Consider the following 72,089-nt stretch of genomic DNA (forward strand, 5'->3'; position numbering starts at 1 on the left):
TTATTTTGAGAACTACATGAACCTCCTCTCCCTGATGCAAAACTTGTGGATCCACTGGTCCTAATGCTGCCCAGGACCTCACTTCTATCAGTCAGTCCCCAGGGAACTGAACTCTTCAGTCCTATCTGTGTTTGCCTCTTTCTTCAATCTCATAGGGTCTTACATCTGCAACAGGATCTCGTAACATAAGACGGGATTTTTACATAACAATGTTTAATTTTAAAATGAATATGGATAAATATCAAATGGATACATACCAGTGGGAAGTCCTGCTGAAGATCATCATGAGAGTAAAAGACCAGGTATCCTTTAAATGTAGAGATAAATTGTGCCTGGGCCAGGGATACAGCTCAGTGGCATAAGTACCTACCTGGCAAGTGCAAGGTCCTGAGAGCAATTTCTGGTATTCTAAATAAATAAACAAACAGCTGTGACTCACTGTCCTCTTCTTGGAGAAGGCATAGCTTGCTGGTGAGGGTCATAATCCTAGTGCACTTCCTGCCCACCCCGCTGGATGAGGGAGAAAGAAGAGACCTGAGAGTTCTCAGCAGTGAGAGGATGTTAAGGGTGGGCATCCACCCTGTCTTTGTATTTTAGAGGAAGCAAAACAGCTATTTCTTAACACACCAACATTTACAGTGGTCGCAAATATAATGCAAGATTTCTCATTCTCACAATTTCCACCGTGACTGATCTGAGCTGTACACATTAGACCTTTTCCAAATATATCATGGAGTAGATGGAGCCCAATGCCAGAGGGTCAGGAGCAGACTCCTTATACCAAGGAGTTTCTTCTTCCCAACCTCAGGAGTTGTGGCTGTGTCCATGTTGTCCTGAGATCCTGTGTGGACTGATTGTGCAAGCCACTGTGTGAAGGGACCTTGGTGTGACCTTCCATATGGCTGCAGTTCACAGCTGGTGTTAGTGAGTGAGGTGACTGAGGGCTGATGGAAGAGAAGGGGATTCAGGACAGAATATGGAGCTGTTTCAATCCTGGGGTCTTCGGAGATGCTGTTGAAAGATGCTGAGGGAGATGTTGAGATCACTGGATAATTCCAAGGACAGAGCCCTTTCCTGTGCCCGCCTGGTGATGAGATTCTGGGCTTTCATTCCTGGCTGGAACACCTCTCCCGTGATATTGTCCTTCTCTCCTCCTGATTGGGGATTGTTTGCTTTGATTGTTTGGGTTATTTTATTTCTACCAGATTTCTCCCCAGGAAGGTTTTCATTTGCTTTTCCTAAAGAATAACTGATTTGCAGCTGGTACCTTGAGTCACTGTAATACTGTGGTCCTCACTGAATGTTCACTTCTCATTTTAAAACCACTGTGTTACAGTGATCTCAGTTTGTCAAATGTTAACAACTTTGGATTTACAGTGAACCAGGTAACAGAGTGGTACTCAGAGAGTAGAGGGAGCTGTTTACTATGTCAGGAGGCTCCAAGGAGTTCAGCATCCCCAGAACTGGGCCCCCAGTCTGGGCTAGAGGAGTTGTTACGTAGAGTTTCTGGCAGGAAAGGCAGAGTTGAACAAAAGCATTTACTCAAAGGTGACAGGTTTACAACTTTCCACTCCTGGTTGGCCTTGGCTGGCCAGGCAGTCAAGTAACAAGGGGCCGTGAGGCAGCTTGAGCAGGAAGGGAGGAAGGTGGAGAAACTGCTGCAGTCTTGTGGATAAAAGATAGATAATGTAAGAGCATAACTATACCTGATGGGCAGGGCTCAGTCTGGGTTGAGTTCTTGGAGCAGGAAGTCTCAGAGTGGTCTGTTTTTCTGTCTCACTGACAGTTACATTGTAGGAAAAGCTTTCTGTTTCTGCCCCTAGATGTGCTCTACTATCTAGCAATAGTATTTGAATACTATTGTTCTTGGTGTCCTTTTGCTTTCAAAACAAAACAAAAGAATGAGGTTGGTCCTTTCCAGGGTCCCTTCTGCAACAATCCTCAGATATGTCTGGGATTTCTTCTACTTTCTTTCATTCTTGTATCAATATCCAGTTTTCTCTAGCGCAGTATTTTTCTTGGTTATTGTAGCCTGTTCACTAAACAATATGTACTGGAACTCACTCCAGGCAAAGGCAACTTTCTAGATTTTACAGAGACAAATTCCTCTCTGTGGAGCATGAATTTAATTGATTCCATGAAGTTTTGGTGACATTTCAACCTTCTTTCCAAATAGTCCACAAGTACAAACAATGTTTGTATCTAGGGCTATCGATTTTTATATTGCTGAAAATTCCTTTTCTGTTCTTTGAATGTATATTTTGGGGAATACACATTCTGTTTTGGTGAATATTGACTTTTCCCCTTAGTATGAATTCTCCAATGTTGCATTTCTGCCAACAGCACTAAGACCAGACTGTCCTAATAATTACTAAAAGCAGTAGGTAAACAGTGTTCTTCTGATTTTATGAAAAAAATAATGCACTTTGTTGATATTTAATTTTCTACTTCTCTTTGATATAGGTAAATATAAATACCTTTTCACAGGTAAAAGTGCCCTTTTAAACCTACTAATTATGGTTCATATCCTTTGCCATTTGTCTTTTTTCTTAATAATTAAACTGATGTGTATACATGCTTTTGGATAATGTTACTTTTGTATGTGCTACATAATTATAAAATGATACATGTAATTATATATTTTCAAATTGTATGCTAATTATAATATGGTAATTGTGTATAATTCCAGAAACAATATATAAATTTCTGTCATGGCTTGGTTTTCTTTCCTCTGTGTACAAAGTGTGAATGTATGTTTCTTTTATTTTGCTCAAATTCCATTGTTTTTCTGGCACTTCATTTTCTTTTCTAATGAAAGATTTAAAGGCACTCCTTATGCCAATGACTTATGCAATTGTATTTCAACTATTTTTATTTGTACACTTGACTCATTTAGAGTTTAATCTTATGGGCTGTAAGACAAGTTTGTGAATTTAAACAGCATTTGTCTAATGAGAGCTGTTAGTACAAGATGAAAAGCTCGGTTTGTGACTTATACATGATCAGTCATGCTGATGTAGATTTCCATATTACTAGCTACAGGTAACTCAACCATGCATCCTAGTGCTGATGCTGAAGATGATGGTGACAGCAGTGTGGATGTGGTGGTGGTGATGATGGTGCTGATTCGTGATGGTGGTGGTGATGATTGCAATGAAGAGATATGAAGTAGTTATTGTTGCATGTGAAAGGAAAACTGTGAGACTTAGATGTTGTTTTCATCTTTTAAAATTAATGTGTATTGATTTGTAATAGATAATTTTGCAAAACAATGCAATGCTCATCAAGTTATGCATAAAAAAGATGTGGTCCTTTTATGTAGTGGACTACTACTCAACCATAAAGAAGGAGAAACTTAAGACATCTGCAAGTAAATTGATGCAACCAGAGACCAGTGAAATAAATTACACTCATGTTTATGCATTGTGTTGTCTCCCAGGTTTGAGGAGCCAAAAGAGTAAATATGGTCCAAAATGCACAATAGATATTGTGAAATGTGAAGAAATTGTTCAAAAGGGTAGAGAAAATAGTATATGGGAAAAGGGAGGGAAAGGAAAGAAAAAGAAAAAACAAAATGCCAAATAGTTAAGCTGGTAGTTTCTGTTAGTTCACTGAAAAGAAAGTTTTGTGTTAATGTTGTTTGGAGAATGTTTATGCCCATATCTTATACTCTGATTAATGACATTAAAGATAATGTGCAATGTATTAACCACCATTATTCTCCTATTACTTTGTTATGAAGTTATGTTTTACTGTTTTCCATAAAATAAAAAGAAAGAAAGAAAGAAAAATAAATTAATGTGCATTGATTGTACAGATTAATGGGAGTCACTCTGGCAGTTTTCTACATGCACATGAAACACTTTATTTTCACTCACCTATCTCCCCTTTCCTCACCTTCTCTACTAGTTTCACAATTTCTGATTCAATGTGTAAATATTTATTGTTTATATTCATCCCCCCACTCATTGTTACATACATGCCTCCCAGAAATCCCTTCTTCTTCCTAATAAAAGTCTCACTTTTTTCTTACACTTTCTGTAATTTTCATTGTGTAAGTCTTTCCCTTCCTGTACTGGGTTGGTTCCTGGATTTTATTATGCTTTTTTAAGTTTTATTTGAAAGAGAATAAAACCCACAAAATAAAGCAAAAAAAGTCAATCAAAACAAAACAATGAAAGTGACATAGGATTTTAAAATAAAATAATAGGAAATCAACAATAGCTACTATAGTGCCTCTTGTAATTCTTATACTAAGATGCTGGAAAATTAAAATAATTGATTAAAAGATAATTAGCAAAAATAGTTACTTAAAAGGATAGTTATTAGCAATATTGTCATTCTGTACTGAGCTCATTACCCTAGTAACCAAGCACCAACCACATAGTTATATTAACTGACCGCGTTGTTATGTTGTTCTATAATGCATCATCCCCCCCCACCTTAGTAACCTGTGTGCTATGTCAACTTTTGTTCCCCTTGTAAGAGACAAATGATGTTGTGTCAACCATTGTTCCCTTTATGAGAGACAAATGTTCCTGGAATTGGCAGACCAAGGGCTATGAATTTTGGCTATAACCACCCACTGTGAAATGCCTCTGACCTCAAGCAAAGGGCAACAAAGGCCCACCTTATTTCTGTTTCTCATCACTATATACTTAATGATCAGTGAGCTAATCATAAATGAACTATAAAAATCAGTCAAAACTCTAACTCAGTTGCACAGCTTTGCAAATTCCATCCGCACTGTGTCGCTGGGCCAGCTAAAATAAAAGTGCTTCTTCCTAAAATGACGTCGTTCTGCCCCATCTTTTCCGTCTCAGGTGTTTTGCCTCATTTTTCATCTGAGGGGCCTTTTTGGGGAAGTACAACAGTAATCTTCAAAAGTGCTGCCCATACCATCAGACATAATAAATCAAACAAAAAAGAACAGAAAAAAACAATCAAAGCTGAACATTGAAAAAAACAAAACATTAAAACAGAACAAATGAAAACAGTAAGACCAATATTGAATTTCAAAAACAAGACAGAAGGAAAGCCCCATAGTTACCATATTGCATATTGTTATTCTCTAAGTAGATGCCCAGACTACCAACTTTAGGCCTGCTAAGTTAATTGAACAATAGAAGCATGAAGTTTCTTTTGTACCTTAGTTGCTATCATCTCTGCCTGTGTTCTTCCAAATCAGTTGATTGCTTATGGTTGGGTGGAGTGGTATGGAGGTGAAAAGTTGGGGGGTTGATGGGGTGCTTCTTACCTCCCAGTCCGCACAATGGCTGGCATGTGGGAAGGGCAAACTGGCATCTTGTTTCTCCTTGTGGAGCCCACCTGGCTCTGCTGGTTCATGGGAAGAGCAAATTGGCTTCTTGTTTCTCTTTTTGGACCCCACCTGGCTGTAGCTAACTCTCAAGAAGGGTGAATTTGTTTCTTGATTCTTCTTCTGAACCCTGCCTGTCTGCCGTTGAATCATGGGAAGGGCAGATTGGCTTGTTTTCTATCCTCCCAGGCCATGCATGGCTCACAGGAAGGACAAATTAGTTTCTTGTTTCACCTTCCTACATGACTGCCACTGGTTCTCGAGAAAGGTAAATGCACCACCTTGTTTCCCCCCGTGCCCCACATGGATGCCACTGGCTCACAAGAAGGGCAAATAGGCCTTTTGTTTCTCCTCCCAGGCCCCTTTTGGCTGCCAATGGATCCTAGGAAGGGAGAATTGGCTTTTTGATTCTCCTTCTAGGCCCTGACTGTCTGCCACTGATTCATGGGAAGAATGAACTGGCTTGTTGTCTATCCTCCCAGGCCATGTATGACTGCCTCTGGATCATGGGGAGGGTGAATTGGCCTTTTGTTTTCCTTCCTGGACGTCACCAACTTTATTGTATTGGGAGCTTTGTGAAGACAGTTGTTTTCCTGCTTTCTTCTTGTGCTGCTTTATTAGTAGTGTAGATTTATATTGTCCTGCATGTTGGTCTCTCCCAGACCCTTGACTTCCCTTCTCTGTGAAGTTGGGATTTTCAGGCTCCAGCACCCTGACAGCAAGAGCTCACATGTCTCCCCTTTGCATCCAAGAGCCCAGCACAGACCAAGCATGGGTTTGGGCAGGGTCCCTGCAAGGAAGTAAGAGGGTGGATCCAGGACATTCTCTGTCCCATAGATGATTCTAAGACCTCTTCCTAATCCTTCCAAACCCCTTCTACTGGTGGAGCCTGGCTGTCCCCTCTTTGCCCTTTAGGTTTATGGAAGGGACATGGCCCCTCTGGATGCTCTCATGGCTGGCCTTTTCAACCTCAGGAATGGTACTGTTTGGCTGAAGAGTTCCCTCCCTAAGAGACCTCAGTGGCTTCTGTGTGCTGAAGACATGATGACCTTTCTCCACCAAGTCCAATACACTTCCTCCTTCCCCTGCACAAAACAATAAAAGGGGATATATGGGGAGCTGATCAGACACATGTGTGAGATGGATATGCAGAGGTAGGGAGCTTTTGGGACTACACACATAAAACTTCTGGAATGCATGGCTAGAGATCAAAAGAGAGTCTAGAGGGCCACGAATCCAAGTAGGAAGAATATACTCCCTTAAGGAATTCATACTTTCATCTTGTGCTCCAGTTTCTTGCTTAGACTGGCTGTGAGGTGAGCCTGTAGCAGGGTACACTGTTCTCCTTGTGTCCTTAGAAAGGGAGCGTTTACCCCACAGTCATGGGCAAATGCTATAAGGTTGGGCTTGGAAAGACAATTCTATTCTTGTAGTACTGGAGATCAACCCAGAATGTTCACACTGAATGACAGCCACAATCCATTTTTCTTGCTTCTTTTGAGACAAGGTCACTTTAAGTTGCTAAATTGTCCAGGTTGGGTATGAACTTTCAGTCATTCAGCCTCACCCTCCCAGAGTGCTAAGATTATGGAGCCATAGCCTGCACCTGACTAAAAATTTGCCTTTACAGATCTGTTTCTCCAGTGTGACATCCAGCTGACAGTTGAAGTAGTGTGGTGTTGATTCAAAAAGATGACATTTCTCTGGAAAAAACAAGGTGGCATTCGGTGAAGAGTGAGCTAACGTCCTCAGAGGGAGCAACAGTAGCATATTATACTTAGATTTGGAAGTTTGGAATCCACTTTTCACCCATTTATTTAGTTAATCCAGATTTATTTTCACAGTGGTGTAGACAGATGCACTAGTGAATATCAAGGAATGCACAGATGAAAACGAAATGAATTACATAGAAGAGGCCTGGACCACGAGGCCAAAAACGCAGGGTCACAACCCAGGCCTTGGCCTGGGCCCTTCTGTGTTAGGGGTGAGAAAAGAAGGGACAGTCGGGGAATCTCAGCACTAGGAGGGAGGAAAAGAGTCACAGAACACTGGAGGAAACCACTTTCACACCCCCTCCCAGCCATTTTCCCTAATCAGCAGTGAGTTTATTCCTCTCAGCTGACAGACCCCAACTTATAACCTCAGGACCTTTCCAGAATCTCCTGGAAACATTGCATAAACTTCCAGGCCTCTGCTCCTCCAAAGATGTGTTGTCCTCTGTCACTTGTCTTCACCATCTGGCTCCATTTTAGGGGCTTCTCTCATTGTGCCAAGCCTCACAGAGCAGAATACCAAGGCCCACCAGGACCAGGCTAGCCATGCCCAGGCCCATCAGGTTCTCTACCATGTGATCTTGGAGGTGTGGGCCTGGGAAGAGTGGACAAAGAGGTCACAGAGTCAGAGAAGTCCAAGGTCCCCTCTACATTCCTGGGCCTCCTCCCAGGGCAGCACCTACTCTTGGTAGCCCAGCTCCACAGCTGAGAGCTGTGGGATCTGACTTGTTCTTTGCTGATGCAGTTACTAGGAATGAGCATGAAGCAGAAGGATGGACAAGGGTTCCAGACCCCTGAGCCAGTGTCTCCCTGGGATTCTGTGATCAAATCCACTCCCCTTCTCCTGACTGTGACATGGTTTACAGCAAATCCTTCCTGTGCTGTTGCAAATATATGCATGCATTTCAAGTTTATATCCTCATACAAAGTATGTGTATCCATCACCAGTGCATCAGTGAAGGCCTGATGACAACAGCTCCTTTCATCTGGGATGTCATTGTAGCTGTCTGAAAAACACTACAAGGCACCAAGTAAAAGTGATTTGAAGAATACACCAAATCTCAAAATGAGACATGGAGGAGAAAGAGCTGGACTTGTCGGAAGAGGAGCTAAAAGCCAAGGTGGACATGCCAGCAGCAGCAAGAACAGTCGGACTGTGCCAGGGTGGGTGAGAACTCAAGAGAGAACTGGGATGTGGCCATGAGATCCAAACACACTGTAATCAACATGAGCACTGTAACCACCATGGCTGATAGTATATGGTATGTGACCAGAAAGAGACCTCCAAGCCTGAAGATGCATCACAGAGCTGAACAAGGGCTGAGAAGCCATCTCATAGTATGGAAGGACTGAGGAACAAAGGAGTGACACGGAGCCATTTGTATGCTCTGGGGCATGGGAAGATCTGAGCTAATTCCTCCTGGAGATGAGTTTCCCTGATTCACCAGGCCCAGGGTTGACCACTGTCCCTCTGGACCCTGAACATCAGGGGCACAAAGGGTGAGTCTTGGGCTGCCTCCCCTTCACCACCCACTCAAGGCCCCTGGTGCCGCCTCTTCCCTGTGACCTCTGTTAGCTCATCATTGCATAGTGAGGAGCATCTGTAGTGAGTACACAGCAACACAGAGCTACACACACAAATGTGAGTGTGTTCCGGGAGGGGATGAAGTCAGCGGTTCACAAATGCAGTGTTCCTGCCTGTTACAAGTGTATGTCCATGGTGAATGATCAACACTAACCATGTGGATCTGTGCACATTCACAGATTTAAATCTGGTAGACAGATTTAAAGCAACACATGTACATCATTGAAGAAGGAAAAACCATAGTAGAATTTATGAACCACCAAGTGCCATTTTATATTATTCTATTTATTTCATTTTACTTTATTTTTATTTTTGGTACTGGGAATATAAGTGATGACCTCATGCTTGCCAGGCAGATGCTGTGCTGCTGAGCTATATCTTCAACTGAACTGAGATTTTGTCTGATTTTCCTTGATACAAATTTTTTTTTCATACCAGTAATTAAATTCACTTGCTGTGCTGATGAGCTATATCCCCAGCCTTGATACAAATTTTATCATTAAATCAGAAGAGATCAATTGAAAATCAATTAAGAGGGAAAGAATTCCAACTGAAAATAAATGTAACACACCCAAGTAAATAGTTTTCCTATGTATACGTTACTAGTAGCACAAAATTTAAGCAATGAATCCAAATTTTAGTTACAAACTATTAAAATTAGTGAAAAAGTTGTAAAGTTATGTATGTATGCATAGAAGTTTTAGTGAATTAGCTTTAAAAATACTCCTAAATTTTATTAATAAGAGACAATTTTAATTGTTACGATGAGAAGACTTGATACTAAGAAGTTATTTACCCTAGTTAAGGCATGAAACATCTTGGTTCTCTGAAAATTGCAGAATTCTTTACTTTTAAACTTACACCCACTTGGAGTCATCCCGAGAATTCAGGTTCAACATATGTAAATCAATAAATGGAATACACTATTTTAACACAAAAAATACTTGATCATCATAGTAGATGTAGGAAAAATTTTGACAAATCCCAAGCCTTCGTTCATGAGAAAAACCCTAACGAAAATTGGCATAGATGGTCTTTATCTCAATCTGACAAAAGGCATCTATTACCAACAGCCAACATCATCCTAAATGGAAAAATAGTGAAAGTTCTCATGCTAAAATAAGGACCAAGACAAGGATGTCACTGTCTCTGTTCCTACTCAATATAGTCCTGGAAAGTTTATCCAGAGCACTTAGACAAGAGAAAGAAATAAAGGAATAATGACAGGAAAGGAAGGAGTTAAACTGTAAGTAGTTGTGGATGACATGATACTGTGCTCAAATCTCCACTAAAAGTCTCCTAGATTTAAATAAGCAAAATTCAGTAGTGTAGCTGGATACAAAATGAATACTGAGAAATGAATAGCCTTCCTGTACATGAATAAAAAACTCACTGAGAGAAAAGCTGGGAAACAACATCTTTCACAACAGCTTTCAAAACACTGAAATACTTAGGAATCAATCTACTGCAGGATGTAAAAGATCTTTGCACTGAAAATTATTCTGAAAAGTACTCGGAAGGAAGAGATTGAAGAGGATATCAGGAAATGGAAAGACATCCTTGCTCTTGGGTAGAAAGAACACATATAGTGAAAATGGCCATACTTCCAAAGATGATATACAGATTTAATGAAATTCTGATCAATATTGAACATCTCACAGAATCAGAGAATTCTAAAATTCATCCTTCTTACCTGGAGCTGTCCTGAGGAAAATGTCTGCAGTTATCTCCTTGCTGTCCTAGAATTCTTTTAGACAGAACTGAGACTTCCTCACCTGAGACCAGGAGATCCAGAGGGTCACTGGACCATGCCTGATGACATCTCCTGTGATAGCTGTAGCTGTCACTCAAAGGTTTGAAAGTTCGTCTTTGTCTGGGAAGCATGGAGTCCACAGGGAACAGGACTTGCAATTTTGTTCTGGGACCTCACTGTGAGTCCAGGGTCCAGGAAAGCAATTTACGCAACTCAATAGCTTTCCTATGTATGCTTTATGATTATCTACAAAATTCAAACAATCAATCCAAATTTTAGTTATAAACTATTAAAATTAGTGAAAATCCTAAAATTATGCATGGATATATCAGATTTTTTAAAAATAGCTTTAAAACCCTCCTAGGGATGGGGCATTCTCCAGGGTCCCCTCACACGAAAGGGTCACAGGTTTCATCCTTGGTATCACAGGTCCTGGCTCAGCTCAGAGCCTGTGTTTGGGCAGGGTCCCTGCAGGGAAATCACAGCTGTGTCCCAGCCCCTTCCTCCTCCCCTCACATCCCTGCTCTCAGCCCCAGGATGCTCCAGACATCCCCACAATAGCCCACACCTGCTGTTCTCCATCCCCACTGTCCAGGGGTGACCCCTTGTCCTTAGAAGGAGGAAGAATCAGGAACAGCTGGGGACACACTCATTTCACTAAACTGAGATCTTGGGGCCCAGACTCAGGCCTGGAAGAGAGTTCCCTGTGAGCCTGAGGAGGTCCTCTGCTCCCAGGAGCCTCCTGAGCCCTTTGTCTCTTGTAGCACCAGGGCCTGGCAGTGAGGTAGGGTCCCTCCTAGACCATAGTGTCCCTTCTCCTTCTCTCATCTCACCCAGGCAGAGCAGGGCTGTGAAAGTGCAGGGCATGGTGTCTGCAACCACTTTCCTGGGCTGTGCAGATGAATGAGACCACGATGCAAGGCAGCAGGGATGGACACACAGGGCAGGGCTACCCCGAAGCCTAGTTTTGTGTTTCACAGAGTTGTCATGAGCAGCCTCAGAGAAAGGGGAAATGACTTTTCTAGGTGCCAGGCTCTCATTTCCTCATGGTGGGCACCAAGCTTTCAGTGATTTTTCAGACAATAATGGGGACATCTCTTGCCCTGTGCACTGCCTGTCTAGTCTGTCTTTCTCTCCCAGAGGGCCTGGACATGGCAGCAAATAGACCTGGTGTTTTCCTGAGCTGGCCCATCCAGGAGAGTGTGACCAAGTGCCCCACATTTACCATCAGAGCCTCCCCATGAGGTCCCCTTCCCTTCCTCACCCCTTCTATCTGCACAGCATGGTCTTTGCCTACGAGCATATGAGGCTTTGGGAGGACTTCCAGACACATAAACTGTAATGTGATCTGTTGGTTTGACTGTTCTCAGATGGCTGTTAGGTCCACATGGTCTACGGTGGTGTTTGTAACCACTGCTTCCTTCTGATTTTCTGTCTGAATGTTCCATCTAACGTTAAAGTGGGACACAGACATCTCCCACTCTTATTGTATTACTCTTCTTTCTCTCTTAGAATCTGTCAGTCTTGGTCTTGTATATGCTGGTGCTTTGTGTTAAACTCATATGTCCTCACAATTGTCCCTTGCTGATGGATTGAGCTGTATATCATTATCTAACAACCTACTTTGTCTTTTGTGACTGGTTCTCTGTATGTCATGCAAACATGGCCACCCCAGCTGTCTTTCAGTGGAGTTCCACAGAATATGCTTTTGCATCCGTCAGCCTAAGCACATGTGAGTTTAGGTCTAAAGCAAATATGGAGCTGGCTATGGTGGGAGAGTCTATATTCCAAATTCTGTTTGAGTCTGAGGTTGGAGAATGGACTGAACCCAGGGTTTCCAGGCTATACTTAGTGACAGCTAGACCCTATTTCAAAAATAGCAGCAACAACAAACATCAAACATCAAACTGAGTCCTATGTAGACAGTGTATAGCTTCATTTTTATTTGTGTTCATTCAGGCATTCTGAATTACTTCATTCAAGAGTTTGAGCCCTTTGTATCAAAAGTAATTACTGATAGGTGAGAGCTCACAATGCTAGTTTGTGAATTATTTTCTGTCTTGTTTTTTTGGTCTGTCTTTTCTTGTCTTGCCATATCCCTTTATGATCTGTTGAGTTTTTGTATTGCCATCTTTACATTCTGTCCTTTTTTCCACAGTGGATCTTCTGTAGGTATTTTCTTCATGGTCAGCATGAGGCATGCTATACTTATAGCAGTCTAGTCTAATATAATACAATTTACACTCAGGTACATACAAAAACTCTGTATGTCACTTCTCTTTTCTATACTTTATTTTTATTTGATAAATCTTTTGTTAGATGTCCCCGAATACAAGAGTTTAAAATCAGGCAATCAATAATCACAACTAAATACAAAACCTTAGGTAAGCCTTCATTTCAAAATAAATCAGACCCTTGCAACAGGGGAATTGCCCAGGGGGATGAGGCAGAATCTTGGGGCCACACACTTAATTTTTATTTTATTTTATTTATTTTTTGGTACTGGGGTTCAAACTCTTTATCTTGCACTTGCCAGGCAGGCGCTTATGTGACTGAACTAAACCCCCCACCCTTCTTTCCCATACTTTATATTACCAGTGTCACAATTTAAAACTCTTTCATCACTGTATGTGCATGGACACATGTTTATAGTTGTTACTACTGCACTTCTCTTTATGGTTTATATGTGTTTAATATTGGGAACCAAACCCAGGGACCCACATGTTGATCAAACACTCTCTCACTGTACTCCATCCCTATCCCTGTCCTTGAATTTTAATACTAGAATTAAAAGTGATTTTAATAGAATTAAGTATTAAGCTATAAAAGAAAACAAAATCATGTCATGGCCAGGAAAGTGAATGGAAATAGTGATCACCATGCTAAGTGACATAAGCCAGACTCAAAGAGTAAAGAATCACACGTTCTCTTTCATATGTGGAATCAAAGGGGAAAATAAAAGATTGCAAGAAAGTTGAAGGGAAATTTCTGGAGAAAAAGAAAGGGAATGAAACAGAGAGGACTGAAATAGTGTGATTAGCTATGTACAATCAAGGAATACTGCAGGCATATGAAAATATGACAGTGAATGAAACCTATTAAGTTCTGTATCCAACATACATTGATAGATATGAAAATAAGAAGGTATGTTCATATCACTGTTAGGAATACTGGAGTGTCCTGTATCTGTGCATATATTTGGTTTTATATTTGAGTTGTGTGCTTTGATAGAAAGGTAGAAATAAACACTTCAGTATCTTTTTTAGAAAGAGGATAAACCCCAACAAAACAGAACAAAGCAAGTAAAATCAAAACAACACAGTGAAAGTGGTACAGAACCTGAAGGCAGGATAATAGCAAGTCAACATGCTACCATAGTACATCTTGTTATCTTCACAATGGTTGTCCAGTCCATCAGACAGTAAAATCAAAGAAAACAAAACATCCAATACAACATGACAATGAAGCAGAATGAAACAAAGCAGTGAGAACGATATTGGATTTCAAAAACAAGACAGAAGTAATGCCCCATATTTGCTATTTTGCATGCTGTCATCCTCCTAGTAGATGCTCAGATTTGTGGCCCCAGGCCTGCAAAGTCAATCAAACAGTATAACACTTCAGTTGTTTTTGTACCTTAGTTGCTCCCAACTCAGCCTGTCCTCGGAACCAGTTTACTGGGGTTCAGGATGGGTTATTCATTCTCAGTCCACACGCAGGTCAGCTCATGAGGAGGGCAATCTGGCTTCTGTCTTCCTGGATCCTGCATGGTTTGCGTGGCATACCGAAGGGCAAACTGTCTTCCTGTTGTGCACCTCCTGGACTCAGCATGGCTTCTCCATGCTTCAGTATCTTAATTCTCACACATGATAGGCTCACAGACAACATCACTCTGAGTGAGGAAAAGTCGAAAGCTTTTTCTCTGAAATCCAAAACAAGACAAGGATGTCTACTCACTGCTTCTATTCAGCATGGTCCTGGAGGTCCTAGCACAGCATCAGGGGAGAGAAAGGAATACAGACACTGATCCGGAAAAGAGGAAGTAAATGGTCTTCTTTGCAGATGTTATCTTATATGTAGAAGACCCTAAAGATGCTACAGAAAAAAAAATCTATTAGAACAAATAAACTGTGGCAGGTTATAAAGTTAACATATAAAAATAAGTGTTGCTTCTTTGCTATGGTAGCATGATAATGGAAAAGAAAAACCAAAAGAACAATTCTACTTGCAATAGCTACAAAAATATGCTTAGAAATATATCTAACCAAGAGAGGATAGATCTTCTCAAAAAAATTTTGTCAGGGGGACACAAATGTGCAGACTGACATTCTGTATTGATGTGTTGGGAGAATTAACACTGCCATAATTCCCATATTACCAAAGGGACCCATAGGCTCAGCACAAACCCCATCAAAGTATGCATTACCTTCTTGAAGACATTTTCAAACCAAGCCAATTGCTGGAAGCACTGCGGATATAGCTCAGCAGCACCAGAGCCTGCCGAGAAGTGCAAGTCCTGAGTTTGACTCCCAGTATAAAACAAAGCAAAGCAAAACAAAAACAAAAACAACAAACACCCAAGACATACAGACAGTCCACAGCTACATTACAAGATACCCAGAACTCCATTTTGTTAAGGAAATAAAAATGAACCCCACACCAAGGTATCACCTCATTAGAATATCTATGATTAATAAGACAAGAAGAAAATCCTGGCAAGGCTGTGGGGAGAGGAGAAACCCTATTCTGTTGGAGGGAGTGTGAGTAATTACAGCCATGGTGGGGAAGGGGTGGAAGCTACTCCTGGCATGGCACTTAAAATAGAGGCACCACCTTCCAGTCTTTCACAGTAGCACAGCAGGGAGCAGCTAGCAGGGAGAGAAACAGAACAAGGGCTTTGACTTTCCAAGACTCCCTGGTTGTCATATTGCAGAGTACAACAAGGGTATGAATTGGCTAAGGCCTTGCAGGAGGGGATCCCTGCTCTCTCACACCTGTGAGGAGAAGCATTTCTCTCATCCCAGTGGTGGCTGTAACCTACCCAGTCCTGTACTCCTCCCAGAATGACCCTACTCTTGCTTGGTTTCCTCTCCAGGACCTAAGCCTAAGGGCTGAGCCGGGGAAAGAAGGGTTCAGGGAACAGAGAGGGTGTTGTGGGCATGGCCTGGAGTTTGTGGGTCTCTGGAGAGCTCTGGCCTGCTCTGTGCCTTCTGTCCTTCTCCACCTCTGCATCCTCTGAAGAAAGATGGAAATCAGCCTCCTCTTCAATTCTACAAAAGTCTGTGAACTGGAAGTCTTTGGACTTCACATGGAATTCAAGATGTGGCAATGCTAAACAAAACCTGAAACACGTCCACGTTTTCAAACACAATAAGGCCAAATGAATACTCTAAGGTGGTTGCATGTGCAATTGTGTTAAGATGCCCGAGGCCTCTGAACTGGGAAATGCTGAGGTGCTGCTGACCTGCCCTGCCCAGGGTGGATGGGGTCCTCAGGCTGCTGCTCTGTCCTCTCTCTGGCAAGCACAGGAGGGGTCCATAACCTCCTGAGCCCAGATTCCAGGCTCCCTACTTCACAGTCTTTGTGTCTCACCAGGCCCCTGCTGAGGCATCCCTGCTACAGGCAGTGGACCTTTCTGTCTGTTTCCTGCAGGAAAAGCTCTCAGTCTCTTCTGCCTTCCAAGAGACCCCTGCAACGCCAGGAACACTTCTCCCCTTCAAACCACAAACATGTGGAGAATGCAAAACTTGCAGCCCCACTCATCTCGAGTTTGGTTAGCTCCAGAGCCTGAAGTGCAGAATCAAGTTACTCTGTATTATGAGTATTTCCTTCTTTCTACCGCTTTCAAAACCTCATTTGCTCTTTCTTTCTTCTGATGTGCACTTGAATCTTTGATTTATTTTCAGGCTTTTTTCTGTTTCTGAGTTTTTATTTAAGACTTTGGATTACATTAAAAGTCCTTCATCTCTTGCATTTCCAGTTTCATGTGCAATTTTTCATTACTGTACATTTTGCACTGGGTCTGGAATTTCTACTTGCATAATAATTATTTAGAAAATACAGTTATTATGTATCCCAAACATGCTACATTAGCAATGACTCACTGCAGAATCAAGCTATTTTTAAATATCTCAGTAGCCCTAGGCTGTCCATGCCATGGGTCCAGGGAGCTGCAATTCACAATCTGAGTGTCCATGGGGTTGGTCTGCTCTGACCCATGCTCATGTCTCAGTACTTGCACTGTGGGGTCTGAGGTATCTCCTGTACTGATGGAGATACCATCAGGTGGGTGTACAAACTGGGTGAAGCTGGGTGCTCCTCTTTCTGGGAGGAAGGGTCTGTGGTTGACTCCTGTCTCTTCTTGAAGCTGTTCAGCTGGACATGGATCACTCTCCAGGGACCTTCAGAGTCAGTTTCTTGGAGGAAGAGAGTAGGGATAGGAATGTGGGTGCAGTGTGTGAAAATTGGGGACCAACAGGTGATGAGACTCACCTACCTGTTCCTGAGCCTGTCCTCTCCTGTGGATCTCATGCACAGATCCTGGAATAGCCTTGATGTGGGGTTAGTAGGGGCACCTTGCTACATCTTCTTCTGGAGGGTTGCACCTGAGTGTAGGTCACTTCCTGAGGGTCCTCATGCTCAGGGCTCTGCAGCAGATAGGGAGTGACAAAGGCTGCCCCCTGACTCTGCTCTACACCATCACTCAGTGCCATAGGGACCCCAGAGTGAGCACTGTGACAGCAGTCAGCTTAGATCCTCACTGAGCAAACCCCCAGTGGCTTCCCAGCTCCATCAGAGCCCAGGGATCCTTGGGATTGAGCCCTACCAAGCTCTGCACATGGGCACTGACACTTCTGTCCTTCATCCATCACCTCCAGTGACTTCTTCTGTCCTTCACCATCACCTCCACCTCCCTTCTGTCCTTTACCATCAGCCTGCTCTTGAACAAGTGCTGTTTCCCCACCTGGCCTTGCACTTCCTGCTCCGTTGCAGGTATGCTCATCCCTGGGACAATCACAGGAGTGTCCTGTGTTTAGGTCTCTGTAGAGGCACGTGTGCCCAGAGACACATGTGCTGCATGCTTTCCTGGAGCCCTCCCTGCTCTTCCCACAGACACTTGCCCTTCCCTGCCATGCATGGCTCATAGTGCTCTGCACTGCCTGGGTCTCTGTGCCTGGCCTGTGCTCTGTCACCGCTGTCTGTCTGTCCTGTGCTCTGTCCTGCTCCAAGGATACAGACTGCTTAGTGGTGGTGGGTGTCAGCCACACTCCCAGCTTCACAGACTGAACCCTGGAGAAGGCAGCACTCCCTGTGGGCTGGTGATGCAGACTGCAGGGAGGAGAGGCAGGGCTGCAGGACACTACTCCTCATTCCCTGGGTAGCAGCCTGGAGAGAGCTTGCTGAGGTGCAGGGGGAGACACAGAAGAGGGTCCTGCCCTCAGGGAGCTCTGGCCTTGCAGGCAGGAGCTGTAGACTCAAGTAAAGAAATCATATGGTAAGGAAATATGGAGAAAATAGCAGACTTGGGTGAGAGGATATGAGTGTAGGAGAGGACAATTTACCTCAAAGCTGCAGGAATCTTCTGGGGAGGTGGCAGCAGAGATGGGTCCTTGTGACAAGAAGGAGGCAGCCTGGTGACACTTTGTGATGCCCTCCCTCATTTGCCATGGCTTCTCTTGCTTGGTTTCAGACCCGGATTCTTTCAGCTTTTGGGGTCTTGAGCCCAGCTACCGATCCCTCCCTGGGTGCAACCCAGGTCATCCTCTCCCTCCTCACCTGCCTTCCTTCAGTGGTCCTGACACTGGAGTCGTAAGAGCACAAGCAGTGCAAGCAGGAGGAGAAAGATCACTGAGATCCAAGACAGAACTTTCAGGTTCCTTCCTTGACCATGGCTACGAGTGATGTCAAGATTAGGAAGTTATGTGCTTACTGATGACCCTGTGTGAGGTTTGCATTTATCATCTCAGACCCTCACAATCCTGAGACATGGCACTGCTGTCCCTAATCAGGTAGTCTACAGATGAAATACTAGAGATGATACTTTCCTGCTCAGGTCCTGTCCATACCTCCAATTGAAGCCCTGGTTTCTGCACACAAGTAGAGCTGAGGCTGTGAAAATGGCTGAGGTGGGCTGAGAGCCTCCAAGAAGTCTGGACACAGGACGCTGAGGGCAGAGACCAAGACTCATCTGCTGTGGAGGGTGGTGTGGGGTGAAGAGGTCCCCAAAGCATCCTGTAGATGAGCCTGATGTGGTGATGGGCCCTGCGGTTGTGGGGCTGGGACTAGATGATCCTGGCAATGAATACAAAATAAGGTGTCATCATGGGATCCCTCTGGGCACCCTGTCACAGATAACTGTCCAAAATCACCCCTGAGATCTCTCCAAAACCATTCCCTGCCCACAGGACACTTTTTAAATTCAAATGAAACCAGTTGGGTGGGCATGCATGGGAGGAGCCCTGCTAGCTTAGAGGAAGGAATTTCCCCTGGCTGGAACCCCTAGGTCATCCTCACTCCAACTGACAAAATATTTCCTTACAGGTTAAAGAATTAGAGACACTTTGAGCAGTGAGAGTACAGGGACAGGCAGTTCCAGGGGGTCACTGGGTATGGACCACACCTGGGGGCTTCTCCTGTAATAGCCATAGCATCTAAATGTCCACCTGTGCCCAAGAATCATGGAAACCACAGAGAACAGGGCCTGGAACTATCCATTGAGAAGTCACCTTGAGTCCAGAGTCCAGGAGAACTTGGCTCCTCCTTCCTTAGTCAGAATGAACCCACCAAGTTGTTGTCTTGTGATACACTGGAGGGTCACCCTGTCTCCTGATGTCACTGCATGGCTGTACAGAGTTGAGAGGCTGCGTTTGCTGTAGATTCCTAGGAGAGGAGGCAGCATGTAAAATGGACCCACACCTTGCACGCTGTCCACAGGCTGTGAGACGAGGCCACCCCTGAGAGTAGAGCCCTTCCTGAGGGCAGAGCCTGGAGCTGGGTCTCTGAGTGTCCTCTCATCTGTCACCATCAGCTCCAAGGCATCACTGTGCTCTGACCATCCAGTAGTGCTCTGATAGTAGCAGCAATATCACCCTGCATGGCCATCAGTCATGGATGGGATGGAGAACTTGTCCTTATTGTTGAGCAACAGTGACATCTCCAAGATCCTGGATCTTTTTTCTCTGTAGATTGTACTTCCTGCATCCCAGCATCCTCTATCACCAGATGCTCACAGAGCTCCCCCAGGGCAACACAGAGCCTGGCTCGGCTCACAGTGTGGGTTTGGGATGGGTCCCTGCAAGGGAGTGAGAGGCTGGACCCAAGATATTATCCATATCCTGCATCCATCCTCATCCTCATGCTCAGGCCAAACCTCTGTTCTGCCAACTGAAGGCCAGGAACTGAGGCTGGGGCAGGACACAGAGTGCTGGGGAGGACTCACCTGCAGGTCCTTGCAGCACCATGTGCAGACTCAGCCCTGGAAGAAAATTTCTTGTGCTATCAGAGGTTCTGTCTGATGCCTCACCCGATCCCGCTCTCCACCCCAGCCTGGTGCCTTTCTCCTCCCAGTCTTGACCTAGGCAGAGCAGAATAGGCACTATAGGCATCATGTCACCTTCTCTGATGGATCCAGCTCTGACAGTGTAGACCTCAGCACTGCAGGACACACAGAGGAATGGAAATGGAAAGTCAGAGCTGCTGCCGCCTCTCATCCCCACCTCTGTGGACCCAGCCAAAGGAGACGGACAGCTTCTCCCTGTACTGGGCTCTGCCTTCTACAGGCTCAGGATCTGAAGTTGCATGGAGAAATCTCTGTGTCTGAGCTCTCCTAGTCCCAGGACTTCCCACATGGCAAGAGTTCATTCTTTCAAGGAAGGACTGGGATCTGTCCTTCATGACTACAGAAACCGGACTGCAACCTGGACACTAACTTTTTGAGAGCCTCCTCTGTACTGCCACTCCTGGGCCATTTTTAAATGAGTGTTTGCTTAGGAGAGTTTTCCTGGATTCTAGAAATACCTCACAGTCTAGAGGAGCACATGGCCAGCGTGCTGAGAGGGAGAACTTCAGTGGTGACCCAGCATCTGATCCCTCATTCCGCAGTAACAGGAGATGGAGGGGACCTCTCCCCTCATTAGGTTTTCCCCTCTCTATAGTGCCTGTCTCCAGAATTCTGCTACAGTAACCACACATTGACTGACCCAGCAGCTCAAATAAATGTGTGCTGCTTCCTGGGCTTGATTTCAGTGTCCCATGTTCATGGTTTTCCTTCAACTTGAAGGACGACTCCTGTCCTATGCTGCAGAGTGAGTCACAGCAGCTGTTCCTACACCTGTGCTGTGGGCTGAGAGCTCAGCTGGGCTTCACCATCCCCTGGGCCTGGGCTGTCCTTGAAAAGAGAGTGGCCCTGCATGAAAAGGAGGCTGCAGGATAAGTCGCACATGCAGGTCTTTGCTTTCCTTCTTTGCTTTACCATTGGGATGTTCACTTGTGTGTGAGGACAGTGACAGGTGTTGCTGTTCACACACAGGGACAGCAGCCGCTTCTGCTGCTCGCTAATGCGTTCCCTCCAGGGCTGAAGTTTCCACTGGGGCTACAGAGACTCTCCCTGCCCAGCGGCCTGTACTGGATCCAGGGAAAAGGAGAAGGGCTGCAGGGCTTCACCATGGCTTGGAGAACAACTTTCTCCAGGTTACAGGATCTGGGGAGCAATGATCCCATCCTTGTCCTGTGTGAAGAAAGCACTGTGAAAGGTGACAGCACTGAGAGAGCCTGGAGTGGTGAGGCTCCCTCTGAACCTCCCCAGCCAGGGTCACACTGTGGAGCTGCTGTGCACAGGGATGGGGACTAGAGCTGGCAGTAGCTCCTGGCTGTGAGACCTCATATGCATCTGGATGATTGTTGTGACTACTCCGGGACAGAAAGCTCAGTGTCCTCATGCAGGAAATGCAGGGACACAAAGGGCAAATAGACTGAATACCCACATGGTCCAGAGATGGGAGAGGCCCCTGGTAGAGGTGACCTGTGCCCAGAGCAGTGTGACCAGAGCACAGGGAAGCAGGATGGGTACCTGCAGTGGGAACAGCATCACCTGGTGGATGGATCAGGAATGATCTGGAGTCACATGAGCTATGGGTACCACTGGGAGTGGCTGTGGAATTGGTCTAGGAGTGGAATTTGTAAAAGTGGGGAGAAACACCCAAGAGACAGCCTAGAGTGCTAGGAAGGTTTAACCAGGATTCTGGAGAGAGCTTAGAGTATCAGAACCTGACAGAAAGCAGTGTCTTGGGAAGTTGATCAAAGGTAGCATTTAATAGTTTGGGGGAGCTCTTGTCTTTTTCCAATTGAAAATTGAAAAATCTCATGTCTCCCAAGAACTAAAAGTATTCCAGAAATAGTAAGAAAAATTAATAAAGGATGAGAAAAATGTGTTAGGCAACCCAGGGAAAAGAAACAACAGAGAACACTGAAACAGACTGTGAAGAGAATTCCCTCCACCAAATAGATTTGACCATTGTATTTTTGGGCCAGGTGATCATTGCTTATTGGGAGGAAGATAACAGTTACAAAACTCCTACCAATGGAAAATTGGTTAACATGTTTTCCCCCCATACAATGGCTTGCAGCCACACTTGAGTATACAGGGGAAATGTTGAGCAGGAAAGTGTAAAAACATTTTAAAGGCCTAATTTGTAATCTATTTTCCATCACTCTTGATAAAGAAAACCCACAGTCTGTAACACTGAGAGGCCGGTTGTGTTGTGCTGCAAAGCTATGAATATTTATTGCTGGTGCAGCTTCCTATTAGCACTGGGTGAGCTGCACCAGACCCAGATCCATGCTAGGTGAGACAGAGAAAGGGTGTGGAGGTCTGCCTGTCCCTTCTCACCCCATCCTCTGCAGCGTGGGCTGTGTGTGTCCTGCAGTGTGGCTGGCCATCCTGCACACAGCAAGCTCACAGTGTGTGTGGACCAGCATGTGCCTCTCAGCCACAGGCCTCAGACAGCAGGGGAAGCACCATCACTCTACTTCCTCTAGGAGAAGAGAGTGACTGGGTCACATTAGAGGGTCCTGGAGTCCGTACAGTCTTCCTCTGTCAGGGTGGACATCAACACAATTCCCAAACACGTGTTCCAGAACCCTCTGTTGACAGGAACCTTGGTGGACAACTTGCTGAGAAAGGTGAATGGGAATCACCTGGGCCTCAGAGCATTGATGTTCCAGGCATGAGAGGCCAGGGAGATCGGGTACTAAACAGTAAACTGTGCACTGAGGGCCACAGACACCATGGGGTCTGCAGACCCTCCTCAATGAGGCTGAGAGATGAAGGGAAACTGTGTCTACACTGAATGCCCCAGAAATATGGAGAATTCTATAGGAAGAAAACAGAGTGCAAATTCCAACCGTTAGGGAGTCCCTAGTTCAGAGTAGTGAACTAGGGCTTGTTCTTCACAGACTCTGATTCCAGGGAAGAAGAGGGATAAAGGGAGGCTTGGGTGCTCAGTAGAAACCCGCGTCCAGAGCACACGGAGTGCAGAGAGTGGCTGTTGCTACCTGTTTACAGGATATCCCTATCAGGATAGGCTCACAGCCTCAGTGCTGGGGCAAAGTCTTTATCATAGCAATTTCCAGGAGGCAGAAGGTGTGAGACAGTGCAGGAGGGATTTTGCTTGTTACCTGATGCCAGGAGACAAATTCATCATGCCATTTATATAAATATTATGGTCTGTGGGTCTCTCATGTGGGACCCAGCTCTGTGATGCAATGGACCTGTGTTTCTACATTTCCATCATCAACCTAGAGCAGAAGGGAAGTTGCTGCTGAGGAACAGGGCTGAATTCCTGCTTTTATACATTGCACCTGCACTAACCTGTGAGCTGTGAGCTCCTAACTTCTGGCAGGTCTTGGTGAAGAGCTGAAGTTTAGCTTTTTTCATTTATTCTAATTTTAATGTAAGGGATACCCACTGGTACTTACTGCCCTACATGATAGATAGCTCAGATTCAGAAAAGACGTCATCATTGTGAAAGTCTGCTGGATAATTTCAAGAAAGATTGGTCTGTACATTCACAACAAGCACTATGAGATTATTTCAAGGGAGTTTCAGAAACTTTAATCTGAGAATTCGAGTGTGGCTCATGTCCTCACAGGTCTGATGTCACTAATGGAGTCACAGGATACTGAGTATGACTAAATGACTCCAGATTGTTAATCAAGGTCCCACTGTAAGCAAATTCAGCAGGTGCCATCTCGAGAAGGAGCAGCATCACCATGGAGGAAACCTGCCCAGAAAAGAACAGGGCTTTGCCTGAAGTGTTCTTCGGGTTCAGTGACTGGGGAGCCCTGCCTTCTACATGAGTTTAGTGGGTGCTGAGTTCCATGTGGTAGTGGACTGGACTCAAAGTCCTGGGTGTACAAGGCAGCAAGTGAACACTGCTGTGAGGGGGTCTGTATTCTCTCATCATTGTCACCTGCTGTGTCTTTGGCTGCAGGATTCTGACAGGAGAAAGGGGAGGGATAAGAGCCCAAGACAGCAACCCTGAAGGCAGCACCATGGGATGTGTGGGATGGCAGCTGCAAAGAGGCTGTCTGCTCAGGGAGCTGCTGTTCCACCCACCACTTGGTCCTCTTCTTGCTCTGATGTGAGACCAGTTCTCAGTGAGCTTGTTGTTTAGAAATTCAGAATGGAGCTCAGAGATCAGGGTCCCAACCTGTGTGAGCATGGCTGACCATACAGCATCGAATCATCTCAGGGAATCCAGGGCATAGCCAAGCTGGTAGAAATATTGTCATAATCATGGAGAGAGCACAGGGTCCTGGGTTAGAGAGGGAATGTGAAGCCATTCTTGAACTCACAGCCCTCAAGTGGTTTCTTCACTTGCATCCCTGTGAGGGTTTCCTCATCCCAGGGCATCTGAATATCTAGGGCTTCCTGGTGTTTGGGCAATGTGCAGCTTACCCCAGCATGGACATGACAGGTCTCCCAAAACAGCAATTTCACTTAGAGCGTGGATCAACCTGAGCCAAGTTTATCTTCATAGCTTTCTTTATTAATAACAATGTGTGTATAGGAGAATAGACTGAAATCTACCAGAGTCAAGCACAAGAAGTCAAATGTGGGATTATTTATAACAGGTCTTTCACAGAGGTTCCTCTCAGACTCTGCAGCAGGAAAGCCCTTTATCTTTTCATCCTGGACAGGCTGGAGAAGAACAGGCAGCTCCTGGTCTTCACAGGGGTCTTAGTTGTCAGCACTGGGGCTTCCTCCTCATATAGGTGACTCCGTCTCACTGCGGACCCCAGACTCTGAGCATCACAGGCTTCTGCAGGAGAATGGCTTACCACAAGGCAGAGACATTTCACCTCCTGAACAGAATGAGGCCCTCAGGTATTGGGACACCTTGTCCATGAGCTGCCAGAGGATTCACTGGAAAGTCTGCTATGTCACCTGTTCCCACCCATACCTCCCACCTGGGAAGACTTTTATATTCAAGGTATGAGCAGGGACCGCCAGGACACAGCTTGTGGTGCAGAGGATCGGGTCAGAAAATATCCTGGAGAGACAATCACATGGAAAGTGACTTGTGCCCATGTAGACTCTGCCTTCCTGACTGTGCCAGATACTGAGTATTGACCTGGGCCAATTGAGCTGGGTACCAGCAGTGCATGAGCTCAGCCTTCCAAGGCTCCTCTTCCTGTCTGGGTCCTGTAAACCCCATGTTTCAAGACAGGCTTCTCCACCATGACCCTCTGCTGCCTTCCCTTCCAGGATTTACAGGACATGGGAGGCTGACTAATTTTGGGCATGATATTTCTTCTCCAAGACAAGAGATGGGAACTGAGGAGAGGTAGAAAACAAGAAGGATGTGATTGTCACAGCCCTAGGTCACACTCTGCAAAGTTTACTGCCTACTGACCACACAGGAAGATGACTAGCTCCTTTTCACCATAGCACAGCCAGGGCCAGGTGAGTGGGAAAGTTTCAGATGAGGCCCAGGCTACAACAGCTCTAACCAAGGCCACACTGAACCCATTGCCAAACAATCCCAATGCATGCAAACTGCACATCCCATACTGCTCTACCCGGAACCACAGGGAGACATTGCTGTGTACTCACTGCCCTCTGAAAGACCCAGATGTGATTATGCTCCTCTAGGCAGCATCCCCTGCCATCTGAACCCAGGGTTCAATATCCACATACTGAAAAGTTATCAAATAAATGTGCCTCATTTGTTACATGCATCTTCTCAAAGTTCGCAGTTCAAGAGAGGATTATGGTATTGGTCTGTCTTCCATTTCCGTTTTATCCTGGGTCACTATTTCTACTTACTTGTTCACTTCCAGCCCTTTTCCCCTACTCTGTCAAAAATTTCAGCCTTGGATAACTTGTGCTTTTAATAACTTACTATGTTAACATTTCTTCAAAATGTTTGAAAACTGTTTCTTTCCACTTTATTTGTGATGTCAGTAAACTGAGTAAAATATCACCAATGAACAACCAGTATTTCTGTGAATTTGGTTCTGTTTCACATGGTTTCATTTTTTAGGGAAAATTATGGTGCAAAATCAGAGCTTTTGATATATTTTTATTCCTATTATTTTATGAATAATTCCTATTCTTATAAACAGTTACTTACTATCATCCATTGAAGGATTTTCATTTTTGTTTCTTTCCTTTTTGGTAAGAAGAATTGAACTCATGACCTTATGTTTGTCAGGCAGGTGCTCTGCTACTGATATATAACCTGGGCCAAAAGTTTTCACTTTCGACAGTGCTAAAGAAGTTTAAATTCTGCTTGATCATCATGATTTTTCACTTTTAACAAAGGAGAGCTGCTCTGAAAATGAGGGCATGGGACAGGTAGTATATTGGGCAGTTAAGTTCTCCTGTCTCCAGCCAGCGGAAGACACACAATGCATCTCCTCAGAGCTTCCCTTGTGCCCAGTGGAGAATTTCTTCACCAATTTCCTTATCTTGAAAGAGAATGCACTTTGCCCAAAAGAAGAAAGCAAGCATCTTTATCCATATCCCTGTGAAGTGTGGACAGTTTTCCATGACTCATTCCTTTTGCATCTATATTAGGACCTGTGACCTACATTACTAGAGTTCTACTTTACTATAGTTATCTAAAAGGTATTGTATACTCGAAATCTGCAAAGGTAGGAGTCAGTGTTTGAATAGCACGAAAACAATGTAAAATGAAAAGAAACTGTTGAAAAGGAAAGAGAAACTGGTATGTGGGAAAGGAGAAAAGGAAGGGAAAAGCAAATATGTATATTTGATTTGTGCTAAGATGCCTTGGACAGTTAAATGCCCACATCCTGTACTCTTAGGTACCTAACATAGATATAATAATACTCAGTTTATTAACCATTTTTACTCCTCTATTGTCTCATTTTGAAATTTTGTTTTTTCTCTTTACAGTAAAATTTAAAAACAATAAATGAACCCAAGGAAAAGTAGAGGAAAAGACACAAATGCTCTCTGCAGCTATGCTGCTCTGAAGTGTGTGAATCAGAAGGCTGTGGCAGTATTTTACACTGCAGCTATGTGTAAGACATCATCTTCTGTATCTCAAGTACACCAAAGTCTCCTCAGTAGTATGGTAATAAGACTCTCAATAAAGCTGGGCAATATCTCACTGCAATATCAGGATCTCTAGTTGAACTGCTCTTTATCTTCCTTCATTTAATATTCATATCAGATATCAGATAGGGGTTGGAATTTTCTTGCAGTGGGAGTGCTTTGCCCCTACATGTACTCAAGGATTTAATTTTTGACCATGTTATGGGAGCTTAAGTTGTGTCTTAAAGGTGGCCTGATATATACACATGTGTAATTGTTAATTATTGGTATTTGTTTGAACACAAGCCATGAAAGGTGTCACTCTGTGGTTACCACTATCCTATCCTTGATGCCCACATCTCCTGCCCAGGACCCTAACACATCAGCTATGCCTGACTCATCCTTCTCTCTCCCATCTGGGCACTGGTGTTATGAGCAGCCAGCTGGGATCTCTCTGTTTCTAGTGATGGCTCAGGTGACTGCTTTTTCCCCCTTGGCACATTTTAGAAGGACCTCTCATGTTGTGAAAAGCACATTTAAATGTTCCCATCAGCCAAGATGATTCAGATGTAGAAAATGTCTTCAGAATATTTTCTAACACCTGGGTCCAAATAGCCCAACCTGGTCATAACTTTCTCTGTCAACTTACTTCATTGAAGTTGACACTGTTTCTTCAATTTTTGCACTCTAGTTGTTTTCAAAAAAAGTTTTTTAAAAAGCCTGGAAGAAGGCATATTAAAACTTAGACTATAGCGCAGCCTCTTCATGACCAGAAAGCCAGGCACCTAGTAAACAGTGACTTACAGATGTGCAAAGGAAAAATGGCCATGGAAATCAAGGAAGAGCAAGCAAAGAAAACTAGAAATCACAGAGAAAGTGGAAAACCTGAACACAATGCAGAGAAAAGAAGAACACTCTCTGGAATGCTAAACCTAACTCCTGAGAATGGATCCTGTCTCTGCAAACAGACGATAATCTGGACAGGTTTGGAGGTCTTAAGGAGAAATACTAGATTGAACTAGCATTTGCAAACCCCAAGAAAATTCTGTGCTTGTGGTCAACTGTGAATACAGTGTTGGCATTTACTTTGAAAGTAACTTCTTCCACATGACTTGCTACAATAGGAGAAGAAATCCATTGTAGACTCTGTCACATTTGAGAGTGATTAGTCATGACACATTTGGGGAACAGGTTAATTGCTTAGGACTAAACAGTTCCAGGATTGAGAAGCTATGCTGTAACTATATTTAGGGTTTGTGGATCACTCTACCATACCTGCTGGGTGGAAGACTGCCAGAAGACACAGTCACAGACATAGACTCCCTGAGAAGATTAGGCAGGGCTGAGCTCAGATCAGGGCTGAGGTATGACTCTCAGTGGTCTGTGGCTTTTGTGACAAGCCAGGTTGTTTTCATGCAGTTTTCTGAAAAGTTCACATGTGAAAGTGCTGGCATTAAGCCCAGAAGACTCCCTGATTTCACCCCCTTGTGACCTAAGACAGAGAACTTGGAGATCTGTTTGTTTACCCCATATGCCAATGTGGTCAAGGATATTCTTTATCTGGGACATTTGCCACATAATGGGGTGTATGGACAGAGAGAGCTCTGGAGCAGGGGTTTTTCAGAGATCCACTACCATGAAGCTGGGTGAAGACAGCAGTGACTTGGGGCACATAGGGTCACAAACACTGCAAGCTGCTAGAATGAACACAGTCATAAAGGAGATACCACATCACTGATTGACACTGCCCTGTAGGAAGTGCAGGACTTCACTTAGCACACACACAGAAGAAGTGGATAGAAAAGAATAAGCTCTTGCTGTGACTCACTGCTCCCCCAATGTCTGTGTATTCCATCCTACTGACATTAGGAAGAAACCACCTGCCCAAACACAAAGGGGAATTTCTTTGTTTATTTCTGCTCTGTTTTCTTTTATTTTTTTTTGTTTTATTGTTTTTAATCATTTTGTCCTTTTTTCATTTACTTTTTTTCTAGTACTTTTAGCCTAATTCCACTAATTTCTTTTATTCTCAAATTCAATATTTTGCCTTAAATTTCTCATTTCCTCATCTCCCTTTTCCTTACAAATTTTATTTATTTCTCTTTTTCCTTTCCCCACCCCTTCCATTGCCATTTTTATTACTTGTAAGCCTTTTTAAATTTTTTTTGGCTCTGTAGTTGATTCTAGACTGTATTATTGAATTCTTTTCTGTTGGCTCTGTAGTTGATTCTAGACTGTATTATTGAATTCTTTTCTGTTGTTAATGATTTTGTAATTGATGCATTTACTAGATGTTTGTTGAATGATAAAATTTGGTTGGTCTTTGTGTCTATACTGCTGTGACAGTTCGGTTCTCTCAGGTAAACAGTGGTTTAGCTATAGCTTTTATTCATTCTTAAGCTATGTCAATGTGTGAATAATTTAATCTCTATTATTTTCACTGATTCTGTTTTTTTTTTTTTTTTGTCTTTTTCATTTTTATCAGTACCGGGGGTTGAACTCATGACTGCCTGTTTGCAAGGCAGGTACTTATGCCGCTGAGCTAAATCCCCAGCCCCTCTGTTTATATTCTTAATGGTGGCAGATAGTTTTGCCCATTCATTTTTGGCTAATTACAGTCTATGTATCAGAAAAAATAGTGCAGTTGTTCTCTCTTCTCTGTATAATAGTGGGGATCAAACCTCCATCAGAGTGCTGGACATTATGAACCCCTCAAATACCAGGCTGAATAGGCTGAACATGGTTGGTTGCCGAGACACAATGTGACTCCTGAGGTTCTTGGGGTGAAGTACAGTGAGAGGATGAGAAAAATAAAGAAAAGACAAAGCTAGGGTCAGGTGCACCCTTAGCCTCCTGATGGGAGGAAAGGTGCTGCTCAACCAATGCAGTGTGTTTATTTATATACTGGGAAAGATGGTGTCAATTTCAGCCCCTTCTTCTAGCAACCCATTGCTTGGATTGTCTAGGGCTTGGTGTTTTCCTAGGCTGTAGCAACTTCTTCACGTGGCTGATCTGGGAGTTTTTGTTTTTCTGATTGGATCACGTTTGGGAAATGCCTTAGGTCAGTTTCCAGCTTCAAGCGCTTCCAACAGGTGATAACACATATGCAAAATGAAAGTCAAAAACACATCTCAGGGAGGCATATTTATTTCCAAGTCTCCAGCACTGTGAGTTTTCAGTGAGTGCTCTCTCTCACAAGTTCAGCTCCTGGCTGCCTATGGATCTTTCTCTAGCTGTGTTGAGCCTGGAATAGTAGAATTTTGATAATCACCAGAGCCAGGTCAGCCAGATCCATCCAATGAGATTGTCTATTGTATAATGCTGAGGTTTGCAGATAAGAGTTAGTGACAAAGAAGTCAGAGAAGATGAATATTGCCTCAGGATTCCTGAATATCCCCCAGGGTCACCTGCTTCCCTGAATAAGATTTTACCTTCTGAAACCAGCTCCATAACTGAGAATTCTGTTACTCATCAGATTTGGAGTCTGACTGTGTTTAGACTAGACTGAAGGTCTCCATTTCTCCTGAGAATCAAGAAAGAAATAAAAATGTGTGAATCACTGAAGTACTAGAGCCTTTATTCTGGGTTCTATAGCTTCATATCTTACCATCATGACACGACTTCATGACCATCCATAGGAGCCATTTTCCAGTGGATTCTTCACCTTCACTGCACTCTGTGAACTTGGGTCTGAGTCGTGTTGGAACCAAGTATGCCTGAGTTCCAAGAGCTCAGAATTGGCAACATACATAATTTCTGGTTTGGAAGTAACTGAGTGCTACAAGCTTTTGCTTAATCTGGAACACAGGACAATGTACACTGATTCTCTTGGAGGTGAATTTCCCTTCATTCACTGGTTTAAATTTCAGGGTCCACATATGAAGCTCTGGTCCACAAGGCTCCTCAAATTCAGGTTCATGAGGGTGAACATCTGGGGCTCTGACCAAGCCTGGGGCCTTGTGCCCATCATCCTTGTTATCTTGTCTTAAGTGATCATCTCATGAGGTAAAACAAATACAGTGCTACACACACATACACACACACACACACACACACACACACACAGACATGTATGTACCTGCTTTACATGGTGGAAATGTCAGAGATTCCTAAAATCAGTGTGTCTAGTTTATAGATGTGTAAATCCATGTATATGTGTAAAAAGGAATAAGTGGAATAAATGAATAATGTGGATAAAAGTGAAAAGAAATGCAAACATATAAAACACAGGTCATGTATACAATCATTATATATTATACACATCCAAGGATATACGTGTCAATCTTGATATAATAATATGTATTACTATATATATAATACCTAAAGTAGGTATGTAATTAAGAAATTAATTTTACTTCATATATCTTTTATCAGTGAATCACAGAATATTAAAAAGTTATTGGAAGAGGATCTGAATATAATTTGAAGTACTAGTAATACACACAATCCAATAGCTTTGTTGTATGATAAATTATTATTCAGTATAAAGTGACCAAGTCTTACCTTACAAATTTTTAAAATATGGGGTCACATTACAAATTTTTTGTGACTATAAAATATTTAAATGAATAATTTTGAAATATTTCTAAAGCTTACTAATAAACCTCAGTTTTCAACATCTTGAACAAAAGACTTGGCATTAAAAAGTTATTTTCTGGAATCATTGAATAAATGTAATAAAATTCCCCGAAATTAGAGATATAATTACTTATATTTTAAAGCATAAGTTCATGTATCTTTACATTTTCACAGGAAATTATTATTTTTAGTTTGAGCAAAAAGCAATAACGATACACAAGTATGAAACCCGAATGCATAACAGAACTAAATAGCATTGCACTCTGGACCTGCTGGGCAGAGACCCCAGGGACCCAAGGAGCAACACCGCCCCTCCCAAGTCTCAGGTGAGCACTGAGCACCAAGGCCCCAGGGCACTCAGGAAGGGCTGTGCCCTGTGATGCACTCAGCCCGGTGCTTCTCTCTTCAGGAGAGGCTGTGCTGGGGGTTCAGCCTCACTTGCAGTTGGACCCCAGCAAGACTGAGCAGCATCCTGCCTGTGTCACACAGGGCTCAGGGACTTCAGATGTGGGGAGGGGCTGAAGCAGAGAGTGAGGAGTGCAGAGGTGCCCAGGGCTGAGGCAGGCCAAGTAGAGCCACTTATTGGAGAGAGAGTTCTCTCAGACCATACCAGACTGCCCTGAACCCAAACCTCATCACCTCCCGCAGGCTTCCCAGTGGATGGGCACCCAATATGGTTCCAGGGCTTTCTTCAGGAACCACTCTGGCATGTATAATTCATGTCCAAGGCCCAAACTCTGCCAGCACTGATGGCTCTTTCTTGGGTTCACATCCTGGCTGCATCTTGGGTCCTTCTTTGAATGCAGTGATCCCAGAAGAGCAGAATTCTGAGGGTCACAAAGACCAAGCCAGCCAGGCCCATCCAGATGAGATTCCCCACTGTGTAATCCTGTGTTTGTAACGTGGGCATGGTGTCAAAAGGTCTCACAGATCAAGACAGAGTAGAATCATCACAGGATTCCTGAATATCCACCTTGGGCACCTGTACACTCTAGGCTAAACCTGATCCTCTGTGTTCTGACCCAGAATTCAGACCCCTCCTTTCCCCATGCATTGACTCTGTCATTTGGTATGATGGGATCAGGATGGTCTCTACTTCTAAGAACCAAGGAAAGAGAAGAGGATGTAAGATTGAAGAGACCTGAGCCTCTTGCTGATGCTCATTCTTACATTTCTTTTTCCTGATACAGTTTTGCAAGGTCCTGAAACAGTACTCTCCCTATGGATGAAGGAGTGCTCTGATCTCTCTCTAGGATTTTTCAGCCTCAGTGGGGTCTGTGAGTTCAGATCTTACATCTGAGCCCACTGAAGGAAAGTTAATTTGCACTCAGGAGCTCAGGATTTGTAAAAACAAAGGCCTCCAGTTCAGAAATAAAGTCCTCCTATGGATTTTGCTGTCTGGGACACAGGACAATGTGAGCTCATTCTCCTTGAGATGATTTTCTCTAATACACCAGTGAAGGAGCCAGGGTCCAGGAAGGTGGGTTGGTCTTCAGGACCCTGGAACATGAGGAGCACAAAGGCTGAATTCTGGGGCTGCCTCCCCTTCACCACCCAACCTGGACTACTGGTGCTTCCCCATCTCTCTGTCACCTCTCGTTAGCAAATCGTCAAGAACTTAGACACACCCACAGTGCAACACACATACACATATTCTAATGGTGGGAATAGCAGTGGCTTCTCAAAATTTCACTTCTTGTTTTAGAAATTTAAATCTTTCTCAAATAATCAATAACATATGTGCAGAGGGTCAGGGAAGTACATCAGTGGCACAGAACCTACAAAGTGCAAGTATCTGAGTTCAATTACTAGTACCAAAAAAAAAAGAGAGAGAGAGAGAGAGATAAGACTAATATATGTGCAAACACAATGGATCCTTAGGGATACCTTTTACATATATAGAAATAATATATATAAGTGTAGCACTCTGTTCCTTCCAGTAGAAGTCCTGTGGGGAGGTGGCACAAGAACTGGGTGTTGGTGACAAGAAGGTTGCCCTGGGACATTGTGTGAATTCTTCCCTGCACCTTTCATGACTCTTCCTCATCAGTGTCAGATTCATTCAGTTTCTGGGGCCCTAAGCACAGCAGCAGATCACTACCTGGGTGGAACCCAGGCCATCCTCTCCCTCCTCACCTGACTTCCTATGTTGGACCTGATGCTGAAGTCACAAAAGCATAAGGAGTGCGAGCAGGAGGAGGAAGGCCACTGAGATCCTAGTCAGAAGCTTCAGGTTCCTGCCTTCACTTTGGCCATGTGTGATGTCTACATTAGGAAGTTATTCACTTATCTGATGACCCCCCAGACTGGGGTTTGCATTCATCACCTCAGAGACTCACAATCTTGTGACATGTCACTACTGTCCCACCCAGGCAGTATACAGATGAGAAAATCAAGGAACAGAAAAGCAACTCTCCTGACCAGGTCCTGTCCACACCTCCACTTGAAGCTCTGGTTTTTGGACACAAGAGGAGCTGAGGCTGCGACAAGAGCCAAGATGGGCAGAGAGTCTCCAGGCAGCCTGGACAGAAGATGTTTGGCATGGAGCCCAAAACTCACCTGCTGTGGAGCTGGGAGCTGAGGGTGTGGATCTGGGGCTCCCAGAGCTCCTTGTGTGGTGATGGGCCCTGAGCATGGGGAACTGGGAGTAGACAATCCTGGCAATGAAGAAAGAAAAATGTTATGTCCAAACCTGTTCCTGAGCACCCTGCCACTGCTCACTGTCTAAAATCAACCTCTAGGATTCTCCAAAACCCTTCCCTGCCCCTGTGGCAATTTCTAAATTCACATCAAGGGGTTGGGGTGAGCTCACTCTAGGGAGCCCTGTTGTCTTAGAGGGAGGATTCTCCCCTGGCTGGAATCCCCAAATTGTCCTCACTCCAACTGAGGAAAAAATGTCCCTTGGGATAAGGGCCTGAGTGATATTTTGAGCAGAGAGAGGACAGGCACAGGGTCTTTCCACCTGAGACCAGGAGCTCCAGGGGGTCACTGGGTATGGACCACACAAGGGGACTTTCCTTGTCATAGCTATAGCATCTAAATGACCACTTGGGACCAAGAATCACTGGTCCTACTGGGAACAGGGCGTGGAACTGTCCATTGGGAAGACGTCGGGATTCTAGGTTCCAAGAGAGATTGGCTTCTCCTTCCTTAGTCAGAATGAACCTGTGACACTGTTGTCCTGTGGCACATTGGAGGGTTACATTGGCTCCTGATTTCACCACAGGGCTGGGCAGGGCTGAGAGGCTGGGTTTGCTGTAGACTCCTAGGAGAGAAGGAGGTAGCGCGTGAAATGGCCCCATACCTCCCACAGTGTCCCCAAGGCTGGACTATGAGAAGGGACATTCCTGAGAGTAGACCCCTTCCTGAGGCCAGAGGCTTGGGCTTGGTTAGAGCCTGGGTGTCCTCTCACCTGTCACCACCAGCTCCAGGGCTTCACTGGGCTCTGACCAGCCAGCACGGCTGCTATAGAAACAGCGATATCGCCCTGCATCATCTCTTGTCATAGATGGGATGGAGAACTTGGCCTTGTTTCCATGTAGATTTGGTTGTTCCAAGAACCTTGATCTTCCTTCTCTTTTCAGACTGTAGCCCTGGGTTTCCAGGCTCCCTTGACACCATAAGCTTACAGAACTCCCCCAAGGGATCACAGAGCCTGGAATGGCCCAGAGAGAGGGTTTCGGGAAGGTCCCTGCAAGGAAATAGAGCCTGGATCCAGGACCTTCTTTGTCCCCTAGATCATTCCAAGGCTTCACCCTGTTACTAAACCTCAGCTTAAGCCTCTGTTGAACCAGCTGAAGGCCAGGAGCTGAGGCTGAGGTGGGACACAGAGTGCTGGGGAGGACTCACCTATGGGTCCTTGCTGTGCCATGTGCAGACTCAGCCCTGGAAGAGAGTTTCCTGTCCTGCCAGAGGTTCTTACAGATACTTCAGCAGATCCCCTCTCTACCCCACCCTAGTGCCTTTCTCCTCCCAGCCCTGACCTAGGCAGAGCAGAACAGGCATGGTGTGCTTCCTTTTGCCTACTCTGATGGCCTCACCTCTGCCAGAGGAGACCTCGGTGCTGCAGAACACGCAGATGAACAGAAGTGGAAAATGAGATTCTGTAGCCTTTGTCCCCACCTTTGTGGACCCACCCAATGGGGACAGAGAGCTCCTCCCTTGGCCAGGCTCTGCTTTCCACAGGCCCAGGATTCAAAGCTCTGTGGAGAAATATAAGCCAAGTTCTGATTTCTCCCTTAGTCTCAGACCTTCCCACATGGCAAGAGCCCATTCATTAAAGAAAGCAACCTGGCTCTGTCTTTCATAGCAACCTGTCTTTCAAAGCAACCTGTCTTTCCTCAGAAACAGGACTCCAACCAAGACACTCACTTTCTGAGAGCCTCCTCTGTACTGTCACTCCTGGGCCATTTTCAATGCATGTTTACTTTGGGGAGTTTTCCTAGACTCCAGAAATACCTCATGGTCCAGAGGAGCAGATGGCCTCTGTGCTGCGGGGGAGATCTTCAATCACTCATCCTGCAGGAACAGGAGGTGGAAGGGACCTCTCCCCTCATCAGGTTTTCCTCTTTCTATAGTGACTATCTCCAGGATTTCACTGTAGTGATCACACATTGACTGACCTAGTAGATGAAATAAATGTGTGGTGCTTCCTGAGCTCCGATTCCCATTTCCCTTGTTCATGGCTTTCCTTCTAGGGACCTGAGGGACAACTCCTGTCCCTTGCTCCAGAGCAAGTCACTGCAGCTGGCACCAAACCTGTGCAGTGGGCTGACAGCTCAGCTGCATTTCACTGTCCCCTGGGCCTGGGCTGTCCTTGAAGAGAGTGCTGTCTTGCGTGAATAGGAGGGCATAGGCCGACCCCCATGTGCACTTCTTTGTTTTCTGTGTGTGCTTTACCATTGTCATGCTCACCTTTGTGTGAGGACAATGACAACCAGTGCTGTGCACACTCAGGGACAGCAGCTGCTCCTGCTGTTCCCTGATGAACTCCTCCCAGGGCTGAGTGCTTAGCTGGGGCTACAGAGGCTCTGCCTGCCCAGTGCCCTGTGTTGGACCAAGGAGAAGGAGAAGGGCTGTAGGACTTCACCATGGCTTGCAGAACAACACTGTTTAGGTCACAGCACCTGGGATGCAGGGAGCCCCTCCTTATCCTTAGTGAAGATAGCACTGTGAAAGGTGACAGTGCTGAAAGAACATGGAGCTTACAAAGACAACGACTAAGCAGAAAGGAGGTGATTACTCTGACACCTCTTGTGTGCTTGGGGTGAGCATACTGAGTGTTCCTCTGACAGGAGGCTCAGTGTCCTCATGTCAAGAAGTGCAGGGACACAGTGGGCCTATGATCACTATATTCAATTATGAGTCTCCACCTTGTCCAGAGGTGCAGATAAAGGAGACCTCTGACCAGAACAGTGTGACCAGAGCAAAGGAGGAGCAGCATCTCCCATGGATGGATCAAGAAATGGTCCAGAGTCACATGAGCTATGAGCACCACTGCGAGTAGTTGTAGAACTGGTCTAGGAGTGGAATTTGGAAAAGTGGGGAGCATCAGGCTGGAGATACCTTAGAGTGCCGGAGGATGGGCTCTTTACCTGGAGTTCGGGAGAGAGCTTCGAGCACCAGAACTTGGAGACAAGTGGAGACAGTGAATGTGATGCTAGGAGTCAGATGAAGACAGGGACAGTCTTAGCAAGTGGATCAGGGGAAGCTCTTTAATAGTTTGGAGGAGCTGGGTCCTGGTTGCGTACTAACGTTTAAATACCTCTTGTCTCCCAAGAACATAAATTAACACAGAAAATCTATGAAAAAACCTCACATAGGATCAAAACTATACACTACAAAACTCAAGAGAGAACCAAAATAGAACACTGGAATAGACAGTAAAAAAATTCCTTTTCTCAAATAGATTTGACAATTGTATTTTCTGGTCAGGTGATTGTTGGTTATAGAGAGGAAGATAAAAGCCGCAAAAGTTCTACCAGTGGAAAATTGGTTAACACGTTTTCCCCACATAAAATGGTTGATAGCTACACATGAGTAAACAGTGGAAATGATGACCACAAAGTACAAAAACCTTTTAAGGCCTAGTTTTTAAACTGCTCTCAATCACTCTTGAAGAAGATAATACACAACATGTACCTCTGAGAGGCTGGCTGTGTTGTGCTGCAAAGCTAAGAGTGTTTGTTGCTGGTGCAGCTTCCTCTTTGCACCAGGCCCAGCTCCATACAGTGTTCAGGGAGGGAAAGGTTGTGGATGTCCATCTGTCCCTCCTTGCCCAATCCTCTGCAGCATGGGTGGCTGACCTGCGCACAGCAGGCTCACAGTGTGTGTGGACTCCTCTTACCCACTGAACAGCCTGTGTCCCTGAGTCATAGGCTTCAGTCAGCAGAAGAAGCACCATCACCCTACTGTGCCAGGGAGAGAAGAATGACTGGGTCACATTAGAGAGTCCTGGTCACATTAGAGAGTCTTCCTCTTCCCGGGGTGGACAATAGCACAATACCTGTCAGGTGATGCTGAACCCTCATGTGGACAGGATCCTTGGAGGACACCTAGTTCAGAGAGATTAATGAGAATCACTTGGGCTTTACAGCACTGATGTTCTAGGTATGAGCGGTCAGGGAGTTTGGGTATTAAACAGTGAATTATGCACCAAGGGCTACAGACACCATGGGAATAACAGACTCTCCTAACTGGGGCTGAGAGATGAAGGAAAACTGTGTGTGCACACTGAGCGCCCCAGAAGTACAGGGAACTCCATAGGAAGGAACACTGTGTGCTAATTCCAACAACTAGGGAGCCCCTAGTTCAGAGTAGTGGGCCAGGTCTTGTGCACAGACACTGATTTCAGGGAAGAAGAGGGATGAAGGAAGCCTTGGACTATCAGCAGAAACCTGCTTCCAGAGGATACAGAGTGCAGAGAGTGGCCATGGCTCACTGTCCACAAGAGCTGGGCTCAGGATAAGTTTATAGTCTCAGTGCTAGGGCAAAGTCTTACCCCAGCAATTTCCAGGAGGGCAGGAGGTGTCAGACAGTGCGGGAGGGATTCTGCTTGTTATTTGATGCCAGAAGTCCAAGTAATTTGCCATCCACATCACATATTATGGTCTGTGAGTCTCTGAAAGGCTCTCTTTGAGGCTCCCTGAAAAAATAGACCTATGAATCTCAAATCCCAACATTGACCTAGAGAAGGGAGAAAGTTGCAGCAGGGAACATGGCTAAATTCCTGCTTTCCTGCATCACAGCTTCCACTCCCTGGGCCCTTTGAAATCCTGAGTTCTGGTAGATTTGGGCAATGAAATGAAGTTTACCATTTACTCTTTCTCCTAATTTTAATGTAAGTGGTATTCATGACTAGGTAGTGTCCTTTTTGATAGGTCAAATGCAGAGTACATTTCATCACTGTGAAACTTTACTAGATAATTCCAAGAAAGTGGGCTGGCCATCTTTACCAAGAATTAAGGTGTTATTACAGGAGAGTTTCAGAAAATTTAGCTTCCAGCAGTGAGGTCTTGAGTGTAACTCATCCCCACACATCTGAGATCACTGATTGAGCCACAGGAGTTTGGGTAATGCTAAGAGACTCTGGAAATTGAAACATGGTCCCTCCCTGTGCACATTCATCTAGAACTATTTTGAGAAGAAGCAACATTATTGTGGAGGAAACCTGCCCAGAAGAAGCCCATGTCATTGCTCGAGGTGCTCTATGGGCTCAGAGGATGAGACTGCCTGGCTTCCTCATGGGTTTGATGGGTGCTGAGTACCGGGTGGTGTTGGGTCCAGCTCACAGTCCTGGGTGCACAGAGCAGTCTTTGTACAGTCCCGGCAGGAGGAAGGGGAGGGATAAGAGCCCAAAACTGTATCCTTGAAGGCAGCACCATGGCATGTGCATGGGTTGGCAGCTGTGGGGAGGCTGTCTGCTCAGGGAGCTCCTGTCACACCCACTGTTTGGTGCTTTTTGTGCTGTGGTGCCAGATATAAAAGAGCTATCAGTGAGATAGTTGTACATAAAACCATAGTGGAGTTCAGAGACCAGGGTTCCTATTTGTGTCAGCATGGCTCACCACTCAGCATCACATCATCCCTAGGGGAAAACAAGGCTTATCCAAGCTAGTAGATAGTCATGACTTCTTGGGAGAGCAGTGGGTCAGGCTTAAGGAGGAAATGCAGAACCATTCTCCCCTTCCTGTCCATCAGTGGTTTCTTCATTTACACTCCTGCGAGGTTTTTCCCTAACTCAAAGCCTCTTTATGTCCAGGGCTACCTTGTGTTTGGGCAATGTACAGCTCACACCAGCATGTATACAACAGATCTCTCAGAACTCAGATTTCACTTAGGTCACTGGTCAAACCTGACCCAAGCCTCTCTTGAGATTTTGTGTGTTAATAATACTGTGTGCATGGTAGAATAGCCTAAAATATCCCGGATTCAAACAATAGAATAAAAATGTGGGATTAGTTGTCATCATTCTCCCACAGAGGTTCCTCTCAGACTCTGCAGCAGGAAAGCTCTTTATCTCCTCATCCTGGATAGGATGCAGAAAAACAGGTAGCTCCTGGTCTTCATAGGAAACTTAGTTTCTAGCACTGGGGCTTTCTTGTCAGAGGGGTGATTCCAGCTCACCCCAAATACCAGACTCTGAGTATCACAGGCTATTGCAGGAGACTGGCTTAGCACAAGGCAAAGCCATTTCAGCTCCTGAATAGAATGGGACTCTCAGTCACAGATATCTTGCCTGTGAGCTGCCAGAAGATTCACTGGAAAGCCTTCTGTGTCACCTGCACCTGGCCCATATCTCCCAACTGGAAAGCTCTTCGTGTTTGAGCAGTGAACAAGGACAGGGAGGACATAGCACATCTCATACAGGATCCAGACAAAACAATATCTTGGAGAGACAATCCGCTCAGGAGTTTACCCGTGTCCATGTGGACCCTGCCCTTCATGACTGTGCCTGATCTGATTGAACTCGGGCCCAAAGGAACATGAACTCAGCCTCCCTAGGGTACCCTCTGTGTCAGGCTTCTCCACTTCTCTTCTACTGCTTTTCCTTTGAGGATTTATAGGACATTGGAGGCTGACTCATTGGAGGCATGATCTTTCTTTTGCAAGCAGGAGATAGGAACTGATAAGAGCTAGAAAACAAACAGGATGTGATTGTCTTAGCTCCTGGTCACACTCTAAAATGTTTACTGCCTGAAGCCCACACAGGAAGATGACCAACTCCTCACCACACCATAGTGGGGGCAGGTGCATGGAAACTTTCAGATGAGGTCCACAGTGCAGCAACTCTAACCAAGGCCACACTGAACCACTTACCAAAGAATCCAAATTCATGCACACTGCACCTCCCATAGGGATGGGCCTGGAACCACAGGGTGACATTGCTATATACTCACTGGCCTCTCAGGGACCCATATGTGATTCTGCTCCTCCAGGCAGCATTCTCTTGCCACATCAATATACTGATGAATATCCAAATATTGACAATTTACTAAATAAATGTGATCTATTTACTACATACAGCTTCTCCTTAAAAGATTGCAGTTAGTAGAGGAAAACAGATCAGAAATAATTTCTCAGATGAAAAAAGAAATTACAAATATTATGGAAGAAATGTTGAGTATATCTAAACAAGATTTAGATAAAAAATAGAGAAACATAAGAAAATGCTGGAAAACTTGATTAAGCAATATAAGACAGAATTAGAATGCATAAAACAGATTCAAAGGGATATTTAGGAAATTAAAAACTCTATTCAAAGCTGGCAAAACCACTTGAATGAAAGTGAAGAGAGACTTTCAGACCTTGAATACAGAATGGAAGCTGAAAAGAGCTGTTAAAAATAACGAAGAACCACAAAACCACAATTTAACAGCCGCAAGACAATAAAAGAAATACAATATAAGACTAGTAAGTGTCTATGAGAAAAGCAGGAGTAAATGCATATGACATACAAAGATCATTTATAGCAATAATAGCAAAAAATTTCCAAACAAAGGGAAAGAATCTGATATATACATAACTGAAGCATATAGCACTCCAATTAGCCATAACCAAAATAAATCTTCATCTATACATATAATAATCAGGATATCAGAAACTAAGAAACTAAGCAGAATAATAAAATACTAGAAGCCATCAGAAATGATGAACAGATCACCTATGAAGGAAAGCCTATCAAAATCATGGCAGAATTCTCAACACAAACCTTCAAGTCAGGAAGAACTTGGAGTGAAGTATTTCAACTCCTGAATGTAAACAACTTTCAACCCAAATTGATGTAACCTGCAAAACTATCTTTGAAAATTGATGGAGAAATAAGATACTTTCAAAAAAAGATGACTGGAAAAGTCTTGGGCAGATGGCGGCTTGATAGGTAACAAGGTAGAGAGGTTCTCTGAGAAAAACAACTCAGATGCTAGAATTTAGCACCATGGAGAAGACCAGACAAAAAGAGAGGGATTCTCACGACTGAGGAACAAACTGAGGAAAAAAGAAAAAGAAAAGAATAAAGAAAGTAAGGAGGGAAAAACATGGATGAAATGTTGGAACCAGACGCTCACACTGGGGCTGGTCCCACACTGAGCTGGGTGCGCCTTAGAGTCAGATGATCCACTGTCATGCTGATGTCACAGTAGCACTGAAATCCAGAGTTGGTAAGTCCAAGGCCTTTGGTAGGAGGAGCAGCACAACAAAGAATGGCACCATGTGGAGAGTTGCATTAATCCGTGGTGAAGGCTGGGAATTGGATCCCATGGAGGAGGTGACCCACTGGATGACATATTGGAGTTGGGCAGGACAGGCCTGAACCTGGAATCACAGTGGTGTCAGTCAGCTGCTCCTGACCCAAAGAGGACTAGTTGGACCTATGTGGGCTGGGTCATGCCACTGGTCGGGACCCAGTGGCCAGGGACGAATCTGTCCTGAACCTGTGATGTCTGCACACCACAGACTAATGTGTTGAGACACTCGCTGGTTGACTGGCTCAGAGGAGATGGGACAGCCCACATCATCCCTGTGTGCACCTCAGATCAATAGTAAACTGTAGAAGGCAGCAAACCCCTAGCTAGCAAGCTTCAGAAAAACCATAGGCAATGCAGAAAGGCCTGAGACCTTCACCATACATCTGTCTGAAAGAAACCAGAAACATGACAAGAGAAAGAAACAAGAAAAAACCTTTAGCCACTGACCCAGGGAAAATAAGTTCAGGAGAGGTATATACAGAAGAGATCAAGGGCAATAATCATGCAATATCAGCAACAGCATCAGCAGAAATAAATACCTTAATGACCTCATAGATGAACGTAAAACTGAAATGCGAATTCAAGTGAGGCAAGGTATGAAAAGATTAATAAAAGAAATGCTAAGCCCCTCTCAAGAAGACACAGATGAAAGAATGGAGGATCCCTGAAAAAGAAGAGAAACTTTTAATGAAGAATATAAACAAAATCTAGAATACATGAAACAGATCCAAAGAAATTACCAGGAAATTAAAAACTCCATTTAAAGCTGGAAAAATTCCTTGACAGAAACTAAAGTTAGACTTTCAAAACTTGAAGATAAACTTTCAATGTGTGATCATGAAAGGAAAGATGTCTGAATAATAGGAACCAGGAAGTAACAATACAAAGGCTAGAAGACTACAAGAGGAAATATAACTTAAGAATAAAAATGTGAGCAAATAAGCAGAAATAAAAAAAAATTACAAAGGCTCTCCACAGAAATAGTTAAGAACAACTTCAAGCATAGGAAAAGGAAATGATATCCAGATAAAAGAGGCACACAGAACTCCAGCCAGCTACAACCAAAACAGATCTAACCCAGATATATAATAATCAAGATCCCAGAAATTCATCACAAGAACAGAATACTAAAAGAGGTCAGAGAAAAGAAATCACGTATAAAGAAAAACCCACCAAAATCACGACAGACTTCTCCACACAAATTATCAAATCAAGAAGAGCCAGGAGCAAAGTGTTCCAAGCTCTGAAAGAAAGTACTCTCCAACCCAGATTGATTACTCTGCAAAACTGTCTTTCAAAATTAATGGAGAAATAAGATGTTTCCATGACAAAGAGGAATTGTGGGAGTTCATGACAACCAATCCAACCCTACAAAAAATACTGAAGGACATTCTAGAGAGACGGAAAAAAAAAATACCAGGATTTCAGCAACAGTGGCAGCCAGCCTCAATGAATGGGGCAGACAGTGGAATGAAGAAGAAACATAGACAATCAGTAGTAGAAAAATAGCATAGCAGAGATGAGGCAGAGAAGGTTGGCTATAATCTCTAATATAGATGGCCTTGATATGCTAAAAAAAGAAATACAAGCAGAGTAGATCAGGAGAAACAGTCCACTGAGATACTCTGAATAGGAAATACACTCAATCTGAAAGAGGGTTAATAAACTGAAAGTCAAAGATGAGAAAATGATGCTCTATGTGACAGGAAACCAGAGAGAAATAGGGACAGCTCATGCAGCAGCTGCAGATAGACTGGAAAGTCATGACACTTTTGTGCAGTGGAGAACTACTCAGTTATAAGGAAGGCAAGCCTTGAGGCTGTAGTAGGTAAAGGAATACAGCTCAAGATCAAGCTCAGGGTAAAAAGGTTCAGCACCGCTTAGGTAGATAATGGGTTTCCCCCTAATCTTTAAAGGAGGGACCCAAAATGTGCAATGCACACTGAGAAAGAGAAACGGCAGAAGTTGTCAACAAAAGAAGGCAGAGGACATTGTTCATAGTGTATCAGATTTTAAAATCCCTTTCTGTATTGCCTATGGTTTTTCTGAAGCATGCTGGCTAAGGGATTGCTATCTTTTCCTGCTGGCCTGAGATACACACAGGAACAATGTGGTCTGGCCCATCTCCTCTGGCCCAGTCAACTGGTGAATGTCTTCAGCACATTTGTCTGTTCTGTGTGGATGTCACATTTTCTGGACTGTTCTGTCCCTGTTTCCTGGGTCCTAACCCAGAGAATGACCCAGCCCTAGCAGTTCCCACCACTTTTCTTTGCGCCAGGGGAGGGTAAATAATGCCACTCAGTTCTTGGTTCAGGCCTGTCCTGTCCAACTCCAATATGATGTAAAGTGGCTCACCTCCTCCATGGGACCCAATTCCTAGCACTCAACACGGATTAATGCAGCTCTTCACGTTTGTTTCACTCTCTGTTGTGCTGCATCCTCCCACCAAAGTCCCTGTACTCACCAATTCCCAATTTTTGTGGCTGCAAGTTCAGCACAACCTTGAATCATCAGACTCTAGGACACCCCAGCTGTGTGTGAGACTGGCTGCAGTAAGAAGGTCTGGCTCCTTTCTTCTTTTGTTCCTTCCTTTCTTTCTTTCCTTCTTTTTTCTTTTTCTATTTCCTCAGTTACTTCCTGGGTCATGAGAATCCCTCTCCTTTCATCTGGTCTTCTCCATGATGTTAAATTCTAGTGTGTGAGTTGTTTTTCTCAGAGAAGCTCTCTACCCTGCTACCTATCAAGCCACCATCTTCCCAAGACCTGTTTCCAATGTTTCATTTCTATTGATTTTGTTCTGTATTGTTTTGTTTAATCTTATTATACCTGATGGTATGAGCAATTCTATTGAAGATTGCAAGAGGCATTATGGTAACCATTGCTGATCACCTTGTATTTTGTTTTTACGTCATGTACTGTGTCCGTCATTTTGTTTTGACTGACTCTGTTTTCATTTGTTGTATTTGGTTTTATTCTCTTCAAAATAAAAAAGAGAAAAATCAGAGTGGAATACTATATATATATATATATATATGTATATATATATATATATAATAAACTTAGCAGATGTTCATAACTATAGCACCCAAAAGTATCTAATACACATTCTTCTCATCATCTTATATTTAGATCTCTAAAATTGATCAGAGTGTGGGTCAAAAATAAGCCTTAAATGTTCAAAACAATTGAAATGATTTATTGCATTTCATCAGGTCATAATGTGATAAAACTAAAAATCAGAAAATACACAAACATATGAAGAATAACGAATTTGCCTTTGAATGATCATTGAGTCATTGGAGAGAACTTAGAAAATGCAAACCTAGGAAGCAGAGTGGAGCAAATGACTGATAGGAAAGAACTAAAGTATATTATGCACATGCACACATTTGCCAAGATGGAGCCTACTCATCTGTATAAACAACATGCACTAATCAAGGACTGTGAAAAATGTATACAGTTACTAGAAAAGTAAATTTACTTGTGCATCACCATTGTTACCAATAAGCAATGGCTATGTTATGGTTTGTCTAGTCACTATACTTCTGTTGCTTATAAAGTGTGGCAGTATCCTCACATAACTCATGTGTACCACATTTCTTGATCTTCTCCTTTTCTCCTTGTGTAAATTTACTCTCATGTTTACAACACAGGGGCATTTCTCAGAATGTTTGCATATGGTTAAGCAGTGTGTTACCATGTATGCAGTCTACAAGAAATTTGCATTAAACCTGATGATGTAATTATGCCATTGTTAGACAAGGAGCACTGTTTATGCACTATGTGTGCACACACATTCTGACATTTGTGTGTAGGAGACCACATCATTTGTGTAAAATGTACACTTTAAAATGTGCACAACAACATTCGCTCATGATGTGGTTCTCAGACTTTCTCTATTCCTAGGGGATGGATGACCATATATGCAATTGTTATGGTTGATACATTGTGTCAACTTGAGGTTAGAATTTTAACTAAGAGACTCCGCAGGGAACCAGGATCTTCACTTTGCAAACATCCTGAGACTGTGCAAGAGGAGAGCAAGCAGATGGTGTCATCACTACACCTACCCCGGAATAAGGGTAGCCTGGTTACAGTATAATGGAGGAGAACAGGTTCATCCTTCCCTTATCTCCTCTTGTTGCTTTTTCTGTCTTCTGCTGTCTGGAAGTGTTGCCCCTGTGCAATGCCACCCTGCTTTGGAGCCAGCTGATTATGAACTGAAACTTCCACAAACTGTGAGTCAAGTAAACCTTTCCTTCCTTCATTTTGCATATTGGGTATGTTGTCTAAGCAATGAGAGAAAAGGAAGCAAGACAGCAGTTTATAAGATATTCATTTTAAGGAGAGTGAGGTAAACATTACACATAAAACGTAAAAGAATCAAGCATACAAATATACCATGAAAACATTAGGCTAACCTAAATGAACCAGACCAAAAATGATAAATACCGTACAATTACACTTTCATATATTGCCTAGAACAATGTCTTAAAAACATGAGATTACCTACAGCTTAATAGAGACTTAAGACTCAGGAAAACATGGAGGTGTTATTCAATCAGTGTAGCATTTCTGTTTGAGATTGTGAAGAAAGTTGCAGAAAGGGAAAGGCAAAACTAATTGTGGTACTATAACAGCACTACACATAGGGTGGATGGGAGAGTGGAGGGGCTATCTCTGGTTGTTAATCTCTTATGTAGCTTTACATTTTAACCTACTGTTGCCTTTCAAACTAAAAACAAAAATCCCCACTAGTAAGTAATATCTGTAGTGATCAGCTACTCTAGATATTCCCAGGGGGAAGGACTGTGAGAGGATGAGAAAATAAAGAGACAAAGCTGGGGTCCTGTGGAGCCCTTACTGCTGAAGGGAGAGAAGGAACTGCTCAACCCTGTAGTACCTTTATACCCTCAGAAGAAGGCTGTTAATTTCAAACCCACTGCCTAGCAATCTGTTTGCCTGGCTGGCCTGGGCCTCTTGCTTTCTTGGTGCTGGAACAGCTTTTTTAGGGCTCTCTGTGTTTTCTGGACTGGGCTTGCTTTATCCCCACACTTGCGGTCAATCTCCAGCTTCAACAGCTCCCTGCAAATATCATAATGTATTATCTTTTATTGACAGTTTTTCTATTTTTTGTGAGGGGTGACTGTGGAATGAACATGGAGAGCACTAAGTTAGGTCACCAGCTCTTCTTGACTTATTTTCCAACAGGGTCTTGCTGAGTTCCCCAGGCTGGGACCAAGTTTGAACCCTCTAGGCTCAATCTCCTGAGTAGCTGGGCTTACAGTGGAGGGCCTCCATGGATGACTAAAGGGCATATCTTGCTTGATGTGAGAGCTCAGAATGAGACTTTCTCATTTTGTATTTTCCTCAGCAAGTTTGCTATAATAATTTTTGTGGGTGATGAAACATGTTGGGCTTTTTTCTCTTTTTGTACTTGTGAGACTTGTCTGTGGAAGTTTGTGATTTGATGTACTTTGCAAATGTGAAAGAAATAACTAGCAAAGATTATTGGGCAATTTTTTAATCACAGGCTCAACATACTCAACACACACGAGACAGTCAGATTTTCTGATTTTGTTTATTTCCCACTTAGTAAATTGCACCTGTGGGATTTTGTCCATTTCATCTCTACTTTATTGCACACTGGCATAAAATTATTCATAATATCCTGCTGTTACATCATAAAACACATGTGGGATCTATTTAGATGTTTGCTATTTTCTAATATTGAAATGTGTGTTAACTATTTAAACCATCATTATTAGCTAATACTATTTTTATCTTATGTGATTTAGAGTTATTTCACATGCTTTTTCTAAATTTATGATATTGTATTTTGGTTCAAAGGTTCTTTAAGAGTGTTTGCCACAATATTCATCTTAATTTTGTCATTTTCTATCTGTGTGGGGTCATGCTGTTGTCAACATTATGATTTATTTCACAATCCTCTCCCAAGATTTCATTTCTAATTCACTCATCAATTATTGATGTATCACTGGTTTTATTCCAGCACACACAGAGGGGAGCTCTCTCTGATGACAGACTCAGGTGAGTCTGGGAAGATTCCAGAATCTCTGTAGGTCTCTGTGAGGTGTCCCTGACTGAGACATCACTTAGTCTCTTTTGGGATGGCTCTAGGTCTACTGGATGCCAGATCAGTGTACACAGTGGGTTCCTCTGAGCAGGCCCTAACCTGGGAGATAGTAAACACAGCTGTCCCCTGGTTGAGCATCCAGTTGCTCAGCTGAGTATAGGTCACACCCTGAGGACCCTCACATGCGGCAGCCAGTAAGGAAGAGTGGGAGAGGGTAGGTTTTGCTTGGCTTTGGGGGAGCCTGGGCACTGAGGGTGGGGTAGGGTGGGACTGACCTAAGGATCCATCAGCCTGTCCCCCCTCCTGCCCATTCTTTGTGTCCAGGAGCTCCCCAGCGAGTGCCAAAGGAGGGCACTGAGTGCCCTCTGGGTGCTGACTGCTACACCTCAGCATACATCACTCCCTGGGGGTCCTCATCAGCTGGGCTCTGCAACAAGGGCACAGAGACAAGAAACAAGGTCCCCTGGGTTCCACATTGGTGTCTTCCAACCAAGTTCCCCTATGGTGGCCAGAGGTATCTTTTAGAAATTAAACCATACTCTGTTTCTTCCTCATGGGCTTTCATTGCCTTCCTAAGTCTTGGAGGGTCTGGCAGATTTCTTCCTGCAGTGCTGCCTTTGCATACTGACAACCCAACCTTGATTCCTGAGCTGTAGCTACAAGGATCATTGCTCTAAAGGAGCCTGTTTCTGTCTCAGGACCTTTGCCCTTGTACTGTGCCTAGAGTGCTGGCACATTGGAGGTGCACGTGGCTCTCAGCATGCAGTCTTCTGCTCAGCAGTCATCTTACCAAGGTCTTACCTTGATTATCCCTGGCCCTCCTGTCCTCTACCCCATTCTCTGCTTTATTTTCTTTCATAGCTCTGTGCTCAGCCTCCTCCTCGAGTGGGCTCAGAATGGGAGGGGACTGTGTTCACCACTGTATCTGCAGCTCCATAGTGCCAGGTAAGGAAGGAGCCCCCCGTAAATGGTGTGTGTGGCAGCTCATTCACTCGGGGTCCTTCTGAGACCCAGGAGCAGGGAATAGCCACATAGAGGCTGAGGGCCAGGAATTGGATAGAGGAAAGGGATGCCAAGGTCACAGGAATATAGCCCAGCACATGGTCATAACAAGGGAAGGGAGTGCTCAGTTGTAAGGCACCTGAGAGCTGAGCGGTGGTGACCAGAGCAGAGTCCCTGGGCTTAACTGGGAGACAGGAAGTCCCTGTGCCCTGGATGGGATCGGGTCTCACCTCAATGTTGAGCTCCACTCTGTCCTCAGGCTTTGTATTGTTCACTGTGGCATCTGCATGTACAGAAGAGTGGTCAGCTCTTGGCCAGTGTCCTGGGTACTCTCACTCCCTCAAGCCCTGCCGTGTCCAGCTGGAGACACAGAGCCAGGCACTGTATGATGTCCCCAGGAGCAGTGTCAGAGTTCAGACTAACTGAACTCTGAGCCCCAGCTTCCCCTGCCCCTGTGATGCTGAGACCTCGGGGCATCTCCCATCCCCACCCATCTTCCTCTCACAGAGATTTTCTTCCTGGGCTGCAGTAGCTTGGCAGGAACTGGAGATCCCTTGGGGTGTCAGGATTCTGTGAGGGCAGCAGACAGGGGATTCAGGGTTCTCAGACAGGAATGAGCTCCTCTGCAGGCCTCTGTCCCTGGGCGCTGGCTCTATGGAACTGTAGGACATGGGAAGTCACTTCTCTCTGGGCCTGTAGATGGACAAAGTCTTGGCTAGGAGGTCAGAACCATACATTCTGCAGGCCATGCAAGGCTAGAAGGAAGCCTTTGACCCCACGGACTAGGAAGCCTATGAGGCCTGAGGAGGAGAAGCGCAGACCACCCCAGAGACTCCCCCTGGGACAGGCACCCATTTTTGTGCTGGATTCTCTTCTGTGAGGTTCTGCACAGGAGATTCTGCATAGACTTCTTCCCTAGGATTGGTTTCCTGGGGGACCACAGCACCCACAGTTTCCTGGGTCTCACCCACCCTGCTCACCTGCCTTCCTACTCCTTCCCTTGCACCAGTATCCAAAGAAGAGGAGAAGGAGGAGGAGCACAGAGGAGGCCATGGAGACCCTGATCACAACCTTCAGGTTCCCTTGCAGTCCTAGGCCTAGGCTGCTGCCTTGAAAGAGGAAAATTGTCACTTCATTGAGCACCTAGTGTGTGCCAGCCCACTTTGGACCTTTGCATCCCTCACACTCTCACAGTGCTGCACATGGGATCACCCACCCCCTCATGCAGTTTACCTAGGAGGAAATGGAGGCTGAAAGAGGGGAGTTGCCAGCCCAGGGAAACCAGCAAGAGGCCCAGATTTGGATGAACCCATGGAGCTGGACTTCTGCCCTGTTCTCTCCGGCAGAGCTCAGCCTCCTGATCTGGAGGGAAGGAGCTTGGACATCCTGCCCTGGCCCTGTGTCTTCCCCTGGACATCGCCACTGTCACTGTGTGGAGAGACAGGATAATGGCAGTGTGGGGTCCTGGAGGCTCCCATTGGAGGCCACCTCTCCAGGGATCACAGCAAGATCAGCCAAAAGAGCAACTTGAAGTTCATGGCCAGGCCTCTCCTAAACTGAGGCCACACAGGAGGGGCTGGTCTGAGTCAGCATCTCCAGAGAAGGCTGCAGCAGCCCCACAGCTCAGCCCCTGTCCGTGATCCCTCCAAGCAGTGCCTTCACTCTGGATCCTAGGGCTCGGACTCTGGTGTGAGGGGCTGCTTCTCAAAGTCTCCTGGGATAAGAGAGGAAGTGAAGGCCTGGGCTCCCTGCCCATGTCAGCTGTGCTCTTCCCCCATGCTGGACCCCAACATCTCCTTCAGCTTTGAAATCACCCCATGCAGCACCCATTCTGAGCCTGTGGGCACCTGGGTTCCTACCCTCTTCTCTGCCCCTGGACAGCAGTGGAACCAAGATTGGAATCAGGACTGAGATGTGCTGAGCATCTCCAGGCAGCCTGGACACAGAACACTGGGACAGCGCCAGAGACTCCTGCTGTGGAGTTGGGCACTGAAGGTGGCAATGAGACTTATCCTGGGGATGAGAACTCGAGGAAGTGCGGAGTGGGCTGCCTTGGGAATGGAACTCTGCCCTCTCCTCTCCCTGTGCTGTGGCTTTTCCAACACTGGCTGCTGCACACGGAGTGCATTCTAGGCAGGAAATGGGTGGTAACAACATGCCTTGGAAGAGTTCGCCTTTGGCTGGTTTCCCCAGTGCTCCTCATATGCACCCTGTGCAGGGCAGCCTTGGGAGACCCTGAGCTCAGTCACTACAGGGGTCACAAGCAACTCACCAGAGACCACAAGCTCCAAGGGGCTGATTAGGCAGTGACAACAGATATGGAGCTGAGTGCTGAGAGCCATAACACCTGTAGGTCCCCCTGATGGCTGAGCTTGCAACTCCCACAACCAATTCTGCTTAGGACTGCTGAGCTCTGGACTCTAATCTCACAGGCAGGTGGGGATGCACTAGCCCTTCCTTGGACAGAAGAATAGTGTCCATCGGAATCTGTGACTGACACAGCAGGGTCACATTCTCTCCTGAGGACACCGTGGGTCCTGGCTGCACCAAGAGGGAGGGTCTGGCAGGGAGCTGTCCTGGAGAGAAGGAGGTGGTGAGGGGCTGCTCCATCTTGTTCTGAGCTGAGGCCTTAGTGGGGCTGTCTCTGAGGGCCCTCGCCCTCTGTCTGTCTCTGCTTCCTCTCACTCTGCCCTTCCTCACCTCCCCTGTGTCTCTATCTCCTTCCTGATACCCCAGCCTCATCCTTCAGCAGACCTTGTGTGGAGTCTGGGTCCCTGACTGAGTCCTGGGCTCCTCACCTCTGATGAGAATGTCCAGGGAATCAATAGGAACCAAGGAATTGAAGGAGAGGCAGTGTCAACCATATAATGTATAGAGGCCCCCATGGAAACCACTCCCAGGCCCATGGGGAAGTCAGCCTAAATATGCCCAGTCTGGGGCTGCTGGCCAGGGCACTGTGTGAGAATGTCTCCCCCTTTGTTAGACAGAGTGATCTGAAATAGCCGGGGTCAGAGCAAAACCTGAGGGTCAGGTTGTGCCCAGGGTGCCACACAGAGCAAAATCTGAGGGTCAGGTTGTGCCCTGGGTCGGAAGAGAGTACTTCCTGGACAGCACTAGAGGGAGGAGGAGCCAGACTGAGGGGCTGCTTCCTGCCACACCCTGGCCCTCCTGTGCTGCCCTGTGAGTCCTATTGAGGTTTCCAACCCTGTGGACATCCTGACCAAAACTCTCTTCTAGGAATCCTCTGTAGTAGGGTCCCTGTCAATTATTTAGGAATGAAACCTGCTTGGGTCTATGCAGGCACTTGCTCACCTGATACAAGCAGCTCCAGGGCATCACTGGGCTCTGACAACATGTTTGGTTCTGTATTGTAACAGCCGTAACAACGGAATGTCCACCTCTGCCTGGGGGTCACAGGACCCACAGGGAACATGGCGTAGGCCTGCCCACTAGGGTATTGCTGTGAGTCCAGAGTCCAGGAGAGCTTGTCTCCTCCTTCCTTAGTCAGAATGAACTGGTCAAATACCAGCTGTGCCCGACACCAGAGGGTCACATTCCCTCCTGAGTCCACCACAGGGCTCCGTAGGGCTGAGAGGCTGGGTTTGCTGTAGAATCCTAGGAGAGAAGGAGGCAGCATGTGAAATGGACCCACACCTCCCACACTGTCCCCAGGGCTGGGCTGTGAGAAGGTACACCCCTGTGAGAAGGTACACCCCTGTGAGCAGACCCCTTCCGGAGGGCAGAAGCTGTGGCTAAGATCCTCAGTGTCCTCTCACCTGTTACCAGCAGCTCCAGGGAATCACTGTGCTCTGACTGGCCAGAGGGGGCTTGGTAGTAACAGCGATATTGCCCTGCATGGTGCTGTTTCACAGATAGGATGGAGAATTTGGCCACATCCTTGAGTTGCATTGACGTTTGTCTTCTCCAGATTGATCGGCTTCCCTCTTTGTACAGTACATATTCGTGGGCCCCTGGAGTCTCCTCACACCAGAGGGTCACTGCTTCTCCTCGTGGTATCACAGATCCTGGCTCAGCCCAGAGCCTGGGTTTGGGCAGGGTACCTGCAAGGAAATCACATCTGGGTCCCAGCGCCACCTCCTCCTCCCCTTACATCCCAGTTCTCATCCCGAGGACCCTCAGGCCTCCCAGCACCAGTCCACAGTTGCTGCGCTCCACTCCCACTGCAGTAGCCCCTTGTGCCCAGGAGGAGGAGGGACCTATGACAGCTCAGTACACACTCACCTGCCTGTGCTGGGGTCCTGGGACCCAGAATCAGCGCTGGAAGAAAGCTTCCTGTGAGAGGTTTGCTCTGGAGCCTGAGCAGGTCCTCTGCTCCCCAGAGCCTCCGAAGCCCTGGGTCTCCTCATGGACTAGAGCCTTGCTGTTAGTTCCAGACTAGGGTTCCCATCCCCATGTTCCATTCTCACCAATGCAGAGCAGGGCTGTGAGGGTGGTGATCATGGTGTCTCCTACCTCCAGGCGAGGCTGTGTGAATAGAGGAGACCACAGTTTTCTTTCACAGCTGGGCATTAATTTCTGCCTTTCATAAGGTGGACACATCATGAGCCCCACAGGAAGCGGAACTGACATCCAGCAACACCAGCCTCCTTTTTCCCAGGTCTCAGCCAGGCTGTTCTCCAGACTGATTCGGAGTTTCCCATCTTCCCAAGTGTTCCTCAGTGATCCTCACCTCACTGATGGCCAGGACACAGCAGCTGATACACCCAGAGCCTTCACCTCGGAACTGCTCCAGGGCACAGTCACCCTGGGCTGGTCCTTCCTCTCAGAGCCTCCCATGGGTCTTTTCCCTCCCTCAGCTCTTTCTTCTGCACAGCAAGGTCATCCTTACAAGACCACCTTCCTCCATCCCTGGAGATGCTCTGGGGAAGATGCAGATTCCTGCTGCAGGTGGAAGAGAGCAGAGCAGCAATGAGCCGTGACAGGAGGAACCTCCATGCAGGTCAGGGGCAAGGAGCAGATACAACCACATCAGACAGCCTGCAGGGGGTTAGGGAAACTCAGGTGATTACGAAGGATTGAGGCAGGGATTCTCAAAGGAGAAGGAAGTCAGTTGTATTAATGTGATTGAAGATCAACTCTGGCAGGTTTGAACTTGCTTCTTGTGAATTTTTCTAGTTCCTTGGAGTTGCTTGATAAATTGTTTATTTGAAGTCCTTCCTCTTTTTTACCAATCCAAAAAAATACAATTTATGACTTTAAACTTTGTTTTTTAGTTCTTTTGGTTTACTGTGTGCAGTTGATCATAAAAGAAAACTATCCAGAACACAGGAGTATACTAAACATTTTCCTCTCCAGTGATCAAGAGCCAAGGCGAAAGTAATGTCTTCACTTTATTAGCAGTGTAGGTTTCTCCACTGGGAAGACCTTCTAACCCAGCATCCCTAATGTCAGGCTCAGGACTTGCACATTTCCTGTGTGAGGTCCAGAGTGCTGGAGGCCACTTACTGTGCTCCCCTTTGCTTCTTAGGACGTGGATTCCACCCATCAAAAGGCAGCATCTAGTGACTGTTTAAATCTGTAACACAAATATTTATATCTGGAATGTCTGCAGTTATATCCTCTATACCTGCATCCATTACTCCAGGAAACACACTCGACCTGCAGAGCTATCCCAGTTCCCTGTACCAGAAGTTCTGAGGGGATTTTCCCATGTTGTCAGCCCATCAGCACCCACTGCAGTGCTGGGCATAGCCCCCCACCCAGCCTTCATCCTGTGTCACACGGCCCCATACTCCCTTCCCTTCTGAGCTCCTGGTGAGCTGGTGGCCTTAACCTGAGAACAGGATTATGGATTTTCCAGGTAAGTCAGTCAGACATTCTGAGTCCTCAGACAGAGGTGCTGTGAGCTCAGTCATCCCATACTCAACACAGGCATCAGACCCAGTGAGGAAGATTTGTTGCCCCCTCCTCAGTTGTTTGTCTTTATTGTTCTTTTTTGTGCTGGGGACAAAATAAAGCATACCCACAAGTTAAGGAAGAAAAGTTTATTTTAGTTCTGGTGTATAGATTTCAGTTCATAGTCAGCTGATTCCAAGGCCAGGTGATGTGGAAGAGGAGAAAGTCTATGGTGTGGTGGGCAGGAAGCAGTGAGGGGACTGGAGGACATGAGCTTCCATCCCATGCTCATAGTGACCACCCCTTCTCTCCAGGCTTCACTGTTCAATAACACACGTGGCTGTAAACCTATCAGTGGACAATTCTAGTGCACACAGCCATGATCCAGTCCCATGATCCAGGCTTCTCCCCAAAGCCACACTTGTGATGCCTGAGTCTTTGGGGTCATCAATTAGACCCCAAACTGAGGTATGTTCAGACCCTCTTACAGTGGATGAGGCTTCTATTCCTCAAGATGCAAGCTGTGCAGGTTCAGGATAAGTGACAGAGCTTACCTGCTTCAGCCAGGCGAGCTCTCACTGATCCCAGCTGGGAATGACACCCAGGGACCTCTGACCACTGGGGTCAGTGTTGATGGGGAACAGAGCACAGTGCTCCTAGTGTGGACATAGAGGATCACCCAGGGTGGTGATGGTTGTGTGTGCTGAGGAAAAGATTAATATTTGTTTTCTTTTTCACTGTTAACAGGTTTCATAAACTTTATTAGATTTTACTGACAAGTTTGTATTTAAATTGTGTGAATTCCAGTTACTATTGGTTGCTTGGATCATTATTCTCTACTTTGTCAAAATTAATGCCATTATTATGCAAACATAAATGACTGAATGTTTTGAGTTTTTCTGTTTCAATTTATTTAAGGCTGGTGTATGTTATTGAACACTTTGTGATATCCTTGGCTGAGTCTTAGTTATTGTCAAAATTAGCTTGTTAAATACTCAGATATGTTGGTGTAGTCACCTCGCACCACAGGGTGAGGTGATGTGTAGAACACCTCAGGGTCCCATGCCAGACCCCCAGGTTATATGGTCTTTAGCTGAGTTTGCACGGGGCAGATCCTGTCCCTTCTGAGGCCCCACGTGCCAATGCTTGCTCAGTGAGGTCTGAGATTTCTCCTGACCTGGTGGAAGACCAGGTAGGTGTACACACTAGGCACAGTTACGGGCTCCTGTTCCTGGGAGAATGGAGCTGTAGTTTCTCCTGTCTGGGCATAGGTCAGTCCTTGGAGACCTTGAGTCAGCTGCCTGGGAGAGGAAAGAGTGGGAATGAGAATGAGGGTGTAGGCTGGAAAGGCCTGGGAAGCTACAGGTGATGGAACTCACCCACCTGTCCCTCTGTCAGTCTGCTGCTGAGGGTTTGTCCCTCAATCCAGAAAATGCCTTGACTTGGGGAAGAAGGGGAAATCCCCCACATCTCCAACTGGAGGCATGCACCTCTATGTAGGTCACTTTCTGAGAGTCCTGGTGCTCTGGCCTCTACAGCAGTGACAAATGCTGCTCCTTAACTCTGCTCTACACCATCAGTCACACACACACACACTCTACACCATCAGAGTGCCAAGTGGTTAGGCTCCCTCTGAGGCTCTCAGGGTAAGGACATGGTGCTTGGTACATGAAGGGAGTCTGCTTACTGGGACAGTGGCTCAAGTTAGCTGGAGCTCCCAGCTCTGAGATCTCAAGTGCACTTGGTATGAGCATGGTGACTGCTTCCCTGAAAGGAGGCTCAGGGTCCTCAAACCAGGAGGCGCAGGAACACAACGGGCCCGTGGTCCCTGTGCTCCTGTCTGAAACTTCATATGGGCCAGAGCTGCCAGAGGGCCTCTGAGACACGGTGACCTGTGATCAGAGCAGTGTGACCAGAGCACAAGAAGCGGAACATGCAGTGGGAGTAGCATCCCCTGGTGGATCGATCACGAATAGTTCAGTCACCTGAGCTAAGGGCAGCACTGGGAGTGGCTGTGGAACTGATCTAGGAGTGGAATCTGGAAAAGTAGGGAAGAGCAGGCAGGAGACAGCCTAGAGTGCTGGCAGGGAGGAATTTAACTGGGGTTCTGGTGAGCATCAGAATCTGGGCAGAAGTGGAGACAGTGAAGGTGACACTCAGGAGGCTTCAGATGGAAATAAACACTGTCTCAGGAAGTGGATCGAACACTGCTTTTTCAGTAGTTTGGAGGAACTGTTGACTTTTTGTCAAACTAAAATTTAAACAGCTCATGTATGCCAAAATTTGAAAGTGTGGCAGAAACACTAAGAAAAACCCATATAGGATCAGAAGAATGTATTAAGAAATGTGGAAGAGAACCTATAGAGAACCTTGAAACAAATGGTAAGAAATTCCCTCCCCAAACAGATTTGACCATTGTGTTTTTGGGTCAGGTCATTGTTGCTCACAGGGAGGAAGATGACAGTTGGGAAACTCCTACCAGTGGAAAATTGGTTAACACGTTTTCCCCACATACAATAATTGGCAGCTATGCTTGTGTATACAGGGGAAATGTTGAGCACAAAAAGGTAACAATGTTCTTAAGATGTAATCTGCGATCTCTTCTTGATCACCCTTGAAAAATATAACAGCACATATACTGTTGAGAGGCTGGCTGTATAGTGCTACAAAGCTAAGAATATTTGTTCCTGGTGCAGCTTCCTCTTAACATCAAGTGAGCCGCACCAGGCCCAGCTCCATGCAGTGTCTGGGAGAAAAGGGATGTGGACTTCTCTCTGTCCCTCATCATTCTGTCCTCTGCAATGTGGGCTGTGTGTCTCCTGCAGCATGGGTGGCCGTCCTGCACACAGCAGGTTCACAGTGTGTGAGGATTCCTCTCTGCCCACTGACCAGTATGTGACCCTCAGACACAGACCTCAGACAACAGAGGAAGCACCATAGTACTATTGCACCAGGGAAAAAGAGAGTGACTGGATTACATTAGAGGGTCCTGGGGTCCATACAGTCTTCCTCTGTTGGGGGTGGACATCAGTGCAATTCCCCAGCACGTGTTCCAGAATCATCCTCTAACAGAATCTCTGGAGGAGACCTGGCTCAGAGAGGTGAATGGGAATCTTGGGCCTCAGAGCACCGATGTTCCAGGCATGAGAGGCCAGCGAGATCAGGAACTGAACAGTGAATTGTGGTCCGAGGGCCACAGACACAGTGGAAATTCAAACACCCACCTAACTGGGCTGAGACATGAAGGGAAACTGTATATTCCCACTGAGTGCCCCAGAAATATGGGGAATTCCATGGAATAAAAACTGTGTGCTAATTCCAACATTGAGGGAGCCCCTAGTTCAGAGTAGCAAGCCAGAGCTTGTTCTGCACAGACACTGAATCCAGGGAAAGAGAGGGATGAAGGGAACCTTGGGAAGTCAGCAGAAACCCACTCCCAGAGCACACTGGGTGTAGAGAGCAGCCATGGCTCCCTGTCTACAGGACACCAGGCTCAGAACAGGTTCACAGCCTCAGCGGGGGGCAAAATCTCCATCCCAGAAATTTCCAGGAGGGAAGGAGTTCTGAGACAGTGCAGGAGGGATGGATTCTGCTTGTTACCTGACACCAGGAGACAAAGTCATCTTGCCACCAGTGTCAAATGTCTTGGCCTGTGAATCTTTCATGTGAGTCCCAGATGCATGAAAAAATGGACCTGTGACTTTAAATACCCACCATTGACCTAGAGTAGGAAGAAGATTGCCACAAAATGTCTACTTTGTATTCTTTGATACTGTGATTTGAGCAACTATTTCCAAGATGATAATATGTAATCTATTAACAGGTGATTTCTTACTGTTATTTTTTTTGTAGTTCTGTATTACATGTACCCTTACACCGCTTTGTTTTGTTTTGTTTTGTGTTTTTCTCTTTTTCCTCTTAAATAAAAAAAAAGGTTTTCTCAACAGGATGAAAAACACAAAAGCAGATGGATTGGAGAAATGTATTAATTGCCAAAACTGAATCAAGAAGATGTAAAAATTCTGAATAAACAAATGTCAGTCAATGAAATTGAAAATGTAAAGAAATCTTACTAACAAAGAAAAGCCCAGGTCCTGATAAATTCAGAGCTAAATCCTACAAGAAATTTAGAGAAGATTTAATGCCAATAACCCTCAAACACTTTAATGAAATTGAAAAGGAAGCAGTTTTCCTTACCTCATCCCTGATACCAAAACCAGAGAAAGACCCAACCAAAAAGATGGAACTATAAGCCAATCTCTCTAATGAACACACATGCAAAAATCCTCAATAAGATATTAGCAAACAAAATGCAGTAAATCATCCAGAAGATTACACACTTCTACCAAGTGGGACTTATCCTAGAAATGCAAAGATGTTTCAAACACACAAATAAAAAAATGTAATACACCATAACAACAGAGCTAAAGACAAAAATCCTGTGATCATTGCAACAGATGCAGCAAAGCTTTTGACAAAGTCCAATATTCATTCTCATAAAAAAACTGTACAGATATATGGTCTTCACCTCAATCTGACAAAAGCCATCTATGACAAAGTAACAGCCAGCGTCATACTAAATGGACAAAAATGGAAAGCTTTCACTCTACAATCAAGAGCAAGATAAGGATATCCACTATCAATACTCCTATTCAATATAGTGCTGGAAATATTAGTCACAGCAACTACATAAGAAGGACATAAAAGGAATAAGGATGGGAGAGGAAGGGGGTAAATGATCATTATTCACAGGTGACATGATATTCTACATAGAAGACTCTAAAAACCCCAGCAGAAGACTACGAGATTTAATAAACAAATTCAGAAACATAGTCAACATTCAAAAATTAATAGCATTTCTGTACACAAACAACAAACTCACTGATAGAGAAATTAGCATGCCCTCAAAATGAAATACTTAGGAATCAATCCAAGAAAGGGAATAATAGATCTATACATTGAAAATTACAGTACTCTGAAGAAGGAGATCAAGGAGTACATTAGAAAATGGAAAGATGGAGCCTCTTTGGGACTCTCGCACTGTCTGGGTGCAGAGTAAGGGTTGGGTGGATCTGGGGTGCCTGTATCCACCTTCCCATGTGTCTGGAGGACTGTGGAATTCTAAGCAAGCAGGCGAGCACCACCAGTTCCAGAAGCCCCATGGCCTGTGGTAAGTGCCCAGTGCACTCTGCCCCAAGCCCAGCCTGTTCAGGACCCTTGAGCCTTCCAGGTGCAGTGAAGTGGCTAAGTGGGTCCGAGGCACCTACATTCGCCTCCCCATTCTGGCTGCACTTGGAAATCTGTGGAGTTCCAAGAAAGCGGGTGGGCGCACACTGTTCCTGGAGCACAGCCTATCTGGAACTACAGAGTTCTAAGCAGGCAGAAGACCACTGGTTCCAGAGGCCCAGCGGCATGGGGGAACTGGGTGCCAGCATCCCAGGAGCTGCAAACATAGAAGTGGATTTCCAATAGATGCTGAGGAAGCTTTCAAATAACAATTAAAACACAGAATATAGGAAAATGACAAAGCGGAAGACCAAATTACAACCTCAACCTCCAGCCCATCTCAAGAAACCCTAGGAGTGGTGTATATAGAAGAAAATATATGCAATACACCTCAAATATCAGACATAATAGCTAATAAACAAGCAACTCCGGGAAGCTTTAAAGGAATTCAAAATCAAAATAATCTCCCAGGTAAAAAAAGAAATGACAAAAGAAATGAAAGAGATTCTGAATATATCCAAAGAAAACACAGTTAAAAATTGGAAGAACTAAACAAAAAGATAGAATCCCTAGATGAGCAATATAAAAAGCAAACAGAATACATACAGTAGATGCACAGAGATATACAGGAAATCAAAAACTCCACTGAAAGCTGTAAAAACCGCCTCACTGAAAGTGAAGATAGACTTTCAGACCTTGAGGACAGGATTGCAGCCAGTGAACAGGAAACGAAAGATCTATTAAAAATAACAAGGAATCAGGAAACAACAATTCAACAACTGCAAGATGGCACAAAGAAAAACAACATAAGATTGATAGAGATTAATGAAAAAGAAGGAAACAACATAAAGGATGTCAAGAGGATATTTAGAGAAGTAATAGCTGAAAATTTCCCAAGCATGAGATCAGAAGCCAACATCAGGTTCAGTGAAGCCTACAGAACCCCAAATGGTCATAACCAAAACAAAACTACACCCAGACATATAATAATCACCATCCCAGAAATCCAACACAAGAATAGATTATTAAAAGCTGTCAGAGAGAAAGGGCAGATCACTTATAAAGGAAAACCTATCAGAATCACAGCAGACTTCTCAGCACAAACAATAAAGTCCTGAAGAGCATGGAGTAAAGTATTCCAGATCCTAAAGCAAAATGATTTCCAACCTAGACTGATATACCCTGCAAAACTATGGTTCAAAATTGATGGTGAAATACGATGCTTCCATGACAAAGAACAGCTGAAGAACTTCATGAACACCAAGCCAACCCTGCAAAAAAATTGAGAGACAGTTTAGATACACAAAGGAAAAAACCACTAAGCAAAGCAGATAATTAAACAGAACAGAAAGATAAAGATGTAACAGCAGAAATATAACATGTCAACAATAAAGCAGCATATAACAGTTATAACCATTAATGTAAATGGCCTCAGTGCACCAATTAAAAGAAACAGTCTGACAGAATGGATCAAGAAAAAAAATCCAACCGTATGCTATTTAAAGGAAACACATCTAACCCAGAAGTATACTCACAGACTGAAAGTTAAAGGATGGAAATCAATACTTCATGCAACAGGAATCCAAAAAAAAAAGCAGGAGTAGCCATTCTGTTTGCAGACAATGAGAACTTTAAACCAACAATGATCAGAAAGGACTAAGAAGATCACTGCATACTCGTTAGGGGAAAACTCCAAGAGGAAGAGATAACTATCTTAAATACATATGCACCAAACTCCAGAGCACCCAGTTATATAAAACAACTATTAACAGAAATAAAAAATCAAATTATCAGTAACACAATTGTAACAGGAGACATTAACACACCATTGACACCAAGGGACATATTAACCAGACAGAAAATGAGAAAAGAAATAACAGAACTGAATCACACCTGTGAACAAATGGACTTGATAGACATATACAGAATGTTCCACCCAACAACATCAGAATACACATTCTTCTCAGGAGTACATGAGTCATTCTCTAAAATAAACCATATATTACCTCACAGAACATATTTAAACAAGTGCAAAAGAGTTGAAATCATCCCTTGCATGTTATCAGATCATAGCGTTCTGAAATTAGAAATTAATGATAAAAGATACTGCAAAAATACCACAAAAGGATGTAAACTGAAAGGGAATTGAAAGGGAAGTAATCCTTTCTAGGTCATTTCTGGAAGTAAATTTTACTCTAGTACCCAAACCTGAGTAATCAGTGGATCACAGAGAAAATTAAAGAAGAAATTAAACAATACCTACAAGAAAATGAAAATACAGATACAACTTACTGGAATCTGTGGGATGCAATGAAAGCCGTCCTCAGAGGAAAATTTATTTCACGGAGTACCCACATCAGGAAAACAGAAGGAATACAAATAAATAACCTGATGCTACATCTCAAACTACTAGAAAAAGAAGAACAAGTCAAGCCCAAAGCCAAAAGAAGAGAGGAAATTATAAAAATCAGAGCAGAAATCAATGCAATAAAGACTAAGAGAACAATCCAAAGAATCAACGAGTCAAAGAGTTTGTTCTTTGAAAAAATAAATAAAATCAATAAGCCCCTAGCCAACCTTATTTTAAAAAAGGAAGAAAAAGCTCAAATTAATGCAATAAGAAATGAAAAAGGTAAAATCACTACAGACTCTACAGAAATACAGAAGATCATCAACACCTATTTCCAAAACCTCTACTCTCAAAGGTTTGATAACACAGAAGAAATAGACAGATTCCTAGAAACATATGAAGTACCAAAGCTAGATCAAGAGGACATAAAACTGCTGAATAACCCAATCTCTATTAATGAAAATGAAAATGTAATTAAGTCCTTACGTACAAAAAAGAGCCCAGGCCCAGACGGGTTCACTGCAGAATTCTACAAGAAATACAAAGAAGACTTCATGCCGACACTCCTCAAGCCATTCAATGAAATTGAAAGGGAAGTAATCCTTCCTAAGTCATTTCTGGAAGCAAATATTACTCTAGTACCCAAATCTGAGAAAGACCCAACTAAAAAAGACAACCATAGACCAATCTCCCTAATGAACACAGATGCAAAAATCCCCAATAAAATATTGCCAAATAGGATGCAGCAAATCATCAAGAAGATTATACACGATGACCAAGTGGGATTCATCCCAGGCATGAAGGGTTGGTTCAACATATGTAAATCAATAAATGTAATTCACCATATCAATAAAGCCAAAAGTAAGAATCACATGATCATTTCTATAGATGCAGAAAAAGCCTTTGATAAGGTCCAACATTCATTCATGATAAGAACTTTACAGAAAATTGGAATAGATGGTCTTTATCTCAATATAATAAAGGCCGTATATGACAAACAAACAGCCAGTATCATACTAAAAGACCAAAAATGGAAAGCCTTTACTTTAAAATGAGGCACAAGAAAAGGATGTCCTTTATCACCACTCCTATTTAATATAGTACTGGAAATACTAGCCAGAGCAACTAGACAAGAGAGAGAAATAAAAGGGGTAAAGACAGGAAATGAAGAAGATGTATTATCAATGTTTGCAAATGACATGATACTCTACATAGAAGACCCCTAAACTCCATTGAAGACTCTTAGATATAATAAAAAAATTCAGTAATATAGCTGGATACAAAATCAATACTCAGAAATCAATAGCATTTCTATACACTAACAACACAGAGAGAGAAATAAGAGAAGCCACACTCTTCACACTAGCAAGCAAAAAATGAAATATTTAGGAATTTCTCTTATGAAAGAAGTGAAAGACCTATATAGGGAAAATTATAATACACTGAAAAAGAAATTGAAGATGATCTCAGAAAATGGAAAGACATCCCTTGCTCATGGATAGGAAGAACAAACATTGTAAAAATTACCATTCTCCCAAAAATGTTATACAGATTCAATGCAATCCCAATAAAAATATCATCAACATACCTTATAGATCTAGAAAAATCACTCCTAAAACTCGTCTGGAACCAGAAGTGACCTAGAATAGCAAAGGCAGTTCTAAGCAGCAAAAGGCAAGGCAGGAGACATCACAATCCCTGACTTGAAGTTATACTACAAAGCAACAGTAGTAAAATCAACATGGTACTGGAATCAAAACAGAGCCAAAGATCAATGGAATAGATTAGAAGGTACAACCACAACTACAAATACACTCAACCACCTTATGTTTGATACAGGAGCCAAGCAAGTTCACTAGAAGTATGACAGTCTCTTTAATAAATGGTGTTGGAAAAACTGGCTCTCCATTTGCCGAAAACTAAAACTAGACCCATTCCTATCACCATGTGCTAAACTAAAATCTAAATGGATCAAAGATCTGAATATTAAAATACAAACACTAAATCTATTGGAAGACAAATTGGGTAGAAACCTTGAAGACATAGAGGTAGGTTTAGAATTCATGAACAGGACTCAAACCACATGGGAAATACTTCCCAGAGTCAATAACTGGGATTACATCTTATTAAAAAGTTACTGCATGTCAAAAGAAATCTCCAGCACAGTGAAAAGAGAACCCACAAACTGGGAAAAGATCTTAGTAAACTCCCCCTCAGACAAGGGACTTTTGTCTAAAACATATAAAGAATTTTAAAAAACTCAGAGCCCCAAAATTCAAAGATCCAGTCCAAAAATGGGCATCTGAGATGAATACACAGTTCTCAGATGAAGAAATACAAATGGCAAATAAATACATGCAAAAAAGTTCATCATCATTGGTCATTAGAGAAATGCAAATTAAAACCACACTGAGATTTCATCTCACTCCTGAAAGAATGGCCAGGATCAAGAAAACCAACAACAACACATGCTGGAGAGCTGTGGGGAAAAAGGAACTCTCCTACACTTTTGGTGGAAGTGTAGACTGGTACAACTTTTGTGGAGATCAGTCTGGAGGTTTCTCAAAAACCTGGGATTGGAAGTCCCATGTGTTCCAGCTATTTCACTTCTAGGCATATTCGCAGAAGAACTGAAAGCATCATAGCACAGTGATATATGTGCACCTATGTTAATAGCAGCACAATTTGTAATAGACAGATCTTGGAAACAACCCAAATGTCCATCAACTGAGGAATGGATAGAAAAGTCGTGGCATTTCTATACAATGGAGTACTACTCAGCTATAAAGAAGGATCACATTGAGATATTTATCAATAAATGGGTGCAGCTTGAGACCATACGCATAAGTGAAATAAATCAATCTCGCATGTGTGAATACCGAATAGTTTCCCTAATATAAGAAATGATTCAAGTATTTAAAAGTATGTGGTAATCATGATTCGCCATTATGTGGCCTTGAAGAGGATAGAAAATTTAAATTGAATTAGGGGAAAAATACCAAAGTGGAAGAGATCTAGGCATTGTGCTGCACACTTGGAGTCCATCCCTCAGGAAGTTGAGGCAGGATTATTAAGCATTATAGCCATCCTGGACTACATAGGGCATTCAAAGCCAGTCTAAACTACACAGTGTGACTCTTAGTTTAAAAAACAGAGAAAAATAAAATAGAAGAAGAAATAGTGATTAGATCAAGGCTAGAGGACAAAAAAAGGATTATATAAACTTTCACAGTTTGTAAGGCAGCTCTGAAATGGAAGAAAAGAAAGAAGAGAGAAATAGAAATAAGAACAAAGTGAATCATTACAACAACGAAACAAGAAACTATGTTCTCACTCATAAAATCAAGAGCAATCAAGAAAAAGGGAAAAACAGAAAAAGAAAGAAAAAAATTTATTGAATTTTTTAAAAATGAGAAAAATAGGTCCATTTCAGGGTGTTTCTCTTCTGTCACTGGTGGTTATAGTAAAAACAGAGCCCAGGTCTGTATTGACTGATCCCACCAAGCCAGCAGTGGAATTATGGTGATGGTAGATAACCCCAGCAGGCCTGGCCTTTAGTTCCACTGAAGATCAAGTTGCCTCTGGTTTCTGCCTATCAGCTTGGAAACTAAGTTTTGAAAACAAGTTTCAAATAGTCTTCATTATATGGATGCTTTTTCAAAGGAAGACTTGATTGAGATTGATTGCCAATTACAGAATCTGCTAATGAAGAAACAGAGAACTCACTAGAAAACCCAAGTTAGGATTCAAGATGTTATAGTCTTGAGATACTTAGCTTGGGAGGAGATTGTGAAGACCTTTGAGATTTCTGAACCTTTGGTTTGTCCAGAGCAGGTAAAAGCTAAGTGATTGATGCCAGCTGAAAAGCTGAAATAGAAAGTGAAATCTGAAAAGTAAAGCAGTATATATTGTATATAGTGTATGACTGAACATTTTAAAAGACAGGTTGTTTTCAGTAAAATACGGCCTTTAATAAATTTGTCAGGGATGTCTTTAATTAAAAGAAATATATATATATATATATATATATATATATATATATATATGCAATACAGTTGAATGTACTGGGGATGAAACCCAGGGCTGGTATGTACTAGGCAAGTGCTCTACCAGTGAGATCCACCTCCAGCTCCTGAAAAGTACTTTTGCTAGAAAACCATAGAGACACACAGCAGGTTTATGAAAAACCTCCTCCATCAGTCTTCACTGATGAAGGAGATTCAACATTTCAATGAGATATTGCTCACACATTTAGACTAACTACAATAAATAACTAAGAAATTCTGGCAAGGCTGTGAAGAAAGGATATCTCATATTCTGTTGGTCACAGTGTAAATTATCACAGGCATTGTGGTAAGAATTAGGCAGCTTTACTTCTGGAGCAGCATGGCGGCCACTGAGCACAACCAGCGGCTGGTGGGGAGCAGTGAGAGAGAGCAACTAGACTTCTTGCTGGACCAACATGTGTGGTTTTTCCAGCGATGCCTTCAGGTTCTGCCAGAGTATTATTCTTCTCTCAAGAACAGCAGGTTGACAATTGCATTTCTTGCACTCTCTGGACTAGGCATGTTGGACTCCTTAGATGTAGTGAACAAAGATGATAGAATAGAATGGATTTACTCCCTGCAGATTCTTTCCACAGAAGACAGATCAAATCTAAATTGCTGTGGCTTCCAAGGCTCTTCGTATCTGGGTATTCCATTCAACTCATCAAGGAATCCTGGGACAGCTCATCCATATGTAGTGGTCACATAACAATGACCTACACTGGCCTTTCATGGCTAGTTATTCTTGGAGATGATTTAAACTGAGTAAATAAAGAAGCTTGTTTAGTGGGTTTGAGAGCCCTTCAATTGGAAGATGAAAGTTTCTGTGCGGAACCTGAAGGCAGTGAAAATGGCATGCGATTTGTGTACTGTGCTTCCTGTATTTGCTATAGGCTCAATGACTGGTCAGGCATGGGTGTTAAAAAAGCCATCCACTATCTTAGAAGAAGTATGTCCTATGACAATGGGCTGGCACAGGGAACAGGACTTGAATCTCATGGAGAATCCACCTTCTGTGGTATTTCATTACTATACCTAATGGGTAAACTAGAAGAAGTTTTTTTCAGAAAAAGAACTGAACAGGATAAAGAGGTGGTGTATAACGAGGTAACAAAATGGTTATCACAGAAAACCTGATAAGCCAGTGGACACCTGCTACTCATTTTGGGTGGGAGCAACTCTGAAGCTTCTGAAAATTTTCCAGTACACTAACTTTGAGAAAAATAGAAATTACATCTTACCAACTCAAGATCACCTTGTAGGCTTTGCCAAATAGCCAGACAGTCATCCAGATGCTTTGCATGCATACTTCTGGATCTGTGGCCTTTCACTAATGGAGGAAAGTGGGGTTTGTAAAGTTCATCCCACTCTGAATGTAAGCACACAAACTCCTGAACGCCTTCGAGATCTCCATCAAAGCTGGGAATCCAAGGACTCTAAACAAAGCTCAGAGAATGTCCATGTCTCCAAATGACTTACTTTAGATGGGGAGGTAGGGATGGTAGGGATTTGTAGCATAACTGTAGCTCAAGTTTAAAAGCCATGTATAATCATGTGTGTTCTGTTTTTTAAGGTGTAGAGTTATAATCAAAGTTTGTGCCAATACCACTTGAGATGGTCTTGAGCCAGTACTAAGTTTCAAGAAAATCTTTGTGAAGTTTGAACCACAGTGGATTCTGTTGTAGTTTGGAAATGTTTATACTGTATTTCTAAGAAGTTCTTTGAGGAAAACAAATCTAAATATGTAGGTTATTGGTTATCTTTATAAAAAATTCTTCAGCACAAATTGTATCTTATAAAATGAACACAAATCTTCAAAACAAGTTTATAGTTCAAATAGCATTGATAATGTTCAGGCGAGCCCTTAGGGAACATTTAAAAGTCTTGAGTCCTGATGGTAAAAATTTGCTTTAATAAATTAATCATGTAGCATTATTAATTGAAAACAAATGATCCTATAATTTTTTTAAAGAATGACGTACCAAGTGTACCAATTAAACTTATGTGGCCTATATAAATGAAAGTAATAGCTTCATAGTAAGAATAAATTGGTTTAACTAATACAATAATTTTCTAGAGAAAAGAAGTCTATTGTGTATTGTAAGGGGAAGTAATTGAATTATCTGTGATACTACGAATGAGAAAGTTTTATTGTGTCAGTGTCCTTATTTAGACATTGCTGGGATGAGTATCAGTTAACTTTTTAAAAGCTCAATCATTAGTTGCCTTTTGTGGAGACACAGAAGTGAGTCTTTGTTATCTAGCAGGAAAGACATTTAGTGTTTCTGTTTTTCTGAAATTTGTGCTACTATAAACCATACTTTCGTAGCTGAATTATTTTTAGCCTTTTGGATTATTTCTTCTTTTTATTTCATAGCCACCAGTTTGTCATCCAGTCTAATTTCAAACTGTTGGGTTGAGCATCCCTAGTACAAAAAACTAAAATCTGAAAAGATCAAAATTTAAACTTTGGCACTAAAAGTGGAAAATTCCACATTTGACCTTATGTGAAGTGTCATAGTCAAAGCAAAGGGATGTAATAGCCAGATCTTGGAAACAACCTAAGTGTCCATCAACTGAGGAATGGATAAAAATGTGGTATTTTTATACAATGGAGTACTACTCAGCTAAGAAGGATCGCATTTAGATATTTGTAAATAAATGGACGCAGCTTGAAACCATACTCATAAGTGAAATAAATCAAATTCACATGTATGAATATCGAACAGTTTCCCTAGTATAATAAATGATACAAATACATAAAAGTATGTGGTTATCATGATTCCTCATTATATGGTTTTGGAGCCTTATAAAGTTTTCACTCATTAATTGGATGGTTTTATTCTGGGATGTTTGATATTATTGTCTGTGATGATATGAACAGCTATTTTGAAGAAAACGACACTATAATAGCTAGTGCTGATTTAGTATCATCTTGTTTTGAAGTCCCATCAAATTGTTGTTCTTCTGTCTCCATTGCTTTTATTATGTATTTTATTGTATTTTATTATATGTGATAGTATAAACAAAATTTTTGATAGGCAGAGATAATATAGAAACCATTGTTCATTTTCTGTTAGCTGGTTTTAAATACCCTGTAATATTTCCATCCTCTTGAATGGTTTCACACTGTCTTGATATGTTTGATGCTATAGTATAAGAAGTTTTACTCAAATATTTCAAAGAAAGAGACACTATGGTAACTATTATTAAGTCGGGTTATCTTGTGGTGAAACACTATGTTGCTTAAATTGTTCTGTTCTGACCTGTATTGCTATGTTGTTATGTCCTCTTTTATCTCAATCTCCCCCCTTTTTAAAAATTTATTTATTTTATTATTTTTTAATTAAGAGAAAAAAATTTTAAAAATTAGCAGGATATATTATAGTAACTTTTTTGATTTCCTGTTAACTTGATTTGAAGCCCCATATTGCTCTCACCATCTTATTCTGACTGATTTTACGCTATTCTGTTCTGTTTGATATTATCAATTTTGTGGTGTAGGCAACTACTTTGAAGGCAATTAGATTCACTCTGATGCCCACTCTGGCTTAACTATTATCTTCTTTTGAAGTTCAGCAATGTCTCCAATGTTTAGGTTTTACTGGTTTTGTTCTGTACTGTTTAGTTCAATTTTATTATACCTGATGATATAGGCAATTCTTTTTAAGGTAGCAAGGGGCATTATGGTAACCATTTGTTGATTACCTTGTATTCTGTTTTCACATCACGTACTATGTCCATCCTTTGTTTTGACTGACTGCTTTGTTTTGCCATGTTTGACTTTATTCTCTTCCAAAAAAAAAAAAAAAAAAGTAATAAGAGCCATGGGAGTAATAAAACCCAAAATGTGTAAATGTTATTGTAAAAAAGAGAGGAAAAGAAAATGCTCTAAAGGACACAATTACAAGTGTGTTTAGGTGTGAAAGATAGATGAGCATATTACTAAGTTTTTGTTGGAATCATTGAACACAATTGTTTGCAGTCTTACTGTTTGAATGTCCACTTTGTATGCTTAATTTTGTAACTTTATCAACTATTTTTAAGATGACAATATGTAATCTATTAACTAGTGATCTCTTACTGTTTATTTTTTTTTGAAATTTTGTATTACTTGTACCCTTTTACTGTTCTGTTTTCTTTAAATAAAAAAATAGAGGGTTACACAAAATATGTTATAGAAAATTGCCTTCAGCCATTTGTGTGAGTAATGAATGAAATATGAATTCATTCTGTATTTAGACTTGGGTCTTATCCACAGGTATGTGTGGATTTTGAAATTTTAAAGCCATTTAAAATCTGAAACACTTCTGAAATGGTCCCTAGCATTTTGAATAAGGGATATGCAGCCTGTAATAACTGCATAATTTTTTTCAAAGTAAGTAAATAAAAACATGTAAACGCAAAGTAAGTAAGTTCAGTGGTGCAACTTCACACATAGTCATATTTTTATAATTCCAGATCAGTGGAAGGGAAGTGTAACCCTTTGAGAGGGTAATAACTAGGGTTTCACTTTGCTTACTGGTTTGTTTTGGTCTTAATTCTATGAACTAGTTAATCATAAAAGAGATGGTATAAAATCTCTTCATTAGTAACCAGCTTGTCAGACCACATCCTTTTTGTAATGGCATTCAGAAGTTTGAGTCTGGTACTGAGATGGAGAAGGAAATGTCACTGAAGGAACTGGGTTTAAGTTAGTCTTGGTAATAATTAAAATTGAATTTTTTATGGATGTCGATATAAAAATTATATCAGATTATAATATTTTAAATTTATTTCCTAAATTAGAGGGAAAATATCCTAACATAATCATTCTTCCAAAGGGAAGTCTAGTATATACTTAGAAAAGTGTTTGTTATTGGCATGCTTGGTTTAATGCTGAATTGCAAAGGCAACTATTTTTTTTAAATTTTTAATGTTAAAAAATGTTAATAGGTCTGGGATGAAGCTCAGTGGTAGAGCACTTAAGTAGCATGTATGAGGCCCTGGGTTCAATCCTCAGCACCACTAAAAACAAATTTTTTTTTAAGTTACAAATCTTCCAAAGATGAAAAAGTAGGATTAACAACATGTTATCTTTCTTCAGATTATTACATCTGTATCTCAAACTAAGCCATCCTTTAGACACTGAGAGTTAAAACAACTTGTGTATAATGACTTTAGGAGTTTATAAAGCCCACATTGTTTTTTTTTATGAG

At 43.5% G+C, this 72,089-nt stretch overlaps 1 protein-coding gene and 2 pseudogenes across 1 annotated transcript; 1 reads left to right on the forward strand and 2 right to left on the reverse strand.

Moving 5' to 3' along the window:
- Positions 1 to 18,969: 18,969 nt before the first annotated feature.
- LOC101787117 (leukocyte immunoglobulin-like receptor subfamily A member 6) lies at positions 18,970 to 35,440 on the reverse strand. Its single transcript, XM_013147675.1, has 5 exons — positions 35,419 to 35,440; positions 34,982 to 35,302; positions 34,532 to 34,834; positions 34,129 to 34,210; positions 18,970 to 19,090 (listed from the first exon to the last, which is right to left on the reverse strand). The coding sequence occupies exons 1-5, from the start codon at positions 35,438 to 35,440 to the stop codon at positions 18,970 to 18,972; spliced, it is 849 nt and encodes a 282-aa protein (XP_013003129.1).
- A 13,840-nt stretch (positions 35,441 to 49,280) lies between these two features.
- On the reverse strand, positions 49,281 to 53,874 carry LOC100724080 (leukocyte immunoglobulin-like receptor subfamily A member 6; annotated as a pseudogene).
- Positions 53,875 to 67,231: 13,357 nt separating this feature from the next.
- On the forward strand, positions 67,232 to 68,365 carry LOC100723800 (geranylgeranyl transferase type-1 subunit beta-like; annotated as a pseudogene).
- The last annotated feature ends 3,724 nt before the right edge of the window (positions 68,366 to 72,089 follow it).

The sequence above is a fragment of the Cavia porcellus genome, unplaced genomic scaffold, assembly GCF_034190915.1.
Source record: "Cavia porcellus strain 051 isolate PalLab524CR breed Dunkin Hartley unplaced genomic scaffold, mCavPor4.1 scaffold_7, whole genome shotgun sequence".
Classification (NCBI taxonomy): domain Eukaryota; kingdom Metazoa; phylum Chordata; class Mammalia; order Rodentia; family Caviidae; genus Cavia; species Cavia porcellus.

Bases quoted from the DNA above. Each gene is read 5' to 3' on its own strand.
- LOC101787117 (XM_013147675.1), bottom strand. From the start codon at position 35,440: ATGGCACAGCAAGGACCCATAG. The intron at 35,303-35,418 runs GTGAGTCCTCCC...GGAATGATCTAG, and splicing joins GGCACAGCAAGGACCCATAG to GGGACAAAGAAGGTCCTGGA. The intron at 34,211-34,531 runs GTGGAAAGACCC...GTCTACTCCCAG, and splicing joins CCTGGAGCTCCTGGTCTCAG to TTCCCCATGCTCAGGGCCCA.